Source organism: Camelus bactrianus, chromosome 26, assembly GCF_048773025.1.
Source record: "Camelus bactrianus isolate YW-2024 breed Bactrian camel chromosome 26, ASM4877302v1, whole genome shotgun sequence".
In the NCBI taxonomy this organism is placed as follows: domain Eukaryota; kingdom Metazoa; phylum Chordata; class Mammalia; order Artiodactyla; family Camelidae; genus Camelus; species Camelus bactrianus.
Window position 1 is genome coordinate 9,721,280 of NC_133564.1, and position 72,089 is coordinate 9,793,368.

Sequence of the window (72,089 nt, forward strand, 5' to 3'; positions counted from 1 at the left end):
GAATTATGAAATAAATGGAAGAGGGAAGGAAGAAAGGAACTTAGAATGTATCTGACACTAGAATTTTTTCTCAGTCCAAACCATAAGTTAACAAGGAAGAGATGAGTTCATTTATCTAGATATGCACTACAATATATAAAATAGATAAACAAGCTGTAGAGCACAGGGGACTAGAGTCAGTATCTTGTAACAACCTATAAGGAAAAAGAATATGAAAAGGAATGTATGTTTGTGTATATGTATAACTGGAATCACTCTGCTGTACACCAGAAATTAACACATCGTAAACCAACTATACTTCAATTAAAAAAAGTCAGTGACAGAAAGAAAAAAAAGAGAACTGAAACCGTAATATACAAAGGTCTTGAGAAGTGTTTTTAAGAGGTTTATATGAAGAATATACTAGTCAATGTTCTATTTTTGATTAATCATGACTGCAAAACAGCAAAGCTTCAAGTGCAATACTGAATACATTAATCACCTACGTGTACATTTTTCATTACTCTTTCCTTTCTTTTTTGGGGGGGGTAATTCGATTTATTTATTTAATTATTCTTTTTTAATGGAAGTACTGGGGATTGAACCCAGGACCTCATGCATGCTAAGCACACACTCTACTGCTGAGCTATACCCTCCCCTACGTGTACATTTTTAATGAATGGTGTATGTTTTTTGTAATTATTTTTCTATATTCTATTTTTATTTTATTCATTGAAGGTAATTTTATGTCTAATGAATTTTATGGTAAAATTTGTCTTTACATTTGTGCTTTTATTTCATTTTCTAGTAATTCATTTTAATCACATTTTACAAAATTACCAGTCTGAAATGGATCAGAACTTCAAACAAAATATTGGTCAACGCATCCACACCCTGGTTGGTCTGAGAAGCACTGCTCCAGGCTACAGTGAAACTCAATTCATCATTTCTCATTCCTTTTCTGAATTTCCCACCTTAACAACTTTGTTTTCTCTACAAAATTCAGATTATTTTCTTCATCTAAATCTGACCCATTTTTCCAACTCCATCCCAAATGGCACTTTTCTAAAAAGCCTTTGTATCCTACTATTACATAGTTAATTAACTGTTTCATTCACTCATTTAGTGAGCTTTTACTGTGTACCTAGCTTCTGTCAGACACTGATCATGTCTTACTTTACATTTCAAGGCCTCAAACCTATTCACTCACCACTCATTAAAAAAAAAAAAAACCTTTCAGCACCAAGTATGTTACCTTAAATTTGGCAGAACGCAGTACTGAAGAGATGCTCTGACTGTCTTCAATCAAAGGCAAGGTTTAGACTGAGACCACATCCCTCGCTTCTAGCTCAACATTCCACCCCATATTAATTCACTGGGTTTTATTTGGCTTCAATGGCAAACTTCAAACAAACAAACAAAAAACTTAGTAAGGACAGAGACCTGGATGAGGGCAGAATCAGCATGACATAATGAGGAGATGAATTAGGCTGGGACTCCACGGTAATAATAATAATAATAATAATAATAATAATAATAATAATAATAATAATAATAATAATAATAATAATAATAATAATAATAATAATAATAATAATAGAAGGAGGGGATCATACTAGAAATCCTTTGTCTCCTAAAACATGGGAATGAATATTGTGTAGGACCAATGTCCCAATGCACTGGTTCTTAAACATTTCATTTTCCAGACTCCTTTCTACACTTAAAAATTATTACCCCACCTAGCCCCTGTATTGGCTTGGAAAATATTAATTCTCCCTTTTTTCCCTAATGGTTTTCTGTACAATTTTAACACTTTTACTTAACTTCAAGATTGATGTTAATACTATACACCTCTTAAGCAATCCAAGGAATTTAGAAAGACTGAGCTCTGCTCCTTCACATTTTTGGTGTCCAGCATTTCAGTACTGATGTGTTTTTTGTCATAGTCACCATTGAGGTCTTTTTAGAGTCAGAACACACTGAGATGTAGCCCCAGCTGTCATTTTCCTGTTAATCCTGAGAGTCGGATGACCTGACCACCTTTCTTTTTTCAGTACCACATCATTTATTAGTCTTTTAAAATTATTATTAAGGATATCAAGTAAATACTTTGTGTTGTTTAGCTTTTCCTTTGTTTTCCCTTATTTGTGAATGATATTTCAATATTTCAGTTAGATACAAAGGTTCTAAACTGAAGTCCATCCCCTAAAGTCCTTGTATTTGGGGTTCCTGTTATTTCTGATGAGAAACAAGTTGTCTATTTTCCCTTCCTTGTAGACAGTCTGTTGGAATTGACCATGGTTTTGGCAGAAAGAGCAGAGTCATCTAGGGTTTTGTGGCATATTGATGAAGGAACTACACACTGATGTGATGTAGGGCTGAGAAACAGACAAGGGATACAGAAACACAAACAAACAAAAAACAACAACAAAAACCCCACAAAAACCTCAACAGATATACTTTTAGTTTGTGTCTGCTAAGCAGTAAGGACGTTACCAGTCCCAGACACACTTTGTATCTTGTGAAAAGGGTGATTACACGGCACAAATGCTCTCAGTTGTGACCCTCTGAGAGCTCACGGCACTCTCGGATTCCCATTTCTCCCACTTACTCTCTTTCTGGCTGTGGCTCCCACTCGCGTGAAGTCCTCCCTCCTCTAGGACAGTGAGCGTGTTTTCTTCTGTTCCCAGCTTCACGGACAAGGCAGATCTTAGCAGCCGTTAGCTTTGCACCAGGCATCTGTTCCCACTCCCTGCCTCACACTAGCCTAAGGTCTCACTCCCTGTACCCACTTTGGTATTAAAACCACCCCCTCAATTCCTACTTGTGGGACCAAAACCTTCTTTGGCGGACACGTTTATTTTTAGTTTCAAATACACACTTAAAACTGCACTTGAAAAAGTGATACTCTTCTCTTCTGAACTCAAATATCTTATATTTGATCAAGCATTTCTATGAACGTGGGAGAGTGACCCACTCACACCCAGTTAGTCCATTACATTAACCGGTAGCATGTGTAACTGGCATCAGTCTTCCAAAGATGTGGAAGGGATACCGGGGTATTTTAAGTAACTCTACTTAATAAAAATGTTTTCTTTTCTAAAATGACCTGCAGAATTATGTGGATTTGTGTTGTTAACAGGCAGAAAAGGGGAAGTGAAGAGTTAATCTTGTGACGCGCCTTGAAACACCAGAATGTGGCTTATTTTCCTTCACACGTGGCAGAACCACCGTCACCAGCGTGACGGGTATCTCTGCTTTGTCTTGGGAGCCTGTGTGCTTGTGAATAGGTCACACTGATAGCCACATCCAGCAAAGTGTGTTTCTCTGTATGGGGAAGCCACAGTCCTCTGTGTTCTCTAAGGACCTTCTGAGGGGCGGCACATTTCTCCTGTCAAACACTGAGGTTGTCCTTGTGTAAGAGCCGTTCATTTCTGCCCGTGTATTTTTAAACTCACTCCTTCCATTTCTTAACAATTGATTTGTTGTTATTACGTATTCTTTCACTTTACCCTTATAATGTGTATGTGGGTACACCACCTCCCGTACTTTTCAAGTGTAGGGCTAAGCAACGTGTATATATCAGTTACAATTTATCGGAGAACTCTGAACGTTAGGTATTTTCCAGATGCACAGTGAAGAAACTGGTGCTCATAGTGGCTGAGCCCAATTCCCTGGTAGCAAAGATGGGACTGGAATCAAGTTTTTTTCTATTTTAAAAACACATATGACTTTCATTGTCTTCAACTTTTCAGATAAATGAATGGCAACAGAGAAGCTGCTTTTCACATTCTTGGACAAACGGCCAGCTAATGGCATTAGATTTTCAAACCAGTGCATTTTCTAATGTAAATGTATTTTCCAGAATTAAAGGAAGGAATCTCCTCACTCTGCCTTTTTTGAGAGTCTGTGCCCAGGCCAATACAAGCTTGAGATGCAAAATATTACGGTCCCCTGCGGCATGGGGAGGGACAGCAGCACTGAAGGACGCTGACTCAGGAGTTCTACACACAATAAGTAGTGCATTTTACGCATCGGAAATGTATCCTCGCCTTTGTTCAATCAACACAGGGTCTTTCGGTGTGCGGTGAGTGACAGGCAGCAGGTGGAAAACTGGAGACAGCTATGTCTCAGTGCCCAGTCTTGTAAGCCCGGCATCGGGATGGGAAATAGGTAGAGATAAGTGGATTAAAGTAGGGTCTTACGCGCACAGTAGAAGCAGGCACACAGTGGGGATACGATAAAGGTCGTTCCAGGGAAAGAATTAAGCTGATGGGGGGTTGTCAGATTTCATCTTTAACAGAGGGACTTCTTCACGTTAAATATTACAATGTGGTAGACATTTCATTCCTCACACCAGAGGACATATGGAGACGTGGTTTTTCAAATAGCCTTCAAATGCTTCATTCACTCACTTCTTCAAAAACATCATTTAGTGCCAGGGAATGGTGGGTTCTGGAGTTGTCAAGGAAGGGCACGGTCCTTGCGCCCAGGGAGCTTACAGTCTAGTAAGGAAGACTTCCATTAGTCAAATTAACTGACAGTACATACGTTGATCACTTTCGTTTGAACAGAGCAAAGCACATGAGATTCTATCAAAACCTCATCATGTTCAAAGACGATGAATCGGCAGTGGTTAGGAGTTAACTCAGTTACCTAAAGGACAAGCACCTCAAAGCTCATTTGAGTAAAACTTGGTAGTAACAACCAAGGACTGCCTGCAGCGAACAGTGTGTGTGTGGGGTGTGTGTGTGTGTGTGTGTGTGTGTAAACCTACATCAACCACAGTGATACACGTTAAGACTGCAAATCTCTCTTTCATGGGATGTACTGTAAAGATTATCCTATCATTTTATTCCCGAGAAGATGCTGAAATGGACAGGAATGCAGTATATTCTGAGATGCAAATGGAAGTTGCACTCTGTCTCCCCAATTTAATGTACAAAATACCTGTATCCATTCACACTCTCCGTGCCTCCAACTTAATGCACTCGACACAACATATTCCTTCACAGCCAAGAGTCAATGGCCAGTCCTTCTTAGCAGTTTTGAGTGACGAAAAGAAAATGTTGCTGTTCTGTTCAGCCTCCTTCTAGTGATGTGATCCTGGGGAAAGTCATTCAATCCTTCTGCATTTGTTTCTTTGTTTCTTATTGGGACTCTATGTTCTCACTCCCCAGAGTTTGGGGTAAACTGAACGAGATCATGTCTTCCTGTCTTCCTCAAAACGCCCAAGTAGTTCCCACCAACAAGTACAAAAGTTTTCGTTGTTTTTGTTGTTGTTTTAGTTGAAAAACAACCTTACCCCAAACTGAAGTCCTTCCTTGAAAAGTAAATTAGGAGGAAATGTGCACTGGTTATTAAATAGCAAAGACAACTGCATCAGTAACTTTATTTCATATTTGCAGAACTTCAATTTGCTACAGTAAGTTAGAGCTACTATGACAAATACTTGACGTTGGAGCGCTCACTGTGTGTGTGCCAAGTGCTCATCTAAATGTTTTATACACGTTACATAATAAATTCTCACAGTAGCCTCTAATGTAGATGTTAACATTATCCCTTTTTTACAGATGTTCAAAGTTAGGCCCGCCCAGAGAGGATAAATACTTTCACATGAGTTTCTAATGAGGTGAGAAAATCCTATTAAATGGAAAGAGAGGGGAGTAAATGATTCACCAAATGACCTACAACTAAGGGCAAGAACATCTCATTTTAAGATGCTTCAGAAATTAATTGCACAAAATTCCATGGCCAGCATTTTTACAGTAGATGTCTCATCTTCCCACTCAAAAAAAAAAAAAGATATAATGAAATTCTCTATTTTTTTTTTATGAGGCAGTTGTAAGCATCAAATGGGATTAAAGAAAAAAAAAACATAAATGGGTTCCATATATCTAAAAATCTTCTATTAATACAAGCCCTACTATCCTCAATCTTTTATACTAGCCACTCAAATTGAAGTACATGAATTTCACTTATAATCTGCATTAATGTTCCCATTTGGAAGTAAAGTTGTTCTTTTATATTTTATATTGTTTTACCATAATGATACCTGCTATTTATCATGTAACCCAAACTCCTCATCACTAAGAATACAAGAGGATTAAAATTTAGAGACCATAATAGGGGACAATGACTCACTTGTACCCTGATCTACTGAGTATTAATGGTCAATACATTTTTTAAAAGGAGTTTATGCTGAGACAATGAGGGAAATGAAGTAACTATTGAGTCTAAAATTTGATAAATATAAATTTATATCCATAACAAAATCCACAGCAGTTAAAGAAAACATGAAAGCCAACTAAATGGTAAAGGAAAATATAAGTGGGGGACACATAACATTTTAATTATTATTTTGATTTCATTTGTGACTGGGCTTTGGTAGTAAGCAAATCTATTAAGAACCTAGATGTTAACCTAGATAAAAACTATCCTTTGAAATTGGTATGTTTGACTTGAACAAATCCTTAGCAATAGAAATAGCATTCTGCAGCATGATTAGGCAAACATTTACACAGTTTCTATGTTAAGAGAATGCAGCGGTTATACGCATAACTTATCATACACTCAAATTTCTTAGGGGTTCTGTGAATGACTATTACTATTGGTATATTTTAAGTTTAATTTCCTTTCCTTGAGCTCTTTTTAACTGTGCTTCACAAAGGTATCATTATGTTTAAGAACACATTTTCCTCAATTGGTTCTTCTGGAAGGATTAATCTTTTATTACTCATAAAATGAGCAAGAGATAAGGAGATTCAAGAATGTCAGATATGCCGTCTTTGGGATGAGATTTTTACCGCAAGGGTTCATAGAAATGTAGTCATCTATTGATTGCTGAATATACGTGAAACAGATGATTATACAAGACACCAAAATTAGTAATAATTATGAACATGGTCATTACATAGCCACTGCAAACATGGCAATACCAGACGCAATTCAAATGTTTATTAAGAAAGAGACAGTTGGATACATACAAACTGAATCCCAAGCATGTGATGTAATATCTGTGGGATTTTGTTCAGATCAGTGAGTCTTCTTAATCCTCATCACCTCATTGTGACACTTTATAGATATGATGTATCTGATCTCTTCCAAACACTGAGTGTCACCTACGGAATAATTTCCCTGCCCCATAGGCCAGGCGCTATGGGAACAGAGAAACTACGGAAAGTTCCTGGCTTTCCATTGCGGAATAAGTCAAATGTGAAATAATCATAGTTATTTGACATGAGTTACCTATGAGTTCTGAACAAGAGAGAGAAAGGATTATCACGATTTCTGGAGTCTTGGTTAATGTGAAGAAGGTGAGACTGAGCTGCTGGTAACAAATGCCGAGCCGCAGATTCGGGATGAAGAACCTGAGCTCGAGGCAGAATTCTAAGACTCCATACGGATGTGTCTTTGGGGTAGCCGTGGATCCCAGCCCGTAACGCAGAAGGACCCTGGAGACAGGGATTATTAAGGATTGTGAGTGATGAGCTGGCCTCAAGACAGTTCACAAAACAAAAAGAAAGAAGGGCTGAGGATAGAGCATTAGCATTTGTCTCGCTAGTAGGTGATTAGCGAGACAAAGAGACAGAAAATAGACATCCTGAAATGAGAGTCCTTCAGAAAATCAATCACTCAATCATCAGACCTCAGGGATGTTAAGAGATGTGTCGCTTCCTTAGGGTCAGCTTTCTGATATTGTTTATGCAAAAGATATAACTATAAATTTAGCATGTGTGTTCACTGACGGAGAAAGCATTTTGCTTTTTTTTTTTTTTTTTTAACTTTTCTCTTGTACATAAAGGAATCAATTTGACTGAAGTAGAGTCTCAATCATTTGGCCTCAGCAGACAGGCACAGAATGTTTTCATCCTTGGAAATATTTCCCACACATTACATGTGCGTTTTCTAAAATACCTTCACAGGTGCTACCTTGTGCTACATGAGGTAAGACCAGAAACAGAACAGCAGCAGGAAGACAGGTGAGGGAGAGAACCCCAGGGCCAATGGTTCCCAAATGGGAAAGATGAGACCTAATTCACCTAAGGAAACAGAGGCTATAAAAAGCCTTTGATGTACTGACACAACATTGAAACTGACTATACTTCAAATAAAAAAAAAAGTCTTTGAGTCCACCTTTCTGAAGTTTCTTCCTAGATAATTTAAAAATGTAAATATGCATTGATTTTCAAATACAATTAATTATTTTAAAATGTAAAGGTGCAATTGTTTTCAAGTGTAATTAATGACTCCAAAATGTAGGGAAAAAGGTTGGGGTACAGGAGACACAGGAGCCTTACCATTATCCAACAAAAACTGTTACCTGTTTTGAGTTTTTATTTTCTGTTTTCAGCCTAATCGTTTGTTCCTCACACGGTCTAAAGTTTGTAACGTTCCTCTCTGCTCCAAGCTTCTGCCAGGAGCTATCTCTGTCTGTAACTGACCCATTCCCGACATTTGTGTCTCCAACATGCCCGAACTTTGTACGAGCCCGAGAAAGACATGTCCTTCTATTGCCCTCTTTGATTTCAGTTCTCCTATTTTTTCCTCAAAGGGAGAAAAGAAAATTACTTAGAAACACACTTTGGTTAATTTCAAGAATGCTGGATTCTAGAGCTAATCTGTTCTCTCAGATTCTGTATGAAATTGGGCGAGCCGCTTAAATCAGGCAGCACTTCTTTTTCGCAGATTTGGTACAGCAAGTAAAACCTTACTTTCTTCAAAATACAATTATGATACACTGAGAAAATGAATTTTAAAATTAGTGAAAAATAAGAAAATGAATATTGACTCTCATGTCAGCCAGGCAGTCTAGGAGCCTTCTCAACCAACAGATGACTTTTCTTTATATCCTTTGTGGGAAACTTCAGTTCCCCTTTAGAAGACAACAGCAAGGGCACACTGGGGAATAGTTTCAGTGAGGCTGAGCCGCATCCTGCTAGTTGTTCTACCTGCTAACGCCAGGGCCACAGACGGCGCACGCCACGTCTCAGCGTTCCGTGCAAGGCATCTAAAGCAGACGCTGCAGTTATGGAACTCACGGTGGGGACGTGGTCGTGAACTCTGTCACGCGTTCAGACAAAAATTTCACCCTGAAGCTATGACGTCAATAAAATGTGACGCCGGGCACATGTGTGTGAAGCCTGAGTTGCTAGCAGGGCCGTGTGCAAATACAAAGTGGTTTATAAATGTTTAATACCAACTATGAAAATGTATTATCTTTCATTAACATTTTACAGCCTTACAGTGTTCTTTAATTCAAGATTCATTTTTTAATACAACTATAATATGAATAATAAACCATTCAAATTATATACTTATAGATACTTTGGTCCTTTTTTAAAATAGCTGTTATCTGACTGTAAAGCTCAGGCAGCTATTTAAAACTTTTATATTTAGCTGTGGATTTATGGTCACATATAACTGAGTCTACGGGCCTGCACTAACATCTAGTTCACTGACCTGCAAAATTTTGAGAAACTTAGATATCAATCACAAAAACTAGAAATAAATCCATCTCAAGATGCTTGGAGTTCTAATCTACAGATAAAACTGCAGGTAATACAGTTACACAGTTCCTGATATGTCTATGTGATCTATAATTCTGTGTGAGGGAGATAGATAAATACAGATATACATATACATATACATATACATATACATATACATATACATATACTGCCCAGGTGTTAACATGGATATTAACCCAATAAAGGACAGTTCAATGAGAACATTTGTAAAAATAATGTGCTCACTGCCAATATACTTCATCAAAAATAACAGGAAAATATATATATATGGTAATTTTTAGAATATATTTAAAGGTTTTACCACACCTCTGCAAATACTGTAGGTAAAATGGCTAAATTATTCACAACATTAAAACTCAACAGATTTCTCAAATTACATAATAAGATTAGTGGATTTTACATCTTTGTTAATATCTGGAAATAAGAGTTACCAGTGATAATTGTATTAATATTGCCAAAGGCAGCCAACAAAAATCAATCTCTCTACCATCTATCTAAATTTGATGTCAAATTATATAGCCAAAATTATAGACATAATTGATTGTAGATTCCAGTGGATCTCAAAAATACCTGCATATCAGAATCCCAGGGGAAGCTCTTGGTAAATACAGAACTCTAGACATCTTGACTCTGATTTTATAAATCAAGAGTTAATCCTGGAAATCTGTAGTTTTTAAAGCTCTTTAACTGATTTTAACACGAGATTAGGAATGGAAATGACTGGTTAAACTATTGCTAGGAAAGAAATCATACGTAGCACAGCACATCTACTTGTGCAACATAAACACTGATCGATAGGTCGATAGGCCGATGCAACATGAGCACACCCATAATGCCAGTTTTCATTTTGGTTAAGCGTCACTGGCTCTTCATTTTCCTGGGAGCAAACATCTACATACTCAGTACTTTCTGCAGGAGATAAATCCATGTCAGCTGTGTCATCAGACCCCAAAATGCGAGATGCTTATAATGTAACTGAGAAAACTCTATCCAAAGACCCTTTCCCATGTTTTCCCCAACACCTGTCCCATTCCTTCCTACTTAATCCTCATCTCTTCATGCTCCAACACCCAGCACCAGTACCACCTCCTCGAAGACATGTCCCTGGCATTTCAGGAGGAGTCAAGCACTTTCATTTCTGTTCACTCCTGAATCTGAACAAGAAACAAAAGACTGGGAGCCCTCAAGAGCAGGCATCCTTGGGATTTGTGGGTGCAGCCTGTACTGGGTATGGACTCTGGCTGTCTTGACTTTGAGGGGGATCAGGAGGAAGGCTCAGGGTGCCTTGCATTAACTAATGAAATCTGGAAGACTTGGAAGGTGTCCAATACCAAGGATGCTACAGAGCCAGGAAGGGCACTTGGGAGAGGACCACGCCACCTCGCAGCACACCTGAGGCACCGTCTGCTTCGCTCACCAGCATCCCCCCTGCTCACTGCTGCAAATGACTCGTGAGACTTGACCACCACCTGGAGACTTCATTCACGCACTGCCCCAGGGGGAGCTCTTACCTTTGCAAGGAACCCCATTGATGAGCAGTCAGTGCAGCATTTCCATATGTGGTATACGACGTCTAATCCAGCGGGCCCACCACCTGGTTAACCTCTTCCATGATGATGGAGGATCCAAGGACCGCAAACTGCTCCTCGTTGTGCTAATATGCCCCAGGTTACCAGACTCTCGAAACGTGTCACTAAGGCAGCAAGGCTCTATATTTTATAGAATTATTTCTTCACCTCACTCACCCTTAACTCCTTTACCCCAAGCACTGAACTCTTCTGTTTTTACTTTCTTTCCTAGTACTCTAAGGGTGGAGGACTGCCTATCTTTCTCTCAGCCTTGCTGTACCTCTGTCCGAGGTCCTGATATCTGGTTGCTGTTTTATATTGTTACACTACAGATACCCAGTCATATGCTGTTTGAATTTTCTACTTGATCTAAGTGCTCTTTAAGGACAAGATTTTGAATTCCCAAGTACATTTTATGTTCCATTTTTAAAATTTTTTAGCTTATTGAATTGTAACCAGAGAATTTGCTTTTTTTTTTTTTTTTTTACTTTGTAGAATATATTCTGTTACTTTGTTGCCTCACGTAGAGTTTGCTATTTTTTTCCTGAAAAGGTGACTGGTACTCTGAAAGATGGTGTATATTCAATATTTAGAGGGTTCATGTATAAATATACAAATTATGTGATACTAATAATTTACAGTATTAATTCTATTGCTTAGTTATTGTTTATTTGTTTTTCCCTCTCTATAGTGACTACCATGGGCTAAGTCTTCTAGACCAAGGTAGGCAAGCTGTTCCTACACAGGGCAGATAGTGAATACCTTATGCTTTGTGGGCCACCTGGGCTCTGCTGCAACTACTCAAGTCTTCACTTGAAGTTTGAAAAAGGCTACTGATGAATGAGCAAACGGACACGGCTGTGTCCAGTATGATAGTCTTTAAAAATCAGATGATTGAACACACTGACCTGTGGACAGTGGTTTGTGAGCCTCTGTTTTAAACCATTGACTTTGCACCTATTTATTCTCATATTTCCTCTTTTTTGTGACAGCTGGTGCCATGTCATTTGGTACTTAGCAATCCAAAATGTTAAATTTTTACTTTAAATACAGATTTTAAAATATTTCATCAAGTGCCTTTTCATGTTCTCTTAATCACTCTTCTCTTAAATTTAACCTTTTAAGATATTAAGGCTGTGGTTCTCTGTTGTCTTTTTTTTTTTTTTTTTTTTTTTTTTTGTATTTGCTGGGTCTGCATTTTCCTTGCTTATTTTCAACACTCATAAATCACTTTCTCAAGTGGATAAATGAATTTCACTTTGGGATATAATCTGGGGATTTTTACTTCCAATAGAAAAATCTAGGTAGGGAGCTTATTTTTACAGATTGGACACATATAGTTGGTATTAATTTTATGAAACTTCCTTATATTTTTATTTTCACCTTTCAGATTTTCCCTATATGATCTTTGTTTTTGTTAGCTTTGCTTTCACATTAGCTTTGTTTTCTGTTCTGTTGTTCTAATTACGGAAAGTTTATTTTTGTTACAATAATTATTTCTGTAACATTAATTTTGCATGGTTATACTAATTATTTTCTCACATGGTATCTATTGATTCACTTTTGTGATTAATGAGGGTATTTGCATATTTCTATGTCTTTTTCTCCCTACTTTCCACTCTGTCAATTTTATAGATTTTTTCCCACTGATCTCCTTCTAAAGATAAATAAGTTTGTATCACCCTATCTCCCCACTTCTTTTTGTTTTCATGTCTCAATTTTTGTTACTTATGGTTTTGTTATTTATATGTTGCTATTTTACCTGTTAAGCTTTGGCAACATTTCTATTCTACAGGTAACATGAATGTCCATTGCTATTAGTCTTAACCCCATAGTTAAATATTTTTAATGCCCCCCTCCCCGCTCAAACTATTTCAAGTTATTTTCTAGCAAGGCTTTCCACTTGGTACTTTCTACCAGAAGAGCTTCTTGCAACTACTTTCCAGAATTCTTTCAATATCTGGGGGTCAGTCTTTATAAGGGAATGGCAGTTTGGTTGGCTATGAAATCACTGAGGGACACTTTAATTGACGTTATTGTCAGCATCACTACTCTTTAAGCATTGAAGGTTACTGTCAAGTAGTGTGAAGGAAGTGAAGTACTTTTTCTCCTTATAAGCTGATTATTTTTGACTTGATGCCCAAAGAACTATTTTCTTTAACTCTGACATGCAATGACTTTACAAGAGTATCTTTGCATCATTCCCTTTTCAATGTATGCTGTGAATTATTATTATATTTCTTAACAATAATCTTCAAATTACAACTGTAGGTATTTTTGCTATGACTTTAGTTCTCTATTCCAGGGACACCAAATATGCATATGATTCCTATCCTTGGGCTGTCTTCTCTCTGCATAATTTATTCACGATATTTATTAGCTCTTTTGATTTTTCATTGTTACGTTCACGTTTCTGGTCCTTTCCTCTTTACCATGTGCTGTGTTCTCTGCAGCACTGATTTGTTTCCTTAGCTTTCAATGTGACTTCCAACTCAACAACTGTTGCCTTCCCCTCTCACTGAGGTCTGCCCACTCAGGGCTCAGCATCACCCTGAGACCTTTCGCACCCTGTCTCCCATAAGCTTTTGCCCTGGGGATCTTTCTCTTATTTTACAAAAGTAATTGCTTCAGTAAACTTTTATTCCCTTAATTCATAGCAATATATTTGGGACCGACTGTCGTCTGCTTTCGGGCAAGAACTGCCAACTGAATGTTCCTTGTGGTCATGTGTTTTTCCTATTTATTTCCCCTTTGGCATGGTTCTTTCTACGGAGTGATTGAAGGTTAGCTCTTTTTCTATTTCTTTCCTAGCATTTGTTGAATGAGCTATTTACAAAAGAAGATAAGGGTGAGGGAACAGGGCAGGGCTGTATGCCTGGCTAGACGAATCTTGTTTCACTTTGAACTTCAGTACATGGGAGATATTTTAACCTTTACTTCTCCCTACAACTGAAATACAGCCCTGCTGGCTGGCTTCCAATGCCGAGCTCTCTCCCTCTGCCTTCCTTGAAAACATGGTGATGTTCCAGGTGTTTAGGAATGAACAGCCACAGAGGCCCATTTGTTCCACTGTTACAAAGGAAGGCAGCACCTCAAGGGGTACCACCTGCTTTGGAGAGACATCCTGTGCTGGATTTCTCTGGGCTGAAGCCAGAGACCGTGGTCACCTGCTTTTTGCGTGCTTATCTGGCTTTGCAGTCCCAGCACCCCTTCCTGTGATGGAGCCGTGAAGGACATGCTCAGCCTGCCCTGGCTACGCGGGCTTCTCACTCTTCTCACAGCTTCTGGTTGCTTTTCAGAAGAAAAGGACATGTACTCATTTGTTTATTCTTCATTTTAAAGCACAAAGTTTTTCTTTGTACTTTTTTCATATTTTAGAAAGTTTTACAGGAACATGCCATTACCCGGTTTTAAGAAAAGTAAAATAAAAAACCTGAGATTGGAAGCTGGGTGTGTGGGGCAGTATTTCTCAATGGCATATTTTTCATATTATTAACATACTAGTATTTTTAAGATATTTCCTTTACGCCTATTATTTTTATATTTGTTAATGGCTTTTGAGAAATGAAGATCACTGAAAATGACATATCTAAAGTGCTCCAATAATACTAATTTTAAATAGTAAGGAAATATTCATAATAAAATTATAATTATAGAATATTATATTCTATATTATATAATATAAGCTATAATACAGTTATAGGTTTAAAATCATAAAATGAAAATTATTATAGCATAAATATATAATCTTTACCAGAAATGACACATTAAGAATGTCACTTAAGCTACCTAGAAAGAAACTAGTAAAAATGGCTCAAAGGCAATAATGGGGGTATAGTACCATCTAGAACCACTGGATGGATTTCCAACATGTTCAACTTTAATTTCAGTTTAAGGGAAAAATCATATTTTTTGTTAATAATCCTATGTTCTAGTAACATAAAACTTTATAACTTAAAAACTTGAGTTGTTAAAGTTGCCGGAATTTAAGAATGAAATATACCAGAGAAGTGTGGTCAGCAAGTTGATGGGACAGGCAACCTCCAGCCCTGTCCCCACAGAAACATTTCAGAACAAGCAGAAACCGTCAGTGCACACTTTGTCAGACTCTGGAAAACAGCCACAGGTTTACAGTAACCAAGCAAACCCTGAGTCAAGGGAAAGGCAAGCGCAGCAGAGCTCTGTGGCGTTCCCACCAGTCCAGCCCCAGCCCTCATGGACCAGCTCAAGTCTTGAAGGCTGCAAATCGAATTCCCAGTGTGGGACCCTATCCCAGGCTCCAAAGGGAGCAAACTGTCGTGTAGGTCTGTCCTGATCTGTCTGGGGGCTACTGGAAGGTCTAGTTCAAGGTGCTCTTCTCCGTTTTGCCAAACTCAAAACTCACCCAGTCTGAGAATGCAAAAGACATTAACTGAAAATACTGTAAACTGGATGAACAACCTGTAGACACCTGGGCTAAAAGATTACAAGTGAGATACACAATAGATTATCTGAGGTCTGGCAAAAAAGCCTGGAAGAGAGTTACTTTGGGAAATTAGGGCATTCAGAAGCAGTAAGTACTAAAAGCCACAGGCATGCCCATGGCAAGATGCATGCTTCAGAAAGTTCTAAGAAGTCCTCAGTGCAAGTCTGGTGAAGTGGTGAAGGAGGGCCCCAGCACAGAGTCAACCCCCAAAGACCAGGAGAGGTTTTTGATTTTTTGTTATTTGTTTTTTTTTCTCTCTCTCCTGATATTAATGAAAATCTCTGTCAAAACACTAGCTGATCACAAGCTAAGGAGCAGAGCCTCAATGATCACACATGAAAAGGAATGCAATCTCTGAAAAAACATGGAAAACATCAAGCCAGTACACAAATGGAATACTAAGACTTCAGAAAACCAAGCAGAACTCCAGAGAACTTTAGGGAATGGAAGGATCTGACTTCCATAGCTGTCACATCATAACAGGCAAATGTCCAATTTTCAATAACACTAAGGCATACAAAGAAACAGGAAAGCGTGACTGATGCAAAGAAACAAAATAAATGGACAGATACCATCCATGAGGAAGTCTAGACATTGGTTTTACCCTTTTTTTTAAACAAAGGATTAAAACAACTGTCTTAAATATGCTCAAAGAAGCTAAAGGAAAATATGGGGAAAGACTTAAAGAAAACCAGGAAAACAATGAATAGACAAAATAGGACTATCAACAGTGATGTAGAAAGTTATAAGGAGGGCCCAGCTGAAAAGTACAACCACTGAAATGAAAATTTCACAAGAACAGATAAGCAGCAGATGTGATTAGGTAACAGAGACAGTAAACCTGTAAACAGAACAACAGGAATTATCCAATGTGAGTAGTAGAAAGGAAAAGAATGAAGCAAAGGGAACAAATCACAAGGAACCTTAGGGCACCATCAAGTGGACCAACACGGGCATCACACGGACCCCAATGGAGAAGAGACAGCGAAAGACCCAGAAAAATATTTGAAGAAATATCTGTCAAAAACCTTCCAAATTTGATGGATGTGAATCTATACAACCAGGAAACTCAATAAACACAAAATAGGATAAACGCAAAGATCCACTCTGAGACACATTACAATCAAACTGTCAGAAGCCAAGTTCAGTCTTAAAATTAGCCAGAAATGACCCATCATAGACAAGGAATCTTCAATACATTTTCTCATCAGAAACCTTGGAGGCCAGAAAGTAGTAGGTAACATATTTAGTGTTGAATGGAAAAAAGTTATCAATCAAGAATTCTGTATTTGGCAAAACTGTCCTCCAAATATAAGGGAGAAATTAAGACATTTCGAAACAAACAAAAGCATAAACATTCATTACTACTAAGCCTAACCTACAAGAAATAATAAAGCGAGTCCTTCAGGTTTAATTGAAAGAACATTAGACATAACCTCAAAGCCATATGAAAAAATAAAGATCTCTGTTAAAGGCAAAACTGGTATTGTTACATTTTTGGTTCATAACTCCAATTTTTATTTCTCACAAATTTAAAAGACAAATATATAAAATCATTTTAAAATAAATTATTACAAAAATCTTACAATTTGCAACAACATTAGTGGAAGAGAAAATTGTATAGAAGCAGAATTTTATATGCTATTGGAGTTAACTGGTAACAAATTATAACTAGATTGGTATAAATTTAGGAGATTAAATGTAATCCTCATGGAAACTATAATACATTGCTGGAAGTAATTAATAAAGACCTAAATAAATAGAAAAATCTTGTGTTCATGAATGTGGAAGACTTAATATTGTTGGATATCAATACAATGCAAAGCAATCTACAGATTGAACACAATCTCTATCAAAACTGTAACAGCTTTTTTTTTTTTTCAAAAATGGAAAAACTGACGTCTCAATTCCTAAGGGGCCAAAAGAGTCAAAAGAATCTTGAAGAAGAAGGATCAAGTTAGAAGACTCACACTGCTTGATTTCAAAACCTCATACAAGCCTGCAATAATCAAAATAGTGTGGCACTGACATGGGACAGACACGTCAAACAATGAAAGAGAACTGAGAGTACACCGAAACCCCATATATCAGTGACCACTGATTCTTGACAAGGGTCCTTGGACCATTCAATTAGGAGGATTAGTCTTCTCAACAAATGATGCTGGGACAACTGGATTCTGGTATGCAGAAGAATGAAGCTGGACTTCTACTTCACACCATATACATAATTAACTCAAAATGGGTCAGCAACTTAAATACAGAGCTAAAACCATAAAACTCTCAGACAAAAATACAGGGATAAATCTTCATGACCTCAAACTTGGCAATAGATTCTTAGATATGATGCAAAAACATGAGCAACAAAAATTTTAAAATACATAAACTGGACGCCATTAGAATTTAAAACATTTGTACATGACAGGACACTATCACAAGAGTGGAAAAGCAACCCACAGAATAAGGAAAGTATTTGATAATGGTTTAATATCTAGAATATATAAATACATGCTTCAACTCAAAAACAACAACAAGCAACCAGAGTTTTTAGAGGGTCTACAAAGGGCCAACAAGCATATGAAAAGATGCTCAATATCATTAGTCATCAGGGAAATTAAAGTCAAATCTGTAATGAGACAATACATCACATCTAAGAGGATGACTGTACTTTAAAAAATAAAAATAACCAGTTTGGGCAAGAATGTGAAGGAATTGTAACTATCATTCATTACTAGTGAAAAATGGCGCAGCCACTGTGGAAAACAGTTGAGCTGTTCCTCAAAAAAGTTAAACACAGTACTAGCATAGGACTCAGAAATTCCACTCCTAGTATTCCTATATATGTATCCCAAGGAACTGAAAACAAGGACTCAAACAGATATTTGCACACCAACATTTATTTCAGCATTATTCACAAATTCAGCCAAAAGGTGGAAACAACCTAAATATCCACCAACAGATGAATGGACAAAGAAAATGCAATACATATACATAAAATGGAATATTACTCATTCCATCCAAAGGAATGAAATTCTGATTCATGCTACAATAGTGATGCTCCTTGAAACATGACACTGAGTGAAATAAGACAGACACAAAAGGACAAATACCATAGGATTCCATTCACATGAAATATCTAGGCAAATTCACATATTTAGAAAGTAAATTAAAGTTTATTGGGGAACTTAGGGCTGTGCAAAGTAGGGAGCTATTTCTTAATGGGTACAGTTTCAATGTGAGGTGATGAAAAGTTCTGAAAATAGACAATGGTGCTAGTCACACAGAATTCTGAATTTAATTAGCACCACAGAATTGTACCCTTAAAATGATAAAATGGCATTTTTTGTTTTACACTTTACTACAATAAAATTATTATAAAAACAATGTATAGTAGTTAATTAAATTTAAAAATTATGGAATAAGAACAAAGGCAATAATTTAAGCCATGTTACTGTCACATGGAACCCAAAAAAGTAAATGTTACATAAAGTTTTGGGATAGGTATCTTAAGGTCAGTGTCATAGTTTCATTATTACCACTAACCAGCTATTCTCTCGAGGTCCCCATGCGAGTTTCTTCACTTAGAAAAATCAAAGTATGTTATTTCCTGACTAAATTCATAGGGTATTTTGTGAGACATAAGTTCTTCAACTGATACTTCTTTCAAAAGGTAAAAATGCTATCCATTTTTAAGACAGAATTGTTAACTATTTAATTGCATGGTTTGTATAAATAGCAAAGTATATTCCATAGGCTCTATATGATTTTTAAGCAAAGCAAGAGGACGCACAAAAAAAAAAGGGATTTTTGCAGAGACAACAGAAATGCATTTCTATCCATCTGAGTTAACCTTACAAACAACTTTTCTGCAAAAATTACATTGGTACAAGTTTATAGTAATGGTATTTTGTGAATTACAATATCTAAGTAGAATACTAATTTTGCTAAGTATGCAGGAACCATTTGAAATCATTTAAATTCCTTAGAGTTCTTTGTTCTTAGACTTGTCTTTATTTCAATGTTGCTTCATCAATTTTAAGAAACCATATGAAATGCCACTTAAAGTTTGATTTACTAAGGCTTGTACTTTCTAAAAGTAAATGGTATGAAACATAAAGAAATCAGAGATCTAAATAAATTGAGAGAGATTCCACGCTCCTGGATTAGAAGATACAATATTGTTAAAATGTCATTTTAAAAAAATTAATATCTAAATCCAATGCAATCTCAATCAAAATCTCAGAAAGCTATTTTGTAGATATTGACAAACTGACACTGAAGTTCACATGGAGAGCGGAACTCTAGAATTACAGACACGATACTAAAAAAGAAGAACAAAGCTGGAGGCCTGGCATGACTAAATTTCAAGACTTACTCCAAAGCTGCGTTAATCCGGACAGTGTGGTGTTGGTGGAAGAATAGACACATACATCAATGGGACACAGAAGGCAGTCTAGAAATAGACCCACAAAATATAGACAACTGGTCTCTGAAAAAAGCACAAAAGCAATTCAATGAAGAAAAAAAAGTCTCTTCAACAAATGGTGTTGAAAAAATTGGATGCCTATATTACAAAAAAAAATAAATAAATAAAAGAGAGAGAACTTATACCTGATACTTTTTACAAAAAATAACCCCAAATATCTCACGGGGTATAAATATAAAACACAATTTTATAAAACTACTGGTAGAAATTATAGGAAAAGACATAAGTGTTCTTGGACTTGGAGATGAAGTTTTATATACAACACCAGAAGCACAAAGAGAGGGGAAAACTGATGAGTTGGACTTTATTAAAATAAAAACTTCTCTGCAAACATGCTGTCAAAAAATCAAAAGACAAGCCATGAGCTGGGAGAAATATTTTCAAAACACATATCTTATAAACACTAGCATCTAAAATATGCAGATAGCCTTCAAAATTCATCAGTAAGACAGCAAACTCAATTAAAAAGTGGGTGAATGATCTAAGTGGACATATCATGAAATAAGATATCGAGATAGCAAATAAACCTATGAAGGAGCACTAACATCATTTGTCATTAAAGAAGTGACAATTAGTAAAATGAGGTTTTATTACATACCTATTAGAATGCTTATTAAGAATCACAATACCAACCGCAGACAAGGAGACACAGCAAAAGAAACTCTGGCTCATTGCTGGTGGGAATGGAGAATAACACAGCCATGCTGGAACGACACAACTGTGCTGGAAGACACAGCCACGCTGGAAGAGCATCTGTCAATTTCTTACAAACCAATGCAGTCTCACGATACAATACAGTAATCACATTGTGATTGTGATCAAATCACAGTCTCCTTTAAACTGACTTGTCCACATACAAACCAGCACATGAATGTTTCCAGTAGTTGTTTTTTTTTCCTTTTGCTGAAGTACAGTCAGTTTACAATGTTACGTCAATTTCTGGTGCACAGCAACAAGTTTCCATTGCACAGCACAGGGAACTATACTCAATATCTAGCAGTTTTATTTTACTTGACAAAACAGGAAGCAACCGAGACACCCTTCAACAGGTGAAACAACAGACAAGCTGAAGTACTTCACAGAGTGCGATATTATTCAACAACGAAAATAAAGCACTCAAGCCACAAATAAACATGGAGGAATCTTATCTGCATTGGCCAGGACAGTCTGAAATGCTTCATACTGTACTTACATTTGTGTAGTTAGAATAAAAATAACATACAGACAGTCCGCCATCAGAGTTGAAACTAAGTCCTCACCCGTTGTGTGGACTACACATAGTGACTTCCCTTCAAAGAGAAGAGCATGGAAGAGTGGGGGGGAAAGCAGTAACTCTGCAGTGGGGACACTGCTCAATGCGCCCCGGCCGGGCGATGGAGGGGAACCTCCGCAGTCCTATGTCAGGGTCACGGGTGCACCTGACACGAGGTGACGAGGACGGCTCTGTGCATCCTTAATCTTCCCCCCAGGACCCAGAATCCCCAGTCTCATCAGGAGAAAACCATCAGATGCATCTCAGAGGAGGGACAGTCTATAAAATCATGACAGCACTCCTCAAAACCACCAAGGTCACTGAAAACAAGGACAATCTCAGAAACTGTTACAACCAAGAGACTAAGAAAGCATGACGAATATGCATGTTATGACATGTAGGGGTACTTTATGGGATCCTGGGACAGAAAATGAGGATTAAGTAAAATTCTTTGAATTACCTTGACAATTTTTCTACAAATCTAAAACTGTTCTAAAATCATTATATATATTTATATATATATAAAACAAAAGCATAATGGTCTAGGCACTGAAGTGCCACAGTCCCTTAATTAACTTTATTCACAGAAGGAAAATAAAAACTTTTTCCTCACAAGGCAAAATAAAAATATCCACTGTGTACAATATCCAAACAACAACTGTCATAGGCAGCAGAGATGCGACGAGTCTGATTTAACCGAGCAGGGATCCACGTTTACAAGTACGCAGACGTCACGAGGAGAGCGGCAAAGAACAGCACAGGGGCTCCAGCATGGCACCAGTTAGTCAGAAACCATTCCACCACTTTCAGATTCCTGTCCTCGTGGTCACACGGTTGAAGCACTTCCTACAGCTGTCACGTCTATAGTCCAGGAAAGAACAGAGATGAAAGGAGATGGCCAGAAGCTCGTATCCGATGAGCTGATTGGTGATATTCAGGTAAGGAGCAGGTTTCCCCAAAGACCTCCCCAGTAGACCTCCTACTCGTCAAAATGGATAGACATTTTTTCAAAAAAAAAAAAAAAAAAAACCATGCAAGAATTTTCCTCAAAAATCTAAAGTGTGCCCCCAAAATTAAGTTTTTTGTTTTTGTTTTTGTTTTTTAACTGTGCACACCATCTTTCTGAGCAAACTGTTGATTCCACTAGTGAAGATGGGACAGGAAATAGATGTTGACTGGCAACTAGCAGTGTCTGCCACCACTTAACCAGCGTGCTTTTACCACAGGGAAAATAACTTGGGAAAAATGAACAGCCACAAACGTTACGTTTGTGCAGCATCTCTGGTGCCATGCATCATAATTAAGATTCCATGCACACCCAGATAAGGCTAGATGTAAGCTTTTTCAACTGGCCAAGAAATCAACATTTTATCAGAACACTCGGACTATGGTCCTACCTGACCCCTGAGCTCTAAACGGGGCTGGAGCGGCCAGTGACACTGCCTGTGGCAGAGTCCCACGTGACCTGGAAACCCATTTCTACACCGGGGCCTTCTGCACCGGGGGGGGGGGGGGGGGCGGCTTTGTAGTCACTCTGCTGGAAACTAACAATCTGTGCATCTTTATTTAAGAGGAGTTTTTATCAGACACCCCTGACTCTTGAGCGAAACTCAGCAGGAACTGGGCTACCTCTTGAAGAACGGGCAGGGCTGCCCGCGTCTGCTTCTAGTCACTCTGGGTTCTGCAGGGCTATTACCATGCAACTTCTAATACCCCAAAAGGGTAAACAGCAGAGCTCAGGAAACGAGAGCTTTAACCCTCGCCCGCCGCCCCCCAGCCACGCGATCGGAGGGACGCGACGCGGCGCAGCGCGCTCTCTCTGAGCCCGCCCACGAGTGCGGCAACGTGCGCAGAGCGAAGACGACGAGCGCCCCGCGCCGGCCACGGCTCTCCGCGGTGACGCAGCCGCCTCCAGCCGGCTCTCGGGCGCCGCTCTAGTCTCGAGGTCCCACTGAGGCCAGTGTCAACTCATGAGGGCTGATTGGTTATTCCCCACGCTCAGAATGAACGTGAAACACGTAACCTGAATCGCTCTCCTTACCCCAGCTCTGACTCTGGGTGACTTAATTGCTGCAGAGCTTGCCCGACGGACCGATGCCCGGTAATTAAGGAAACTGCTGTTTTGCATTCTCCCTTCCAGCTCTGTGCGTTTGCACATACCACCATGTCACGTAGCCTTCCTTTCATTCTCTGCCTCTTTTTGTTTGGGGGTGATAATTAGGTCTATCTATTTACTTATTTAATGGAGGTGCTGGGGATGGAACCCAGGACCTGTGCACGCTGAGCACACGCTGTGCCACTGAGCTCTGCCCTCCCCGCTTCTCTCCCTCTTGAACAACACACTGACGGCAAATTTGAAGTCTTCTAATTGAATTGTGCCCGAAACAGCTAACAGAACATCGAAACCGAAACTGCAAAGGGACGCTAGAACAAAGGAATATCCTTCCTTTGAAAGAGCTATGTTGCTATACATAAACCAAAGTCAGTGGTAATTTCCCGGCGTTGACAGTTTTTTAAGTCCCACAAGGCGTCACACTGAGTGATGCCCTCGCTTGGCCAATGAGAGGACTGGTTTGCACGCTGAGGGCACGGGAACCGAGGTGAGCATTTTGGGGTGCCTGTTCTTCACTGCGTCCCAGGGTGTGATTTTATAAAAGGCAAAACCCTTGAGGTGTGGATCCCCTATGTATCTGAGAGCTCCATAAAGCTTTTTGATTTTTCAGGAGAAACACAGAAATGGAAAGGAAGCAAGACCAACGAGATAACGAGCTATGCTGAAAACATTTCCATTGTCACCAGACAAATCTAGGGTTATTTTTTCCTACTTCGAAATAAATTACCTCATAATGTCACCTGAGTGCTGCTTATTCATAACCATTTGTCACTACACGTAGCCCTCACTTTGGGATTGGGCTGGCTTCTAAAAGTGCAGTTTTTACAATCACCTCAGAGTTATTTTGATAGCGTTCCATTCAATAATATCAACCAATCACCAGTGCCTTCCTTAAATCAACAAACCGCTCAAGGCGCATCACATACTCCACGCGAGATGTGCTCTTGGTCAGACTGAACACAGGAGATCTGTATGTGATGAATGCGGTCTGTATCCCAGAGAAAGCTATTCCACCTGGGAAGCACACTTTTATACTCTGAATGCTACGTGTCATTTTCCATGGAACCATGCCCCAAAGACCCATGAGCTTTAGGTTCGTGTCCCATGATCAACCCCAGCGAGGCCAAAAACATCTTGCCAAAAGCACTCCACAGTAAAGGACTTCCCCGTGAGTGATGGCTGTTGGTGGGTTTGCTGGTAGGTGTGTTGTTAGCATGACTGCAAAGTGACTTGATGAAGCTCCTTTTCTTTCCTTCCTGTAATTTACCCAAGTAAAGGGAGAGAAAAGGCTTCGGCCTGCTGCTCTTCCTTTCCCAGTGGAGCAGGTGCACTGCTGCTAGATTGGAGTAGACTCCACTTGTGTCCAAGTTTCATAAATAAGTCCCACCTAAGAAGCTAAGTAAAGAAATATTGATAGATTCCACCTTAATGACAGCATCTCAGGAACATTATCCAGCAATTACAGCGAAATGCACTGAGCAGACGCTTGACTACTGCAGACTTGTAACAGAAGATGGAGTGACATGGAATGTATCAGATTGCATGCGGTCTCTCTACCATGAGAATGACTGACCTGTGGCGGGATCGGTAACACATGTCATGTATTCTCTTCCTGAAGAGGTGGTTGATATTATTTATTTACACTGGGAAGCTGGTTAAATTTGGTGAATTTGCAGGCCCTAAAATCATTATGGAAAAATTCCTTTACTAGAGAAATACTGTCAGACGCTCTAGCCATTAAAACCTCCTCTCATAAATCATTCAAGGTAGCATAATGTGACAGGCTGTAATTTAAACTTTCTGTTTCCGTCTGTAAAACGTTACAGTTTTGCTACCTCCTTCACTGCTTAAAAATGCGATAAAATTTTTCTAAAATTATTGCTTTAACCAGAAAAAAAGTTTACAATCAGTCTGATAATCTACACTCCACTCCTAAGATATTAAGAAAGGTTCAGGAGCAACAAGTAAAACTAAAGAAGCAAACAACAAGAATGCCTGCGCCGGCTGTCAGGCGACTGATGGCCCCTCACTTCCAGGAGCACCTTTCCGCGTCCCAGCTGGATGAAACAACCAGCCCTGCTTCGCCAGCAGTCAGCACTGGAGGGGCCCCCCTCCCCGCTGTGTTGGGCCTGCTGTCTCAGGCACACTGGTGACACTCAGCTTCCATCTTGCCAGTTGTGGCCTGTGATTGGGATTTCCCATGATGACGCAAGTTTTCTTGTCTTTGGATGCCTGCCTGCCAGCCTCAACCTGCCTGTGCCCTGCATCTCAGCAGAGGTTCCCCACCTGATGGACGTGTCCCATAGTTTCCTTCCCTCCAGACGCAGGCTGCTGGTGTCCTGGCAGCTCAGCCAGCTTCAGCCCACCTGTGCTCCAGTGGAAGGCTCCCAGTCTTTGAGCTCACCCCGACGCGTGAACACCAGCTGAAGGCAACCCTGTGAACTTCCCCCACCTGGTGTGCTGCTGGGTGACCTCCCCCACTCAGGCCCGAATCCCGGCATCGGAGGGGCCCCTCTGAGCTTCTTCCCACCCTGGGGATTCTCTCTCAGTACTAGGGCATTCTTTAACGTTCTGTCCAACTCTTACTACTATCTAATATCCTATAAATAGTTAATAACTCTTTACATTAAAACTTCCCTGTTCAATTCACCATGTAGCTTCTAATCCTGATGACCCTAATTGATATATTTCCTACAATGAGAAAATCTCCTGAATCTGTGAGGATAAAATAGTGGCTGAGATTCTTATAAAGAGAATTTGGAAGGAAACATAGCCAATCAGTCAACTCTCTGCAGGATGTGTGGTATATTAAATTCACATTAGGGATCCCGAATCATTTCAGGGGAACAATACATTCAGTAGTAGGGTACAGAATCACTTTCAGAGGATTTTCCCACAAAATCCTATAAATAATCACTGCACATAACAGAGGCGGACCCCACTTCTCAGGGAAACGCACTTATGCAAAGCATTTCAGCCCGCTAACGTCAGGGCTGTTAGTCTACAGGTTGTATCTAGTATCAACACCTCCATGCGTGAGCTAGGTCAGACTCCTCCTCAAATACTCGAGTAACATCATGCTGGCAGTGTTCACGTCTTTTCTTTTGTATCACCATTCCCTTCTCTTCAGTAGGTCACTGCCATCAGCAAACCGACACACAGCAATATACGTTGTCTGAACAAATACTTATTTCAATCGTGAAAGCTGTCTTTGAACACTACGCCCTTCTTCACCCACAATGCCACTTCTCTGCTCTCATGGTTGGTGCCCACGGCCTCCATCCCCGCTCACCCTCAGCCCTTGTCCTCTCTGGGATGTACCCCTATTGGGCTTTCACCCTTCACCTGCCCCCGCCCAGGTCCTCAACAATCTCCACGCTTCCAAAGCTAATAAGCAATTCGCAGACCTCTTCTTGGCAACCTTCTCAGCATCCTTCACACAATCAGTTACTCCCTCCATCCTGAATGCTTTCTCTTTGTCCTACAGAACACAAGACTCCACTCAATACAGTATGTGGTTTTCTTTCTTCTCCACTGCCCACTCCTCAGTCTATTACTGAGACTCTTCACCGACCCTCAAACATTGGGGTGCCCAAGTCCCATTCCTGGGACTTCCTTTCTCGTCTCCTCTTCTCACTTACAAGGTGAACACATTAGTCCTCTGTAACCGAAAGACCCCCATATTTAAGTCTTAAGTCTTGGACGTACCTCTGAACTCCAGTCTCCTGTTACTGTCCTGCAAAACGTGCACTTACAGGTCTAAAAGCATTCATGTCTGCACCTGGAGGAATCAGTTCCCTACATCAACATAGTGGGAACTACTAATAAACTCAAATATGAAGCATTTATAACCACGTGGACCACAACCCTGCTCTGCACACACTAGGCACCTGAAACTACAGCTGAACATTCACCTTTATGAAATACCTGAGATCCGACTCTCATTTAATTGGACAGTTATGAACTCCATAAGATCCTAGCCTGGATCATGCAATAATGTTAGTCTCTCTGAATTCCAGCGTTGACCTATGAATGGTCCACGAGTCAACACTGGGGACTGAGAACGAGCCTGTGGCATTGGTGAGTACTGCTGCTTGCAATCAAGAAAGAGTAGAAAATAACCCTTCTGCTTACCCACAAGTAGAAGCAGCTCACTGCAGGCGTCTGAATTTCTGAAAGAGAAAAGAAAGAGCGAGAGAGAGATCAGAAGAGATTGAGTCTAAAATCCACTCTGTTGTGAGTTTGCCTATTCCTATCTGTCATGTCCATCCATCTGTGTTGGGCCTGCTGTCACAGTGGTTTTACAACATATGGGCGGACAGCGAGGATGTAAGGAACGATGTCTTACCACAGGCACTGGATTACTGAGTTCCAGCGTCTCTGTTAATGCTGCAGAAATAGTTAAGCACTGCTATGGACACAGACTTAGACACGGCTTACTGATGATTACTCCTCTAACATTCTTTTTTCCACTTTTCCAATTACATATTGTTTAAAAATAAAGGGGTTATCTAGTGTTTTCATTCACTCATCATTATTTTGTTGATCACGCACTATATGGAAAGCATATGTTAAAGACAGTATTTTTAAAAAGAGAAATGTTTTAAAAGCATATATTTTAACATAGAAAAATTCTGATTCCCATCAATATAATCCTTGGGAAATATAAATGATTTGGATAAATAAAGAATAAGATATAGAAGTATTAGTTATATATTTAGAAATACTAGAAAATATATTAGTTATATATTTTCTGATTTTGATTTATCCAATATAATCAATGTACCAAAATAAAGGGGGAGAAGATTTTCAAATAAGTACAAAAGGATTCACTGTCCTCTTTTTACTGAATGTAAAATCAGAACTTCTCTTTGCCATGTTAGCGCTCTGCAAGTAGATGATAAAACATGAGCTTTAACTCTGCGTTCCTAATCTGATAAGTGTCCAGTGTAGACAGGGTTTACCATTGCTAAGAACCAGGTATTAATCTGATGAGTGTCCAGTGCAGACAGGGTTTACCATTGATAACTAAGAACCAGGCACACAGTTGGTGTGAGACCCGACTTTCCCATTATAGTTCATAGTCTCTACTTTAGCAAATTAGGCCAAACATAAATCCCCATTCCAGAGCCAACCATGTAAAGTCTGTGATGCAATTTAGACAGAAAACTGACAAGGACGGACCCAAGCCCCCTCCCCTCCCCACACGCACAGCTCCCACCGGAAGTGGACACAAACAGAGGCAGCCAGTTATATTCTGGTGAAAACTAATGAGACAGGAAAACATAAAATATGCTCTTCTCCACTTCAAACCGTCAGGCCCCACTGACACTTCACACGGATTTCACACCTCTGCCCTAATCTGGTTTCCCCTGGCGGCTGTTCTACTCCAACCATCCACTGACTTTCCTTTCAAAGCTGCCTTCATTTGCTTATTGAAAATTGTATAAAAGTGCTGAATATATTTGTTCACACTAAGCTGTCCAGTCCTCAAATACAAAGATTAATTACTGGAACCCACCTTCTCCTGCATGTACCCTACCTGTCTGGCTGTCTCCCCTCAGTCCCTGTGTTAAGAAAACCTATCAGAGGTGCCACTCGTGGTCCACATCGCTCTGTCTCCTGTGCACCTTTTGGATTTGAATATATACTTTTCATTCCTCAATGCAGTGAACTCAGCTGAGGTCCCAAGAGATGTGAAGTACCATATTTATTAAAGAGAAAAATAGAAAGGACCTATTAAAGGAACTAAGCCTAAATTTTTATTTCTAAATTTGTATAGACTGAAAGAGATGCCTTACTGTTGAATTATCAGAAGAGAAACTCATAAATCAAAAATAAATTCTGCTTGAATTATTGAGCTAGACCAAGGCTGCTGAGTATGTTTGAAGTGCTAAAAGCATGCTTATCCACGATGACTGACTCAAATTGTTCTTTCTCATACATAAAACAATTTTAATGCATTTCTCCATTTCTCTCTTGTTGCTGAGGTTTTTTTTCTCTCAAAATTTCCCCCCCTTAACTGTATGACAGGACATTTTGAGCTAGTTATTAAGGTCTATTGGATTGATTGATTCAGTTCCATCTTATTCTTTCCAGAGGCAAACAAAGAGAATCAATCAAACTTCCAATCCTAAATTCTACATTTGCATGAAGAACTCTGGGGAGAATGACACACTTTCAAAAGCAGGAAAATAAATCTATTTTCATGATAGTCTTGTCATAGGTTAGACTGTCCGTATTTCCAGGGCACACCAAGATAGTTTTTAAAAGTTCATCTTTGAACTCCAATGATTAGCTAATCAAAATCAAGGTTAATGAATATCAATTGAGCCATAAATATTATAACAGAAAATCAGACTAGCATTTACATGGCTGGAAACTATGACCTTCCAAAAAAAATTCAGGAAAATCTGATGCACTTGTTACTTGCAAAATAAGTAAGTCAATACGTCTTGTGCTAGCCCACTCTTCTTCTTCGTCAATACTCTCTCATCTACAGACCATGGTAAAAACGTGGATTTGTGACTACAAAAGAGGGGCCTGAACATCGTTTGAATTTAGGTGATAAACCTTATATCTCAGACATTCAACTTCAGTATTAATGAATGCCTCACAAAAGTTGTTGAAGTAGCAGTGAGTTGCTTGCAAAATGACACTGAGATTGGTAAAATATAAATATGCATATATTAGCATGTATGTATACATATATAATCTATATATTATATATACATATACTTTTTTTATTTGTCAGAGATTTTCAAAAGAGAGACCTCATAACTTTCTCACTGTGGCTCTGCAAGACACACTTGTGTTCCCCAAAGCTTTCTGTTTTCAGCATCTGATCATTCATCAAACCTGTCCCTTCATAAGACCTTCTGTACTTGAGAGGAAGAATAAGATAATGGCTAAAGGTGTGACTTCTGAAGTCAGACACAGTATGTCATTTCACATCTGAGGTTCTGATCACAAATCACAGAATTTTGGAGAAACTAATACATATAATCTGGTACATAACAAAGTGCCCAGCACACGACCAATAGTCAGGGAAGGTCAGCTCTGATCATTTTCATGGTCGGGTCTAAGTGCAGGTTCCAGTCACTTCTCACTACGGGGACCACTGGGATGGTCCCCTATCTGGGTCAACACCACCCGTCCTGGCCTGTGACACTTCCATGTGTGGAACCTGCTGTATGTCTTGCAAGACAAGGGCTCTCTCTTCGACTGCATTACAGTAGCCACGTGGGTGGTCGTCATGCTTCCTCTCTTGCTCAGAGCTGCACTCTGCTTGCGTGAACGCATGTTTTGAACACACAGCTCTTCACTTCAGAAATGACATTCCAGAAGTGACATTTTCTTCACCCCTTTTTCCACCTGAGCTCTTCGGTTTCCTCTAACAAGAATCTGACATTTGGCTGAACTAATACGGTTTCAAGTTGACTTCCTGTTACTAATGTCAAATCGCATTACTAGAAACGTATTCAAGAAAGAAAGCCAGGTCACACCTCATAGAGGAAAATCTAAGTTTTCACTTGATTTTAATCTGACTTTGGCATTTGCGCTGGTATTCTCCACGTCACTTGCTCTAACTTACATCAAGGTTAAAGCAAATTTCCACTGCACGTGGTTCTGTAAGTAGAACTTGGAAGGCACTGCTAAGTAGTGTTCACCCTCAGCAGCTGGATAATCCTGGAGTCAGTGAACACTAAATAGAACCTCAGAGAAGCAGAGTAAGAAGGAACCTCGGGGACCACCAGTTCCACCCCCTCGTTTTACAGGGGAGGAAGTCAAGTCCTAGCGTGATGGCCTCAGAAAGCCCTTCAGAGGTGCACCCGCTGTGAGGACGCAGCTCCCGATCACCCATCAGTGACAGTTCCACGCGTCATGTCACACCCACTTCCACTTGTGGGAGGCATTTGTCAAGAACTTTAGCTCAGCCATTAATCCACAGAAGGTGGCCAACGGTCACTGGGCACAATGTGCTACCAGGGACTCTGGTAGGGATGGAAGAATGGTGTATATATATAAATATATATATATTTGATATATTTCTCATTTTATTTGTATTTTCTGAGCATGATATCTATTAATTAATAATGTGGTTATATGTCAAATTGTGAAAAATCTGTGCTAAAAAGGCAGGCGCACACAGAGCTACAAGTTTTCTTTCAAGACTGAGAAATATACTATGTGCACGTGACTCACATACTATGAAAATTAGAAGTAATGTTACGTATCATCAGCCCAAATTCCTCCTTTATCTCAGCAGCCTCATTTATAATAATCAAGGTGGTGTGACTGTTACAGATCTCATACAGGCACTAAGAGGACGGGCGGGAACAGAACAAGAGCTGAAGAGAAACAACAGCAGCAAAAGGGCAGGCGGCAGTCAGCTGGCCGAGATGCTCTCAGCTCCCTGCCAGAGGTCCACGGGAAGGGTTCCTCTAAATGCATATACATCTCAAACAGCAAAACAGAAACAAAAACAAAAAATAAGCAAAAACAATGCATATACATTTAAAGCAATCTTAATTCCTATGCCTGCTGGTAAACCATGTGATACAATTCACATTTTCAATCTAATTACAGTCTTACCAATGCATTTAAAGGAAAGAAAAGAAAAAACAGACCTAAATAATATAATGATATTAAAATTTTTCTGGCAATATCTGAAATCAAAAGAAATTTTTAAAAAGGGGAGAAGTCCTATCCGTCTCATTTCTTTTCTTACTGCTGTGGGTCCCCAAGGACCTAAGCTGCTACCCAGTCACTTATTATGAGTTCATTTTCACTTAGAGGAATCCCTCTTGAGGGTCTTGGAGCCATAAGGAAAAACAATTGTGCATCCTTGTTTCAAAAAGTTAAACATTTGTCAAAGGTTAATCTCAGCCGAGATTCTGATTTTAGAGAAAACTTTGGTGAACGATTACCTAAGGAAAAAATTTTAAAAAGGAGGTTTGCAATGGATTCTTATTTACAGACAGACTGAAGCTGTGGGCACGCGCTTTTACAGATGGTGAAATGCCGAATGTCACTCTGCCTCCTGCCTCCCTCTCTGCTCAACTCGGTTTTTATCCAAAACGTTTTGGATAAGTAGCAGTGATTCCTGAAACAGCACAAACTCAGACCCAGGGGGTTTCTTGGGGGCATCCTAACGGAGCTGCAGTTGGTTCCCAGTTGTCTGGACCCCGGTTTTTGAAACTTTTACTAGAACCAACTCTGGAATCAGATGCATTCTTCCTCCCGGGGCATGGGCATCACTCCCTGAATACTGAAAGAAACAGCCTTGCCTCCCCACATGAACTTCTTTAAACTGAAATGCCTGGGTATTTCTGTGAAGTTGGAATACCCGCTGAGAGAGAATGAAAACCTGGCAACGATGCAGCAGTAGTGTGCTATCATCCCTCTTCTGGTTAAAAAAAATCAGTAATAGAATGTGACGATGAGGTCAGAACAACCATCTCATGCAAAGAAAATGTGACCCTTCCCTAAAGAGATTTTCTTCCCTTTATGTCCCAGCCTGAGTCTTTTAATATCACGTCTTCGGTATTGCATCTTATACTTCAGAACAGAGCATTATTTTGGGAACATAAAACCAGGGACCTGAGAGGAAATCTGGAGAGGATGGGTGGGATGGGATAAAAAGTTCCAAGTGTGCCACTGAGTCTCACAGCCTTTAGAAAGAGGCGGAGAAAGCCAAGACAGCTAGCGCTGCGCCCTCACTGCTGACAAGGCGTCCTAGGAGAGAGCACATACCATCGAAGGGAGGAGGTGGAATGCCTCCACAAGATCTGCTGACTCTCTGGAACGGACACATTTTCTCTCCTACCCGTCCCCAGCTATGCTACCATTAAGGTCACTCTCTAATTTGCTCTGGCTCTGACATGTTCCACCATTAAAACTAAGATCCAAACTGCGGCTAGTCTTCAAGGTATTCATTTGCTTCTGGAAACACTGCTCTGCATAAATTCCTCCAACAACACCTGTTTGCAAGAGAGAGATATGAGATGGGAATGATTCTCCCTCAAGTGTACATACAATTTTATGATTTAAATTAATATTCTTGCATCTCAGGGTCGAAAATGCCAATGCTTTCTCCCTATCTATGGAAATGCATGTTTAATTCAAAACAGAATGGAAGTGAACACTTTGCAAGAATATGCAAGGAATATTTTGTCTTAAAGTTACAGAAATGATACAGGAGGAAATAAAGCTGTGGCTTTAACTCATGAAAGAGAAGCTACGCTCAGCAAACACAAGATGAAACATTCCACCTCCTCCCTTTGACAGCATGGGCTCCCTCCCGTAAACATCCAGTCTTCACTTAACAGAAAGCTTAGTGCCCACCCTCCTTTGCGATTCTGCTGAGCTTTGTATTGTGGAAAACATCTCCGTGGCTGCCTCCCCTGCATGTGTAAGCGCACTGCAGTGGTGGAAGCCCCCAAACACAACAGCAGACGGTGGAGGCAAGAGGAAAGCCTTTACAACACAGCAGACATTCTCAGAGCGAACAGGTCCAGCCTCAAAGCCTCACATTGGGACTGCGGACACCCAGGCCAGGAGAAGAGGCCTGTCACAGATCAACTCACACCACGACACCGGCTGGTCGCACATATAAGGAAATTCAAACAGTAGCACAGACTGTCATCGCAACCAGCAGCAAACAACAGCCTTATAAGTGGGGAAAAAAAAAAATCAGCCCCAGAATGATTTCAGATCATTTAAGGGGCATAAAAAGGGGAGGGGGGGCAAAGAGAACAGGTATCTGAATAAGATTTGACTTAGAAGAGACCCTAAAATACAAGGTCAAAAGCCAAAACGCTACCTACCAATGACACAAAAGCAGGCGGTTTCAGATTTCCCTGTATCAACACATAACAATAAACAATAAAAACAGGTCTTACTGAAGCTTTTCTTTGATATGATGCAAGAAAAACAGAAAGAGGTTCTAGTGCATTGTGTGTATGAGAGCAGGTCTTGCTTTAAGGGAATATAAATGTGTAGACAGGCGAGGATTCAGAAAGCCTACTCCCATGTTATATAGGGTAAATTAGTACTTAAAGAGACTTTTTCACTCATCAAAAAATAAAACTAGAAGATCAAAATGTTAAAGCTGATTATCAAATGATTGGCAGTGATAACGAAATCAGGAAAGCATAAGAAGTTTGATTATTTTTTTCAATATGGTTTGAACACTTGGTTTGAATACTTGGCTTTTGTTTTCCAACAAGGGGGTGAGCAGCATGAACGGGCTCCCTCCTCGTCTCTGCTGCGGCCGCGGGGCTCCCACACAGACCAGGAGGTGGGACACAGCCCTGAGCAGAAGGGGCCCTTGGTCTCCAGGACATGGAGCCACAGATTAGTTGTCAATGAGAGTTAAAGGTTTTTAAAATATTCTTCAGGAAACTGATAAATCAACTAGATTTTTAAAAGAAATCATATAAAATTTGGATAAAGTCAAAATGGTATATTTTACACATATACTATTCATAATTTATACAAGTAGGTATTTATGCATGTGTGTTTACATATGTGTGCATATACACACACACAGAATTTAAATCTAATAAATAGTTAATAATATTATTTTTGACTATACATAGAGCACTGACAACTCTAACGATATAGTGCGCAAAAAGAAAGGCTCTAATTCTAAAGAATTGTCATGCAGAATATGTTCTGAAACTGTTGAAATCAGTCATAAAGTGCAGCTTTAAAAAGCGCATGTCTAGAAAATAACTGCTGTATAACCCTTAGATTAAAAAGAAATCTTTTAAAAAATCATGAAACACATAAAACCAGACTACTTTAAAAAGTACACAAAAATGTGGTAATAAATAGCCTTTAAAAGGAGATTTACAACTTTAAATACATTTGTCAGAAAAATGGAATGAAAAAAAAAAAATGACTGCAAACCATGAACACAAAAGCCAGAAGAGGAACTGAATAATCTGAATACGGAATAAAGAAGGAAGAAAAGATATAACAAAGAAGGATGAGAAGGCAATGAAATAGGGGACACTGTTGTGATCAAAATACAAGGTTAAAATAAGATTTATAAAAGTGGATTAACAGGAGGGAAAAAAAATCTGGAAAGACAATTCAAGAAAAAAAACAGGAATGTAGAAATAAACAAAATATAATAGACATGCCTCAAATAATGGAATAATACACATCAATATACTTTGGTACATATATATACAAATATCCCCAAGGCAAGGCACTAAAGATCTTCACTTCTACAGACTCACACAAACATAATGCCTTAAGGGTTACTGCTTTCAAATGTACAAAGAAAAATCAACCCTTGTAAAATATAATTCATTACAAAAAATTCATAATTAGTTATGTATTTCTCCTATTTCTTTATACCATAGAAGTACCACATTGATTTTTAAAATAAGAAACTTAGGAAATCATAGCCCCATTTCATTTTTTAAAGTTAATTTAAATTGATAATATTGTACTTCAAATATTTTCACCTGACAGTGGATGATGAGATAGATGGTTAAATATATTCAAGAAACACAAGTAATTTAATATCAGGAAATCTGTCAATGAAGCTGAAAATATTAATGACAAATTACATGATAATCTCAATAGACACAGAGAAAGCATCTGATGAAATTAACATTTTTATGATTAAACTCTCAAAAATAGATTACTTAACTTGACAAATTTTACATACCAAATTATAACAAAACCACCTTAGGTACACACTTTAGAATAACTCATGTCTTTTGAAAACAAGAACACAGTGTATTTACTCTCTGTTATTTTTTGACATAAAATTGAAGGACAATATGGTACAATATACTGAAAACAAGAGAGGAAAGTTAAAAGAACAATTCCGTTTGTACATGATGTCATCATCTATACTGAAAATATAACAGAATCAAGAAGCCACCTCTCTGGATTAATAAGGGAGTTTATCAGCAAGTCTGATGTATACAGATCACCTAACAAATATTAAGTGGTTATTTGTACCAGAAAATATACCATGAGGTAAATAAATATTCATAAAGTTTAAAATGTATCTATAAATTGAAAGTTAATGTAGAAGAATTTTTATTGAAAACTAAAACTCTATTCAAAGGAAAAAGGAAAGACTTAAATGGAGAAAGATACAGCTTTTGTGGACAGGGAGACTTAATAAAGCAAGATGTCAATTTCAACACTGATGCATTATTTCAGTGTAATTTGGATCAAAATTTCCACAGTAGTTTTTGAGGATTTAAACATATTTTCTCAAATGTATATAAAGGTTAAAAGTCCACAAATTCCTATAGCAATTCTGAAAAAGGAGAGCACTGAGGATAAAGCTGTCTCAACAGCGAGCTATTCTAAAAGGGTATAATAGTAAGAAATATTGTAGTTCTAACCAGAAAAAGACAGGTGGTCACGCAGAACAGAACAGACAGTTCAATATCAGATCCATATGCTCACGAAAACTTTGCATGTGATTTGCATACATACATGTAAACACAGACTACATACACGTGTGTATGTATTTATGTATATATGTGTGTATATATATAATTTGATTAGTTAAATTATCCTGTTGAGATCAAAACTCTAAGTGGTAAACAACTACCTTACATAATACGAAAACATAAGATCCTCTTAAATTACATACCTCTATGTAAAAGCTAAAATACAAAAATAGTAGCAAAAATGTCAGTGAATATCTTTGTCTCCTTTGGCTGAGGAAAAATCTTTTAAATAAGATCCCAACATATGGTTCATAAGGTAAAACACTGTCTATATAAAATTAAAGCTATCAGTGCAACAAAGGGCTGAAAATTGTTGGAAAATTTAGGAGAAAGACTCATTATATCAGAAAAGTCTATACATTAGAATTATTTTTAAAATTATAAATTAACTGGAAGTGATATGGAAATAGAAAATGAGCAAAGGACACACATTGGCTTTTCACATTCAGGGAAAACGTAGTGACTGATTTCATACAGTGATGGTCACTCTCACTATTACCCAGGATAACTGAAAATTAAAACAATAGTTTTGCCTTGCAGATTGTAAACATGTATAGTTAAGTAATATGATATGTTGGTAACTATAGAAAAGCTAGCCTCATGTACTCTGGATGAGAACGAATTCCACTAGTCCTACTGGATGGCACTCCAGTGGATCTTAGAAAAATGCATCCAAGGGTTGGCAGCAGCTCAGCAACGCCGTACACAGCACGGCCCTGGAGAAACATGCCCACACATCCACAAGGAGACGTGCACATGAGTGCTCACTGCACTATTGTCCACGACAGTCAGCAGTAACAAGTATCACATGTTTATCACCAGAAAATTTCACGAAAAAAGTACAGATTTTATTGTGTGCTAAGAACTGTTCAATTCTACATACATAGTAAACTATTTAGTAGCACTACGAAATATTTTTCAGTTATTGGAAACAGCGAGTGGGACACTTAGAGATGTGCATAAACAGATTTTCAGTAAATATGCTGAGTTAAAAATGGGTGTGTGATTGTGCACGTAGAATAACACCACTCACATAAAATCTGGAGACGTACATATACCACCACAGAACCAGACTACGTGTAATTTGAGTTTCATAATCAAGTAAATGCACAAGGTGCATTAGAATGAGTTTTAATGGGAGATGGGAAGGGGAGTGGTAATTACAGATAAAAAGGGAAAAAAAGACAAAAATAAAAGGTGGAAGCACTTCTGAAATAACATCGTGGGGAGTTCAGTGGATCACCTCTCTGGTGAAACAGTCACAGACTGTGAAAGTTTTTAAAAAGGAAAACCACCGTTTAAAGTCTGGATATTGCTCTAATGGCTTACAGCAAATGAGCAAGTACAACAACATTTATTCAAGAAAACCCACTAAGCCTCCATCAGAGCAGGAAGAGTCTGTGGCATGTGAGCACTGAGCCGCCCCCCTCCCATCCCCCAGGCCAGTGTGATGGAAGCTCTGCTCCAGGTGAAGCAGAGAAGACTCCCACCCACTCTGCTCCAGTCTAGAGCCATGTTTCACCAGGGAAGGACGGGCCTCCAGCATTTCTCATTTCCCCAGGAGTTGCAGGCAAGCATGGCCAAGAGATCTGGGGTTCTCATCCTCCACCCAGTCTCTACTCGTAGAATGGAATCTCTACCCCAAGCACGGCAGGCTAAGAATGCTGGGAGCCAGTTGCCCCTGCTGCTGCTCACTAATAGGGTAAAATTTCCATGATGGAAAATGAGAGAAGAGAAGAGAAGGGACTGCCACTCCCATTCACATCACACTGAGAGGACAACGGCATCACTCAGAGAAGAGCGCTCACAGCACTGCCCCCACGTGTGAAGCGCTGGTGTAGCAGAGGACTGCTCGGGGGGAAGGAAGTCCTTAGCAACAAAGAGCTCTGCAGACCCCACCAAGTGGACTGACTTCACTTGGAACAGAGACTGGGGAAGTTCAAGCCTAGGAGCATGGTTACCAGGGATCCTGGCAGTGAGCACTGCAGAAGTAGCTGGTATCTTCATCATAACAACGAGTTTAGTATAAGTTTAATGGAAAAAACAGGGAAGGGATGGCTAAGAGCCCTGCTGGGGTCAGAGCAGCCTTAGACTCTGCCAAGAAGCCTGACTTCTTGGTCAACACTATGGAATAACATATGCTCAGAGCATTATTTAAAACAGTAGAATGATCAAAGGAAGCTGAGCTGAAACCACAGGAGACGGGTATGAGGCACACATGTGGACACTGTGAGGAGTGACAAAAGAATAACCAACAAAATCCAGCCCTGACTCCGTGTCAGAAGGCGTTCAGTACCCAGTGGCTATAATATATTAACTAATACGTCCAGCTTTAACTGCCTTGTTCCTGATCTCTCTGTTAAGCTTCCAGCTGCTCTCCCTTTATTGCTGTCACACTTAACTGTTAGCTTCCAGTAAGTGCTAGCTGATTCAACCCATGACAGCTGGTTCAGCACCCCAAAGTCAAATCATGCACTATGCCGTACTGACGGAATAAAGAACAAAACCACACAATCATCTCAGTAGACAAAACAAAAAACATCATTTGGCAAAACCCAATACACCTTAAGACAAAACAAACAAAGACACTTAAACTAGGAATGAAAGGAAACATTCTCAACTTTACAAGTGACATCACAAAAAACAAAACAAAACAAAACAAAACAAAAAAACCCAGAAAACAGCTAAAGTCATATAGAAGGATGAAAGACTAAATTCTTTCCCCTTGAGATTAGGAAAAGGAAAAGGGGTCTGCTCTCACCACTCATATGCAATACCGTACCAGAACTTCTAGCCAGGACGACGAGGCAATAAAAATAAATATAAGGTATCTAGGTTGGGGGAAAAAAATGTAGAATTACCTCTATTTGCAGAACACATGAATTTGTTTGTAGAAAATCCAAAAAAACTCACTAAAAATGATTATAACTAGTAAGTGAATTCAAGGACAAAGAGGATACAAGATCAATATACAAAAATCAATGAAATTTCTGTCCTTGAGCAATGAACAATTCAAAAATAAAATTCAAGAAAAAAATCCCATTTACAATAGCCTGAAAATGGCAAAATAATTAGGAATAAATTTAATGAAGAAATGTGAAATTTATACTCTTAAAATTATAAAATATTGTTGAAAGAAACTGAGGACTTAAAGGAAAAGAATTCCATGTTCAATGGTTAGAATTTTTAATTTTGTTGGAAAAGAAAGGGTCTCCAGGTTGATTCATGTATTAATGTTCAACACAAATGCCATGGCATTTCATTGGGTAAAGATAAGTCACTTTAACAAAAAGTGTTGGGACAACTGGATAAACAACTGGATAGTCAAAAATAGACCTCCTCCTCAAACCATATACAAGTATTAATTCAAAGTAGATCAGAGATCTAGTTATAAGACCTAAAATTATAAAACCTTTACAAGTAAACACAGAAGTAAATATTCCACTCTCAGCATGAACAAGGCTTTTTTAGAAACGACATCACAAGTGTGAGCAAAGTATCCCCACTAGAACACGTCTGTCTTTCTTTACGTAGTAAAATATACTCGTGATACGTTTATCATTTAAACTCCAGCTCAAAACAGCACTCAGAAAATCCTTCCCCTAATCACCCCACTGGTTAAATGCCATCCGTTAATGTGTATGAATCTTGGTTTTTAACAAGATTTGGTCATGTTCTGACATCTTCAGGGGCCTAGCTGTCTGGGAACAGACTGCCCCTCCCAGGTTTAGCTAATTCCTAAAGATAATAAATAACTCCTGAGAACAGGAACACACCTTTCACAAGCAAACCAGCCATTCCTGGGTCCATACCCCTAACCACCTTCCTTATGTAACTCTCAAACGCCAAGCCAGTGTTTTCCCTGCCCAGTCAGCCCAGGGCCAGGTAACAGACAAGAAGAGGTCACCACCAGAGCCCAAAGCTCGCTGGCATCATTCAAACTAGCCACACCTCAGCTCTTTCCTCTTCCCTGCCTCGCCTTTTGCAGGAAAACACATAAAGACTTGGGGTCGTGCTTTCCCGCCACGCGCTCGGCCCCCGGCTGAACCTGGTGCTTTCCCATGAGGCCCTATGTGGCATGACGTACCCCTCCTTTCAAGAAACTAAGTCTTAACTTCTTTCGCAATGGCTTTAGCTTCTCCCTGTCGACCTTTAGTCACTCTTTAAATTAAGATCCTGTGGACACATTTTAATACATAATGGTCCCAAGCATCAGGTAATTCACTTTTACATTTTTGTGTGCGACAATGTGCTTAATAGCTGTGTACACCCTACTAGAGTATCAGCGTCAAACTTTATTTTTCCTCCACTTTATTCCAAGCACCTAGTATAGAACATCCCATGTGGAATATGGAGACCATCTTTCAAAATAAATGCATGAATAAATTTATCTATAATAACAACAGGGACACTTTACAACATAACTTTTAAAATCCAAGAAATATTTTACTCAGAAACAAGCATTTTTCCTTAGCTGCTTTCATAATTTAATAAAAGTCAATGCAATTTAATCTACTAGAGAGTTAACAAAGAAGACAGATAAAAATAAAGCAAGTTAAGGAAAACTGGAAGTGAAATAATATCTTGAAAATAACTTAGAAAACAAAACAATTATAATTGAAAAATTATCACAATAATTTATTTTAAAAATGGAAATCAGTAAAATAATCAAACCTCTAGCATAAGACTTCTAAATTCTATAAAGCATATTTCTCACTAAAGATTTCTTTTTCAAAACCCTGGTGTGTCATGTAACTGATATGAATGTGTAATAGATAATGTTTATTTTTACCTCCACAATTAACTATTTAAATGATAGTGTCCCTTAAAATTGAGGATGTCTTTAAATTAAAACAATTAAGGAAAAAGAATGCAAAACCAAAATTGAGTATGAAAAAAAAGAAGCAATTACAGAGTTTCTATTAGTAGATTAATTTCAAGACAGAAGTTCACTCAAGCTACATATGGAATTATAATTTGATAGAAGGAAACTGTTACATGGAAAACATGAAAAAAGGAGACTTGATGCTCATGGAAAGACTGTCCTTGGTCAAAAGCACCTGGGGATAATCAACAGGTGCTTGAATTCTCAGTTAAGAGCTACTTCACGATGTCACTAAGCTATTCTTTGTATGCCTTCTTCCCTGTGCATCGATTTTCTATTCACTCTACCAATGAGAGTTTAAATTTGGGCATTTTTTTGGAAAATTAATTTGGCATAATGTAACAGCACTGAAAATAATAAGAGCCTTAAAAGAGGAAAATACGACTTTAATTTTATGTATTATTGAAAACAACTTTTGCTCAATGTGCATTTCAGAATTTCCTATAATAATCAGATCTCAGTGAGGAAAACATCCCAAATGTTTCTCCTACTGGTGTTGATATATTTCCAATACATATTCTAGCCTACTTATGAATTTTGCAAGGGAAAAACTATATTTAGGATGCATTCGTGATGTGGAGGGATAAGAGCCTAGACTTTAGCTCACAAACAAGGACCCTTCACAGAGCATCAGTGAAGTAAATGTATTGTTTTACACAGTCATTTAAAACCAATCTTTATTTGCAAAACAAGTCTAGGAACTACTTTTCCTGGAGCCCCTACGGTTCCATGAAATTGTTTGATGAACACTGGTTTAGCGCAGGTAGGTCTGGGCCATGATTTCTTATTCATCAGTTAGCTCAATACCATGAAAATATTTACCGTCCTTACAGATGCTGGAATAACCGACTGCCTCACAGCATGGCTGCCTTCCCTGCGGCCCTGTGGTTGACTTCTGACATAACCCAGACATGCCAGCGGAGGTGAGAATTCGTGCTTTACCTCAGCTGCGTCATCTTAGACACAGAAGTCATGACCCAAGAGCGTGCAAGAGGCAGACTTGAAGACTGAAAGACAAAATTGAAAACGTTTACTAACCTTCGGGTTCCAATGTAAGGTACATGTAAATGAGGTCCACACAATGCGTGCACACGTGCACACACACACACATCCTAGATGCAACGGTAAATGGAACAGCGAAATCAAAAGAGAGGGGGAGAGAGGACATTTTCTCAGAGCCCCTGCAAGAAGAGTATTGAATAGACTAAAGACCGTGACCTCCGCCTGGGGAGAAGATACACAAATTCCAAGGAAGAGAGTTTGTATCAGGCCAGACCATGTTCTGAACTCGGCTGGTGCACAGTGAGTCTGGCCCAAGCTCCTTGTGAATAATTATATCTCATCTGTCTTTTGAAAAAAGGTGTTCAATTGCCCTTTTGGCATGCCTGTGGGTTCTGAGGAATGTGTTCACACCTCATTATCACTCAGTGATGGACTCCTAAGAGGATGTGTAATTGTCTTCGAACCAAGGTCTTCGTCAGTCCAATGATGCATGATTTCAGGACAACATGAGTTCCCTTGTGACCACAAAGGTTAAAAAAAAAAGAGAGAGAGGGTGAACAATCATAGTATTTTATCTCCCTTAACTTTTAAAGCAATTTCACTTTTCTCTAATATTTGTTTCAATTAGAAGTCATTTGTTCCACCTTCCAGTTTCTTTCAAAACTAAACTCTTTGAAAAGAAGATACAAGGAAAATTATAGTTTGTTTCTATGATGTGGTCAGAAAGTACACTAAGACAACTTTCCAAATATGCATACATTCCTACCAACGTTCTTTTATAAAACAATCACTAGGAGTCGTTCACTGCTTTAGGCAATTTCACATATTATTTATTGTAATGAAATTCTAAAAACCTAAAGAGGTTGAAATTCTCCCTCCTCTTATGCTAGAAATTTATTTACTCAGGATAACATAGCTAAAAAATAGCAAATTGAAGTCTCTCTTCTAACTGTGCTCTAAACCACTTTAAGATCTAAGGATCTTAAAGTTCCCAAATTGGTGTGCTTCCTTTCAGTCCAAGTGCTATATTCTCCTGAAAAGTTACACCAGTAATATTTTCCAACCATGAAGAACTCCTGTCTATAAGCAAAGTTCAAGGGAAAAGTCAAGAGGAATTCATGGAAGTGTGTTCAGCTGGATATATGATTTTTCTAAAGACAGATCCACCAGATACACCTGCTTACTGTGTAAATGGCCTGCCTTGGGTATGTATAAATGCGGGAAGGGGAGCAGAGTGGGAAAAGGTAGGCCAGTTAGCAAGATACCACAGTACTCCAGACTGGAAACAATAACGATCTGGTTAGACTAGAAATAATAATAAGCTGGCTAAATTGTATTCAGGCAGAAGAGGAGAGAAGGGAATGGCCTTGAGAATAATTTAGACATTTTAAGTCAACAGGTTCCTGTTACATATTAAATATGTATGGTCCCTAACTCAATGGATGATGTTACCATTTATTAGGGAAGAATACTAAAGAACAACCAGATTTCGTGGGCAAGACTGTAACTGATTTTGGATGTGATGAGTCAAGAGTCAGATCCACGGCTGTTCCAGGAAGACTGGAGCAGATGATGTAAATACGAAAGACATCTGAATACAGGTGGAAATTTGGCTACTGACTGCAGCACAAGGAACTCACCTCACATGGGGTCGTGGGAAACCAGGGATGGCACGAGAGCCCGGCAAACCTAGGTCAAAGCCAATAGGGTAAATGTGATGGGTCCATTCTAGTACTGATTTGTTTGTCAGAAAACAGAAAGGATTATCTTCTATGTACAAAGCACTGGTCTCCATGCTAAGTGCATGAAGATGGAGAACTCCACCTCTTTCCTAAAAGAGTTTTATAATCCAGTGGAGAAAGCCATACATCTATTTCTGTCATATTTGTATTCATTCGTGATGTGGAATATTGGTGATTAACTCATATATACCAGTTGTCATTATAGGAAATAAAGAATGAGTTGTTATGCCCAAGTAATGACACACTACTGGCTGTCTAGGATGTGCTAAAGATATGCAAAAATAATAACCATTTTAACACACAAGCCGGTATCACATGAGGATCATCCACTGGGAGCTACTGAGAAACTCTGCCATGACAGATGAAACCTGGTTGAAGTGGTAATAGTGTGTTTCATGGTGAAGCACTATTCAAACTCCATCTGCAGGCAAATAAAAGGGTTAGGGGGAAAGGGAAAAGAATGTGCAAATCCATATAGACATGAAGGACTGGCATCATCAGAAGTCATGTGGTTTCATGTAAGGAGTTACAGGGTGGATCTGTGGACAAGAATGAGGAGTGCGTATTGAGGGGGTTGTATGAGAGGTAATGACAGACTGCAAGGGAGGACTGGGCAAAGCTGAAAAGACCCTTATAAGTCAGCATACAGTAATACCAATAGACAGCCTAAAACAGAGAAAGCGGGAAATAGCATGAAAAAGAACCACACAGCTTAACCGTTTTCTTTAACTTAAAACATATAAAGTCCACTCATTTATCAGTCTTTAGTTTCAGGGCCAAGAACTTTTCTTTGAACTTAGGTTCATTGATGGGATTGTGTGTGTGTCTGTGTGTCTGTGTGCCTGTGTGTCTCCGTGTGTTTGCAAAAACACACCATTGCGCTTACCAAATGTGTTTCAAATTTTAACTTCATATTCAAGTAAGAAACTTTTTTTTCTTTTACAACTGAGACTTCATCAGTTTATTAAAAGATTATTTAAATTACAGAATATCAACTGACAAGGAAATCTAAAATAAACAGGTTTGGGAACCGCTGATTCTTAGAATGCATGTGCTCTGTTTGATGAAAAGCTACCGCATACTGTAAACACGCCTGTCAACGCCACGGGCCTACGCCCAAAAGTTTAAGGAGGAAATAGTGAGTATTGGTTACTCCTGTGATTTGGGGGGGGGGGGATGGGGATACTGGTTAATAAAACTTCTACTCTGAAGATTTAGGAACAGCTTTTGGATTCAATGAAGGCAATGATCATTTATAAGGAGTTTTTAACAAGATGACTTCCAGCTTCACACTTATGTTTTATAAAGATAAATGTGGTAGCAGTGCTACAACTTCACTCCTTCCAGGGGTCACCAGGGAAGGTGCGGAGTCTGTGTCATGAAGAACTGTGGAGGGCAGCAGCATGTGCTGGAAGGGAACCACCGCCTCTGATGCTTTCAGTTCCTACTCAGTCGTTCCTTCTGTATCTAGTTGTTTTAATCTCACTGAGATTTCCATTTGCAGGCCCCTCTACTTTTCTCTGCCTCCTTTCTTATTCACATTAGAGTAACCTGACTCTCCCATTAAATACTCTCTGGTCAACATGCTCATCCCCAATACACCATTCTCACAAGGAAGAAGAAAACAACTGAACATATAAAAGTGTGCGCTTCTCCACATCTGCAGCCAGGCTTTGATTTCACTTGAAAAAATAAAAAGTAAAATTTGTAAAGAATAAATCCACTGTGTGAACACTGTCTCCTTCTGTTTCCCAAATCCAGCTTCTCCTTTAGAGTAACTGTTTCAAATTTACATCTCTCTCCACGCACCTAAGCCTCAGGGACATCCCCTCTTACGTTTAGCAGACAACCTGGCTTCCTTTCTGAATATTCACCCAAAAGTCGTCACCAGCCAGGCACTCCCTAAACATCTGCCACACTGAAAAATACCTGTATTTGTATTCAGTGAAAGCAGTGTCTCTCTTCCTGTCTAAAGCGATGTATCACGCCTGAGACTGAGTCCCACCCTCCTGTGCCCCCACAGAGGACTCACATTACCATCATCCTCGCCTCCCCACCACATTCTCAACATCTCCTGTTGCTGCTCCTTTATACCACATTTAAATATGTTCACATCTCTCTCAAGTTTAAAAAAAATCCTCTTTTGACCCTCACACCCTAGTGAAATAACTCTAACTAGATGCTTCCTTAGACCTGAGGCTTATATCACAGCCATGCTGTAAGACCCTCTACGACGTGTTCTCCGATGCCCCCACCAATGCACTCTCCCGCCAGCCTTAGTTGGACCCCGCCTGCAACTCCCACTGAAACTGACAAAACTAACGTCTAACAACTTCCTTGTTGCCAAGCAGGTGAGTACTTTTCAGTCCTCATCCTAACGGGCTTTTTGCCAATACTAATCTCCTTGTGGGAGATTCCTCTCCTTTGGCTGTCTCCAACAACACTCTGTGTTTCTTTTCCTTTTCCCTATCTGTTGCTTTTCAATCTCATTTATGGCCCCTTCTTTCTTTTATTTTCACCCCAAAATACTGCCTTGTCTATCTCTATGCTCATCTCAATCAGTGTACCCTGAATGTCCTTCCCTTTTACGACTTCAGTAACCATCTGTGTGCAGATGGCACCCCAGTGCATTTCCCCAACCCCAAACCTCATTACAGAAGAAGCGCACATGGAGACCTAGGAGCCCAGCCTGCCCACACTCCACAGAGATCACCCACGGAAACATACGCTTTTGAAGAAAACCTACCAGGCACAGCTACTTCTGTTTCCTTGGCTACAGGGGCTTGCTCATTCTATTTTTTTTTTTTTAATAGGACAAATAGAAATAACATGTGGGAATGTTTGTACACTTTTGGACACATACCAGAAGAAATAAGTCTACACCTTTTATAGTTGTCCAGTGGGCAACCGGATTTATGACAATTAATCTTTGGTCCTGTTCAATAAGAAAATAAAAAGGTTAAATGACTGAAACATTCTTCCGGAGACAGATGAAGTGCACAGGTTTACCTGGATGACGGTACTTATTATACAGTCGTGATCTGCTCACCAACAGCACGTGTGCAATTCCATGCAGGAATCACGGTCTCAACATAGAGACGGCAGAAATGTCATGGACGCCAAAAGCTTAAATACCATGCTACATTCTACGTCACATTTTAAAACTCCTTTACAGGAAAGAAACTACTAGTTCCAATACTGCCTTTGTGAGTGAGCCTGTTATTAAACTGGTACCTACTTTCAGGTAAAGAACTGAAGGAACATTTGGTGAAGTGCCTTGCCTCTGAGTAACCAGAAGTCAACAGCACGAAACGAAAGCTATGACCCCCCATTCCTGAGACCTCAGGTTTAGCCTCTGGCACGTGAACACTCAAAGAGAAACACGTGTCATGAAAGGCAGAATTTGTGGAGCAGTTATAATTTAAGGAAAACACAGGAAAGAAAGGATGTCAAATCAATAATATAGCTTTGAAAACTAAATCGAAAAGTGGTTTGAAGTAGATTTTACTTTTTTAAAGTTTATCATACTCTGCCTTGCAACTCTTTTTTATTAAAAATATGGATATTTGTCATTTAAGTTGAACAAAATAATATGAAAATCACTTTGAACAAATTTGTAGGTTAAAAGAGCAACAGTCGGTAAAGTGCATGTGTACACGTGCACATAAAGCTGACAGGGTCTGATGCGCAGGAAGGATCACGTACAGGTAATCCGACATTCCGCGTCAGTAGAACCATGCAAACGGGTGCCTTTTATTCAGTAGTTCTATTCCTCAGACTCCATCTGAAGATGAATAAGGATACTCACTGCAGTTAAATGTATAAAACTGAAAGATTTAAAGAAAACTAAATCCTCCATTATAATATTTACATGATAGTGCATATCATGATGTATTATATAGTCTTAAAATCTATAACTTTAAATATCCGTGTATTAAATTCATAAATTATGCATAAAATATGTAATAAAGCATATGCTAACAACACAATACCTTTTGTGACATAAATCTGTCTATGTACGATTTTGCTAGGTTATTAGCTTAGGATGTGATTGAAAAATTCTGGCACCATCCTCCTTAGGGAATTCATTTCTCTTTTTTTCCCATGTACAAAATACAGTGTCCAGAACCTCATGTGGTTTATCTCATTTTCTTCCCTTAACACTTAACAAACTAAATTCCAGGTAGCATTTACACACTCATGGACCGTCGGCCTCACTATGGACAAAGAAAACTAAATGTTCTGGCTATATTTTTAAGAGCGATAACTAGTGCTGAACAAGATACTGAAGTACACATAGTAAGCATTTCTACTAGACTTACGTTGTGGACTCAGTTTCCCAAGAAGCACACGCTGAGACAGAGGCGAGTGGGAAGGGAAAGAAAAGCAGCATTTTGGGGCAAGAGAAGAGGTGACCTGAGAAGCCATCTCAGAGGAGGCCTCAGTCAACCCCAGGGAGGTTTCTGAAGGCGGATGGTCCTCTGGGTGGGTCTCAGACTGGGACCGCAGGATCTGAGTCAATACACAACCCCACCTCGGTTATCACTGGATGTGGCCCCAGACACGGGTTAAACCTCAGCCAGGGCAGTACAGGGGCCGGCCACTGGCAGCACTGTGAAGGTAATCCTGGAGCCCAGTCCATGTGAACGTGTACACTTCCTCATTCTTTTTTCTAACCAGGATGGAAAGAGCATGCGTTCCCAAGTTGCTGGCTGTAGACCTGGACCAGGAGTCTGTGCTGACCTACTCTGGCAAGGACAGCTGGCAGCCCAGCCGGGACCAGGGCCCACCAGGTGGCTGTGTTCACAGCCATCCACTCTTATCCTTCTGGACTGATTAGTCTTCGCAAAGGGAGATATACGGGACCCATGACCCCCAATAAGTCTTTAAGGTGCACTAATTTCTACCATTAACTCCAGACGGTGATGTTTTTAATTTGCTATCTCAGCCAGGATTTCAGAAGCTTTCACCTGACCTTCCATAAGAGCTGAAACACCAATGTGTGTTTGGGCTGAATACCTACCATGCCAACTCCAACTGAGAACGAACTGAGTACACGACCAGCAGCAGTGTCTGCAGCCCAGGGGATCTGAGCCACATTCCGCCCGTCACCCGGGGCCCGGACGCCCTCTTCCTTCTTGGCATCCATGTCAGCTCAGACACGGAGCCCAACAGCCCCGCGCACAGTTCTGAGCACCACTGGGAAGCTCTAGAGAACTCACCGCCTTGTGTAATTCTTCCTCCCGGTGACTTAACCTTTCAGGAAGTTACTCAAGGAATACTGACTTTGTAACGGAACAGTTGTTCTCTGGATCTCCCCTAGCACTGGATATGGCGTCCTCGTTGCCAGAGGGGCAGTGGGTGATCAGTGGTTTACCCGGATTCAAAATTCCACCCAAGTAACTGCTTTCTCTGACATTGTCGGTACCAACCGCAGCAGGTTAGGGAAGTCAACTCTGAATCAGAGACTGGTGAACGGGAGCAGGGTTAGGGCTGTTTCCAGGATTAACATCTGTGGAAGCAGGTCTGGGGAGAGGGAGAGGCTGAGCTGTGCAGAGCCAGGGAAAACTTCAGCCACGCCTGAGGGGAGATCTGAAGCTGTGATGGTCCTTCAGAGCTGTCTTGCCGAGTAAGAGGCCAGGGTTTTGTATACCCCCATGGATGGGTCTCTGAGGGCCACCCTGGAAAGTGGCATGACCTTGTTCAAGACATTTCCCTTCCACTAAGGCATTTTTCTGCAGGAATTAGTAACTGAGGACTTTCCACCTGTAACACAGCCATGAACCAGAGAGTTCCCTGAGTAGCCTTTAAAACTGAACAACTCACACAGCTGTATATCAATTTGAAAATCAGAGTTTACATATTGTATCTACAAACCATTCTGAGCAAATTCCTTTCAATTATCAAGCATCTTTTACTCATAAATGTCTTTCCCTACACAGTAAATGTACTTTTTTCACTCTCAAAATATTCACTGTTCTCATTCCTGTGGTCTGCTGTCCACCCTCTCTTGCTCAGCATGCCCATCTTCACCTGAAGAGGTGGGACCTCGCTCCCTCCCACAGGATTCGGGCTAGCCTTGGCACTCGGTTTGACTAACAGAATGCACAGGAAGTGGCGATCTGGGACTCCCACGCCCAGGCTTTAAGAATTTTGTCAGAACTTACTTTGTCCTTGGAAGCCCGCTGACATGTAAGAAGTCTAACTACAGGGAGCCTTGGACACACAAGAAAAGGAGAGCAGAGCGTAATTCACATTTTCTCAAAATGCTTTAAAAAATCCGCAATATGATTTCATTCTTTAAAAGACAGCAATGCCTATAGATAATCTGCCAAAAGTCAGATGCTAGACAGAAATTATTATAATCTTTCTTCCCATGTTAGGCTTATAAAGTACTATCTAGGGATGTTTCATGCTATGATTTTCATTTTGCAAAAGTCAGGAAACTCAAAATTATAGTCCCTCCACAACCTTTGAGAGAGTCAAAGTGGTTATTATATAGCATTAAATTTTAGTCCTATGTAGAAATCTCACCCACTATTTTTATTTATAAGAACGATTTGTACTTAGTATGGAATGCATATAACTTAGACTTATAAAACTTTAGTGTTGGAAAATATATTCATGTTAAATAATATGACTTCCCTGTTGTTACCTGGCAATTCTAAATTAAAATCACTTTTCAGACAATTCCAGGTGGAAATTGTCTCAGAATTGATTGTAAACACCTAGGTTGAGAAAATCAAGTCTAGTTTAGGAGACATGATACTTTCCTTAAATTTCTGAGCGCGGTGACATCACCATAAGGTACCACCCCTAAAGTGAAAAGGAGTAAGTATATCCTCGAAATCATTTGCATCTAACTTTGTCAAAGTAGCCACATGTTCAGAGGTGGAAAAACGTTATGCCGTAACAAACTTCACATTGAAGAATTCATTAAAGCAGCTGTTTCACCCGTGAATGTTTACAAAGGAGTAACTGGTCCCATTGTGACTACAGCCTTGTCTTCCGTTTGAAGCCATAAAGCTTTTGTCAAGTAAAGTGAAATAAGCAACGTGCAGGCAGGTATGAGTAACGTGCATGTGAGGCTGACCCGGGAGAAGTGGGCTATCTTGCCCCAGGCAGTCCTGGGGCGAGAAGAAGAGGCGTATTATGCGGATGAGAGCAGACACCTATAATGCTGATCACAGTGCATTGTGATCATGATTCAGAGTCTTCACATGTCAGTTTTGCCCTAAAAACTAAGAACTGATAGGAAAAAAAGGAATAAACTGCAAAGCTATATTGAAAGATTTTTAAAGATACTATCTACATATAACTCATTCATTTATCCAGTCACAAAATATGTATTAAGCTACTTCTCTTTGCAGGACAAGGCACCAAGTACTGTAAATACGGAAGTAATGAGACAGAGGTGGTCCTGCCTTTGCTACACTTCTGTCTTAAAATTAGGAAGTCAGGGAGACCCATGATGAAATCATCATGAATAACTGAAACATTTTGATGTAAAAATGAACATATATAATGTTGCCATAACAATCGGATTTATGTTTGATAAGGTCACCTCAGCTACAGCATGATGGGTAGATCTGCAAGGACCGAGTTCACATACAGTGAGACTGGAAAGGAGATGACGGCCATGTGGACACGCTATCGCCACTCTCTCGAGACACAGATAGACCTGGGTGTGTTGAGAAGCACAAGCAGCAAGGGGTTGTTGCGGTGTGAGGAAGCAGAGTGGCCGTAGAGTCCAGGGACTCAGGTCTCTAAAATAGCAGCATGTCTCAGCTGTCCTGGTGCCGGACTTGGCATCAGCCTCATGGGTTACCGTGAGGGTCTGCAGAGAGGTGGTCTATGACAGCATCTGGAGCACACGCTGTTGAGACACACTGGAAACTTCACGTTTGGTCCCCCAGAGCTGCTGGAATCTTTGCTTCCTCAGTTTGGAAACATCTTAGGTAACATCTCTTCCCAGACTGCTCCATATGCGTTCTCGCTCTCTAATCCTTTTGTGGCTCCAGCTATACACATTTAAAATCCTCTAACATATGTTTCCCCATATTTTAAAGGTTCTTTAGAAGAAGGATGGAAAGCTGACATTTCAACAGGAATGATGGAAACCAGGAGACAATGGATAGGAAATACGTGCTTGGAGGAAATAAAACTTAGTATCTCAGAGTTCCCTCCACAGTGAAAATATTCTGTGATAATGAAGGCTAAATAAAGACAGTTTCAGAAAAAAAGTGGAACTTATTACAAGCAGAACAAACCTAGATGAAATACTAAAGAACATAAAAAATAAAGTGTCCCTAATTAGAAGCATCGTACTGCAAGAAGGAGTGACAAATGCTGAAAGGTCAAATCAGGAGATAAATGTAAGTTAAATACTGAAAATTGAAAACAAGACTGACAATGTCTATGGTACTTAAAATGTCTGTTAAATTAAAACAGGAGCTCAAGTACTGCATCTGAAAACAGTTCATGATGGGGGTAAATATGGCTGAAAGATTTTAAGGCCCTTGCATTTTCTGGAAAGTAAAGAGAGTAGTAATTTTGACTACAATAAATCTAAGTACTCACACTAGAGTACTCATACTAAAGAAAGAAAAAAACAGGTTACTATCAAGCTAATATAACGGAAGTTAATAATAATAAATTTGTTTAACAGGAAAGAAAAAAGAAAAACAGGTGACAAAAAGAACATATATGAGCCATGTATCATATGTATGTTAAAACCCATATATGTATTAAAAATATCATTATATGTAAATAAACATGTATAGCACAGGGAACTATATTCAATGTCTTGTAATAATCTATAACGAAAAGAATATGAAAAGAAATATATATGTATAACTGAATCACTATGCTGTAGGCCAGAAATTAACACAACATTGTTAACCAACTATATACTTCAATAAAAATTTTTAAAAAAATTTAAAAGTCACCAACCTGCCCATCTTTACCTCATGATCTACTTAGCTTCAACAGTCATGAAGAAATCTGACATTAGGTGCCTCCTGAAATTATGCTAAAAGGAAGTATACACTATCAAGGATGCAGTGTACTTTTTGGAATGTTTTCTCCAAACCTATTCATGAAATGAAATCCACAAGTGGGACATTCTCCAAAATGAATAGCCTGGACGATTAAAAAAAAAAAAAATCAACATCACCAAAACAGGATGGAACTTTTTTGGAACAAGGCTCAAAGGCTTGAAAAGATTAATACACCTGAGAGACATAAACCAGCTGCTGTCTGTTGGGAGTGTTGCAGGCAACTAGGGGAATAAATTGCATCTCAGAGCATCCATGACAATGCACAGACTCTGACTGGACCATGAATTATATAACTTTTTTAAAAAACATCTTTGGAACACTCTGCAAAATTTAAATATGCACTGTATATAATTATATACATACTGTTGAGTTAATATTAACTTAGATATAATGTGGTACGGTGATTACATATGTTCTTATTTAGAGGAGATTTAGAATGTAGTCATTTGAAATGGAAAATCTGGAAAAATGTTGGAAATAGAGTAATTTGACATTTCAGGCTATGTCAAGCATACTGGTTCTCGCTGGCTGGAAGTATATCTGATTCTGAACACTTTCTACTCTGGCAGACACAGGCCTCTCCCGACAGTTTCTGTTTCATTGTGCTCTATGCCCCAGTGTGACTGATTTGATTTTGTAGCTCAAAGCACAAGAACACGCTGGTAATCAATACATAATATAGGTAATACGTGAATGTAAACATCAAATCACGGTATGCTCTTTGCTCTGGAAGTGTCTTGCCCAGAAGAACAGTCATTAAAATTAAAACAACAAAGAGCAAAGCAAAAAAATCTTTTTCCACAAGTGTTTCCTGATGACCTTGCTGCCACAGCATAGGGGACACATCATCAAACGAGAGAGACAAAGTTCCCTGCATCACACAATTACAACAGACCCGCCTTCCAGGACTTCTGTGCTTACCCAATAAAACATGAGTGATTTCCAACAAAACTGTGTAGTGCCTAAGACGGAAGTAATTCATCTGAATGTACTTTTTGAACAACATCAGAAATGAAGATTTCAGCAAATAATTTTTGTTCTACATAACAAACGTTCTTTGACTTTCATATAGGAGGAGAATTTGATATTTGATCAGTTTGCATACTAGACCCTCCCTCGAGACAAGTCACCATGTAAATGCGTAATGATATTATTATGCCTTGGGGAATCATAAACTGCATTTTTAAAAAATGTCTTGTTATTCTGAGGAGAAGCACTATACTGAATGATGTCCTTTGGGAAAAAAATTTGGAAAAGGATCAAAGACACACTTCGTGGTAGTAATGGAATGGAGTGTGCATGAGACAAAAATTGAACTTCCCTATGACTCTTGTACATTTATCAAAAAAAATTTTAATGGGGGGCTACTGGAACAAAGACAATTTTTAAAGGTTCTGTTCATGTATAAAAATATAAAACATTTCTCACACCCTCACTTGAAGCATATAGTTTTCCAATGCTCTTAAGACAGTTCCCCTAGAAGGAGCCATCACATGGCTGAATTTGAGATTAGAATGTTGAGTACTGACACAGCAGAGTTCAGCCTGAAATTGAGTCTGATTTCATCTGAGCAGAGCATTTTAATCTGTTCCAGATTGATGATGCAAACAAAATTATGCCGGTTAATGAGCTCAGGTGAATGTTGGTTTTTCTCACTTGCTTGCGGTAGTCTCTCCTAAACTAGCTTCACATAGGATCAGAGTGTTTAAAAAAAAATGCATCTGGACAGTATAACCATTCATGAGCCTTTTTTCTGCTTGAGGCCACTTCCTTCATTTGGCCCAATTTTCAGAAACTCCAAACGAGTGTGTGAATTAACTAGAGTCGTAAAGTTGTGTTTCTTGATTTGGGGTTCTGAAAATGTAATCACACATTTAATATCTCAAACATGAATATGCAATACTACCAAATGCCCTCTAGATAATTACTTTAAAACACTTAAAAAGATCAGTTTAAGCCATTCTAGTATATTGCTAAGGCTGATCCTAACACTGATTCAAACAAAATTGGGGATCGTAAATCAAACAGGATCTTTGATAAAGATCAAATTTTTAAACATGTATGCACTTTATTAAATGTCACTGACATTAAGTACAAGTATAATTAAGTAAAGTGCACGTTACTGGAAGAGTACCTTGAGCTATCCTTTGACGTGTTATACATACCCATCAAACTACACCCCGAATAAGGATGACACATACACCGTTGACACCAAACGCCTCCTCAGCACAGCTAAGTCCCTCCTTCCTCTCCCCCGACTCCCATCCCTAGACGGTTGCTGACCATCTTTCAGCCTCTGTGGACTAGTTTGCTTTTCCTACATTTTGAGACAAACAGAATCCCACAGAACATGCTCTTTTTTTGTCTGGTCTCTTTCCTTCAGAATCAAGAGCTCATTTCCTCTACTGCTGAATCACATCGTATTTTACGCACGTCCCAGAATTTCTTCATCCGTCCACTAGCTGATGGCCGCTTGGATTATTTCCAGTTTGGAGCCATGACCAGTAAAGCTGCTGGGGACATTCATGTATACACCTTTGTGTGGAAATACTTGTTTTCTTCTCTCCCTCAGGGAAACACCTTGAAATGGGCTGGCTGCATCACATGGTAAATACATTAACCTTAAAATTTTTTCTGCCGAACTGTTTCCTGGAGCTGTACCATTTTACATTCCAATCAGCTCGGAATGAATGTTCCAGTTCCTCCTCGTCCTTGGCAACATTTGTTCTTTGTAATTTTAGCTATTCTAACAGGTGTGGAGCGGCATCCCAGTGCTGAGTATTTCCAACGGCTGACGTTGGTGAGACTCACTGGCTTGTTTGCCATCCATATGTGTTCTCTGATGGAAGATCTGTTTAAATCTTTGGTCTTCTAAAAAATGGTTTTTCTTTCCTCATCATTAAGTGTTGAGCGCTCTTGGTATATTCTGGATATATCCCTTATCATATGCATAATTTGAAGTTATTTCCCAATCTGTGACTTGAATTTTAACAACCCTATCTTTTCAAGAACAAACATATTTAATTTTCATGAGGCCCAATTTATCAGGGTGTTATTTTATGGATAGTATTTTGGGTGTCGTGTTTAAGAAATACTTACCTGAGGTAAGTTCACAAAGATTAGCTGTTAGTGTTAGTCTAAAAGGTGTACATTAAAGATTTTGCATTTATGATCCATTTTGGATTATTTGTCTCTAGTGTGAAGCACTCATCCAAATGTACACAGGTATCCAAAGATTCCTGCATCATTTTCTGGAAACACCGTCCTTGGTCCTCTGATTTGGCTTTGTACTTGTACTTCTGTCAAAAATCAGTTGTCTGCTCACGTACAGATCTATCAATGTGTTCTATTCATGAATTTCTCTAGCCTTTCCCTAGCGTCGCACGCTGCTCATTACCTGAGCTCACAGTGAGTCCTGACCTCAGGTGCTGTTAGTCCCTCGGCTTTGCTATCCTTCCCCACAGTTGTTTTGGCTCTTCCAAGGCTTTCTGTTCACCGGCAGGGATTTCGATTGGGTTCATTCTACAGATCAACCTGAGAAGAGCTGGCACTTAGGGGCACTGGGTCTTCTGACCGGGAGTGTTTCCACTAGCCACTGGGGTTGTGCTTTTCCATGGTTGGGGTAGCTTCCTCACAGGCATGAGGTGATCCGCACTGAGCCGAATACTCAAGGGCACCTTCTGCCAATATCTGGAGTTATTTCCAGGCATCTCTCTCCTCTTGGTTATTCCACCCCGCGAATCTAGGCACCCTGTCCCTTCACCAATGTCCCCTCAACACAGAGACTTTGCCAGGCTTGACTTCAGTGCCCTCTACCTGCCCTGCAGGTTGGAAATTCAAAGAAGCAAACCAAGGAAACTATAGGGCTCTCCTTATTTTTTCTGGTCTCTTGATGATCACAGTCCTTCATGATTTGACATCCAGTGCTTGAAACCACTGTCATATTTTGCAGTCTTGGGAGATACTCTGTTTGTTAATATGGCCTCTGTTACTCCATCTTGGCCCTGCAGATTGCATTTGCTTGACACTGAGCGCTGCATTTGAAGCTTAAAGACTTTAGGGCACATTAAATTGCTTATTCCCTACATGTATAGGACAGAGGACTTGAAGTGCTCTGTGCCACACCTTATTTATTTGTGAAATAAGAACCCTAATAACTGCCCTGCTTGATTCTGGAATTTTTGGCAGATCAAATGAGTGACGTCCTGAAACAAAACTCTGAACTGTAAGCCATTATGTAACTGAGGAGGAGGATGAGGATAAAGAAAAAGTGGACAACAATTTGCACTCCGGTCACTCACAAGGGAGGGAGACACATGCTCTCCCTGTGTCCCCCTAAGCTTAAGCCCAGACATTCTCACCCACTGCGTCAGAAGACTGAAAACGCTATTCAGTATAATGAGAATATCAGTGCTACTTTAATATCTGGTTGCTGTTTAAATTAGATATATTTGGGGGAAAGAATATTCCTTTGGGAACTGAAGAAAATATGGCTCAAAAAATGCTCTGTGCTTGAGGAAAGAAAATACACACACTCACGCACACACCAAGAAGAGTCCTTTGCCTCTGCGGTGATGAGAAAGTTAAAAGCCAGAGAAGGTGAAGACAAGAGAAAACTTCGCTGCTAGACACAGTGAATGGAGGAAATTTAGAATGACTCCGTGACAGCAAATTCTCCTGAAAACTCCACCAGGTGAAGCTTGTCACCTTCACTTTTACAGAGGGGAAAATGGAGGGTTTTATTAAACAGTTTGCCATACGTCACCAGTAACAGTGATGGGAGAGGACCCTCTCGCAAGTGCATCCAACTCCTGGGCACTCCTTCAACACGGAATTACACTGTGTCCTCACTTAGGACAGAGACACGGGTTGTGGAAAGGAGCACACCATCCACTAGCTTTAAAATTCACGTGACTTCCAAGAAATTGTCACATTTTTTTTTTTTTACTTGAATCAAAAGTCAATCCATACGTCAAAAAGTAAGGTACTTCTTATTTTCCTTAAAACACATCAACAGCAGAAATTTATCTTCACATATAATCATTTAGCGGAACCTAGCACAAAACAGGCATATAACAAATGTGGTTTGTTAAGAAAAGTAACAGCGACGTTTTATGTTGTTGAGACTTATAATCATCGTGGACTTGTCTGACATTTTAAAACCCAAATCATGCAAATAATTAACTATAGCTTAAATCTCTTCTGAGATTATTTTTCTGAATTATAACTGACTATCTGCTGCAGCAATGAGTGCTATATTTTGACTTAATGTGGAATTTCATTATTTTCTTCCCCTGACATAAAACATAAGTTTTGATTTTAAAATGCTGCAACATTAAACACAGTATTCACCAAAGACCTTTATGTGAACGTAACAAACGACGGCCTCTGCAGTCAGCTATACGTGCACTCAAACAGGTCTTCTGTCTTTCTTATGTATTTGTGTTTTCAAGTTTTTAATTTACATTTTCTAATCTGAGGTTTTGTATATCTACCTTACAATACTGTTTTGATGATCCTGGGACAGGGAGGGTGTTTACTCAACGTTTGTCCCCTTCTTTTTGTGGGGAAAAAAAAAATCTACATTACAGAAAATCTACAAACAGCATGAGAACTTTACAGAGAAGGACCACTGAAGGGTAACTTCCTCCCGGTAATTATGACTTCCTGGATGTGAGAAGATCTTGGACATATATCCAGAGAAAAATATAACTCAAATAGAAACATGCACCCCAGTGTTCACAGCAGCACTACTTACAATAGCCAAGATGTGAAAACAACCCAAATGTCCATCAGCAGATAACTGGATAGAGAAGCTGTGGTAAATTTATACAATGGAATACTATTTAGCCATAAAAAAGAACAAAATAATGCCATTTGCAGCAACATGGATGGACCTGGAGATCTTCATTCTAAGTGAAGTCAGCCATAAAGAGAAAGAAAAATGCCATTTGATATTGCTTACCTGTGGAATCTTAAAAAAAAAAAAAAAAGGAAGGAAAAAGAGGACACTAATAAACTCATCTACAAAACAGAAACAGACTCACAGACACAGAAAACAAACTTATGGTTACCAGAGGGTAGAGCTGGGTGGGAAGGAATAAACTGGGAATTCAAAACTTGTACCTCTCAGGGAGTGATGGGAATGTTAGCCATCTTGACTGTGGTGGTGGTTTCATTGGTATGTATACATCTATCAAAATTAATCAAAGTGTAAATCTGAAATACGTGTAGTTTACTGTACAGGAACCATACTACAATAAAGGTGATAAAGAACAACAATTTAAAAAGATATGATTATTTCTTATGCTAAAACCTAAAGAGACGAAAGAGCAGATAAGGCAATAGAGAGGATGTGTACTGTAGGGGAGCAAAACTTGCCCCCCTAAAATGTCTCCCTGGCATAAGGATTATTCTGAGCTGAAAAAAATCAAAAGCCCAAAAGACTCAGAAAGGAACTTTGACCTTCGCCAAATTCCTCAAGAGTGTAGATGGAGGACCTGTTCCAGGAAGGGAGCATCACCACAGAGGAGGCAGAATGAACAATGAACCAGGCAGGCATGCAGACGGGAGGGAACCAGCAAAGTCTGTGAAAATTCCTCCCCGTGGCCCACTCGCTCCCTGGCCCAGCAAACATTTGCTTTTCTCCCCCATGTGAACTGCCCTCCTTCCCTCTGAAGCCCCAACCCACTACACTGGCATGCGTCCTCTTCTGTCTTTAGCTGAAGATGGTGACTTAAGGTAAGGGTTCTGACCATTTGATGAGTTACTCAGGTTTCCTGGGTCTCTCTCACATACACATGTTATCAAACTTTTCTTTGATTTTCTCCTACCAATCAGTCCCTGTTAATTTATTTCTTAGACCAGCCGGAAGGACCCAGAAGGGAAGAGGAAAATTTCTTTCTCCCTGACAAGACGAAGAAGCTCAACTAATAAAATAATAATAACAAAATAATGCTGTTTGCTAAGTACTTACTAGAAAATCAACTCTCTTGTAGTTTTGACAAATCTGAACTTTTTTTTGCATGTATCAGTCTTAGCATAATAGCAGGACACACATGATTCTAAAGCAAAATCAGATTCTATGATTGAGGTTTTATAAATTACCACTACTTTGCAAATACAGGAAACGGACATGAAAATAGTTATTTACCTTATAAATAATATAAGGAAATAATTATATAAAAATTTCCATTTGCAATCCCACAACTCAATAGATAAATACACATTCTCTCTCTCATTGCTTTTTAAAAAATTAATAGTAACTTACCATAATTTGTAAATAAAAAATTGGAAGATTTCCTCCCATATCTTTAAACCTAAAGCAGGCACAGTTACCCTAGAATACCTGCGGTGTTTTAAAAAATAGTATTTGTTGCTATTTTCAGATGATTAAGCTATTTAAAAACATTAAACCTGAGATTATTTACTGTCATTCTCTGAAAATGTGTCATATTTCTCGTAAGTGTCATGTTTACTAATAGAACTTCTCATTACAATTAACTGGAAAACATAATATTTTAAAATATTAGTATGTGAGTTTAATTCTGTAAGTAATTTCATCTGAACACCAAACTTGCACTGCCAGTTTCCTATTTCGAAGTTGATGGCTATGATTTTTCTTGGGAAAAGGAAGCTAAGCATTGAAAAATAACCAACAGGCAAAGAACTACAAAAAGCATGTAATCCACCGTAAGGTATTCATTACGGTAAGAAAAAGGAGTCACTAGATCTTGTTCAAGAAAACAGTCACACGCACACAAGGACTTGCATGCAAATGTTCATGGCAGCACTATCACAACAGCCCGAAAGTGACAGCAGCCCACGTGTCCATCAGCTGACGAAGAGGCGAACAAACTGCGGTACATTCATACAGCGGAGTGCTGTTCAGGGGTGAGAAGGAAAAGCACTGACCATGGCAGCGACGCGGAGGAGCCGCTAAGGCATTACACTAAGTCAAGGACGTCAGACACCAAGACTGTGTGTCATGTGGCTCATTTACACGAAATGTCCGGAGGGTATTGTGCCAAGTGAAATACCGCAGAGACAGACAAACACTGTGTGGTACCACTCACATGTGGAACCTGAAAATAAAACAAACTGGTGAACATGACCACAAAGAAGCAGACTCACAGATGCAGAGAACACACTGCCAGTTGTCAGCGCGGAGAGGGAAGGCGGGGGGCAACACAGGGGTCAGGGGGTGAGGGGTACAGACCATCAGGTGTAAAATAAGCTGCAAGGATGTACTGTACAACACGGGGAGTACAGCCAATGATTTACAATAGCTACAAATGGAGTATAACCTTTAAAAATTGTGAACCACTATACCATACACCTGTAATTTATATAATATTGTACATCAACTACACTGCAATTAAAAAAATATGTTGACCACTAACTGCAACTAAGGGTGGAACTTGAAATGGGCACGAGGAAGTTAATGATTTTAAAACTGGATTAGGTGACAGATGTACAACTCAGTAAATGTGTGAACAATCACTGAATGGTGTATATAAAACAGGTACATTTTATGATGTGTGAATTATACTTCAATAAAGTTGTTTTTAAAAAATGGTAAAAAAAAAACATTCAAAACGGCAGTATTCTTATCATTGGTTACAGAAACTACTGCAGGGTTTTTGTTTGTTTTTATTTTTGTTTTTAATCAAAATATCTTTTCCTTAGTATACCCAAAATTATTTTCAAGGGCTTATAAATACACTTAAATTTGCATTAATATACTTTATTTATAATTAATGAGTTCATTTGCTATCTAGAAATGTCATAAAAGTGATATGAGAAGACATTTATTTGATGAATATAGTATTGCTTCCATAAAGTGTTTTTTTACTTCAGTAATATTTTTGACACTAGCATTCAAAGTAATAAGTATTAAATAAAAAAAGAATGCCTAATACTGTACGTGAAAACATTTCTTAAACTAGATACTTGAGAATCTCTAAGATACTGAATTTCAACCAGTGAAGAGAATGCTAAACAACGCGAATGACTAACGCGGAAAGCACATACCCGTGCTGCAGGGCAATGTTTCTGAACTGCCCTTTTTTCTGTAAAACAGTTAGATTATCTTGAGTGATTCTGAATACTAAGTATTAGGCAACAGTATATTTAAACTGGATAGCCATACTATTAAATAAAGATGCTAATTTTTAATTCCTTTAACTCAGCTTCTCCCAATACCAACACCTCACATAACTGTAACTGTTATCCAAACTAAGAAATTAGCCTTCGTAAAACACAACTAAGGCTTTACTTATCTGACATCAGTGGTTATAGCTACTGGCCCTTCAGTTTGCAACAGAAATTGTATCTGATTGGAATAATAAAGTGCAGATTTTCATACAGATAAAAAGCAATCGGGTATTTAGTTGGATGACAGAATGGCAGCCTTCAGTGTACTTCAGATACGTAGGAAAATAAAGGGAAGCTATGATTTGTCAGTGATTCTAGCGTCTGTGTAACTTTGGCCACTCCACTGATGTATCTGCATGTAAACAAACAGCACCAAAGAAGATTCACAACCAACACCAAGTGCTGATGCAGTCTGGTTTCTAAACGGCCTTTCCTGCAAGAATGCTACTTAAATGCCCAAAGAACACATTCCCTAATTTCAGTATCTTGTCCTATTTTTAGAGTTGCCATCCTAGAGTAATTGTAGCCACATTTAACTACAATGTTGAAATCTCTAAGGCTTTTACTGAAAACCTATTGACTGTGACTGACACCTTTGGACGCTGGGTTGGTAACTCACATTAAACAAAGGTTTATTAAGCCCTCACCTACAAGCTGGTGATTGGGGCATTATCGCCTTGTTCAGTCTCCAAAGAATCCTGTGAAAAAGTTATTTTTCTTTACGTTTTCATAGCTGAGGAAACCAAGTCTCAGAGAGCAAAGTAATTACCCACATCACACGGTTGGCATTTGATAAACAGACCCAATATTGAATGTCGGCAAATCCAATCCTCATTTAACTGCATCACAGAATCTGTCCGATCTTGTAACACTGTGACAAGGCACATACCAATTTTCCAGGTCATCACTGTCCTTTCCTGAAATTATACACTGTATTTTTCATCAGGATCTATTCTTAAGTGTCTTCTGTATTTTTCCCATCTGTATGTAAGAGAGAATTGTACCATAACGCTGAAAAAAAATGCAATTAGCAAAATGTCTTGCTTTTTGCGCCATTCTCTCTCTCTCTCTCTTTTTTTTCCATTAACGACCTGAAAATCACACCAGTATCCTTCTCCTCTCTCTTTCTGTTCCCTGCATGTTTGCTGTTCTCTTGTCTGGACTGAACCATCTTTTATCAGGATCTTCTTTTCCCTCCCACATTACCACTGCCTCTGTGATCTCCCTGAATCTAAGGCCAGGCTTTTTACCACCTTTCAGCTTTTCTTGTCTTTCCTTCTAAAGCTGCTGAAGCCATGGTTTCCACCTGCATAGTTTCTGTATGTTTCTACATCACTGGTTCTTACCATCTTCTGATTCTGTGCTGTTCTCTCCAGGCCTTGTCATGTCTTTAAACATCACACACACTATTTATTGAGAAGAGATGGTGTAGTGTTTCTTAGGAAAAATCCATTAATGACAACACAGGTAATCCAGCTCAAGATCATTTGATAAGTAATAAGTAAAGACAGGAAATCACGGCTATATGCTAGGAAAATGAAATTCAGGAGGAAATGCTCCTAAAATGGAACTTAAAGTGTAAGATTTTATTTGCTTTTCGTATTTATTGAGCCCAGGAAGAAGATGAATTTTTTTAAAGTTACAAAATACAGGTTCAAAGAACAACGTCTGTTCCATATGAAAAACAAAAGAAGAAACACTATCATTATGTTAAGTAGTACTACCTAAATAGCATATGTACAAATAGGGAATTGCCACATAATTATGACAGCTACGTGACAATTACGCTGCACAAAAACCACCTTTCCAACTGGGACAATTCTCCAAAATCAACACTGGGAAAAAGAATCTCTCCATGAACGCCAGTCTATCCCATTACCACTATTCCACAGAGAAAATAGAAGTCTACTGAGATATTCCACATTGTACAGTAAACTGGTTTTTTAAGGTAATATGCATTAAATTAGTTAAATTACCTCATGGGAATCACTGTAAAAATGAGAATCTGCAGATTATTATATATGATATCAGTAGTTCAAGCACCAAAGAAAAATTAAGCAAATTGGATTTCACCAAAATTTTTTAAAAACTGTAATGCTTCAAAGGACTTATTAAGAAAGTAAAAAGGCAACCTGCAGGATGAAGGAAAAGATCTGTAATTCATTACAGATATCTAGGAGGGGACTGTGCCCAGGATATATAAAGAACACTTGCAACTCGATAATAAAAAGACCACCCAACTCAAAGCTGAGGAAAAGATTTGAAAGACATTTCTCCAAAAAGATAGGCAAAGTGCCAAGAAACACAGGAAAAAATGCATGAAATTTAGTCATCAGAGAAATGCAATTATGGCAAAACCATAATGAAACAGCCCCTCACACGCACTGGCCTGGCTAGAATCAAAGTCAGGTAATAATAAGTACCGTCAAAGATGTAAAGACATCAAAACTCTCACGCACTGCTGATGGGGATGCAAAACGGCGCTGGCCCTTAGGAACACAATCCGGCAGTTCCTCCAACGGTTAAACATCGGGTACCCATGTGACCCAGCAATTCCATTCCCATCTACAAGCCAAGGTATCTATGCCCAAGATAAATAAAAAAATAAATCAACACAAAATGTTGATAGCAGCATTATTCATAATAACCATAAGGTGAAAACAACCAAACGCCCATCAATTAATGAAGGGTTACAAACAAAACGTGGTATATCCACACAATGAAGTAATACTGGACCACAGCACAGAACTAAACACTGACACATGCTACAACATGACTCAGCCTTGAAAACTGAAAACATTATGCTAACTGAAAAAGCCAGCAATAAAAGGAGACATATTATACAATTGTATTTACATGAAATGTCCAGAATAGACAAATCTATAGAGACAAAAAATAGACTCGTGGTTGCTTACAGCTGGGAGGATGAGAGGTGAGGTGGGTAATATCTAAGGAGAACGGGGTTTCTTTCTGAGGTGACAAAATGTTCTAAAACTGACTGCTTTGATGACTGCACAGATACATGTGACTGTACCACAAATCATCAAGCTGCACATTTTAAATGGGTGAATTGTATGGCATGTGAATTTTATCCCTATAAACTGTCATTTAAAAAACTCAACTTAGCAAATTTTGAAGTCCAATATCAAATTTCAATATACACCATGATGTAAAGTGAGGCTCTCACTAATATAGTTTAACAGACATCTTTTAACTTTACTAAAATCACTTCAGGTGATGCATCTAGTGAAAGTACCAGTGTTAAAGTTACAAAAGTGAACAGAAGGTCTTCTCAGGGAATTAACACACTGCATTATGGGGTTTGAAAGCGTATTTTAAATATTTAGCACCAAATCTCAACTATGATTTCTTGATAGTACACTATGTAATACTGCATGCTTCTTACTTATAGTGAGACCCACAATCTCTTATTTTGTATCTATTAATTCTTATTTCATGCAATGGAAATATCTCGCTGACTTCATTTCTGAGCTCGGAGCAGATTAGCAGCTAGGAGAGCTGTGATAACAGCAAGAAATAACAAACCAACTGGAAGAAATGAGACAGGTAAATTACCCAACAAAGGCATGAGAAATCTGTTGTCTGGAAGCATTTAATGCACAGGCAAGCAGCCGTAGGTGCCGCAGCAGGAACTGAGTTACTGCCAGAAGTCATTTGATGTCCATAATGACAATCACCAGTGATGAAATGAATGAAGTTCCATACACTCAGGGGAGACAGGGAACTGTGTAACCGTGTTGAAAATGAAGGATTGGCATTTTTAAGTTGATATTTCCAGTGTAAAACTTCAAGGTAATTTTCCCCCAAATGTCAGAAAAACAAAATGTCTCTGTAATTAGCAGGAGTTTTAGAAGAGAAAATTCCAACTGAAAAATGTACTGTATATGCATAAAATCTAATGGATAAAGTAGAACATTTAGAAAGATCTTGTAAGTAGGAACTAGAGATCTCTGAACACCTTCGAGTACTGGAGTCAGGCCAAGCCTGTGAAGTAACTTGATCCTAACAGTGGTTCCATGGGGGGAAGAAAACCAATTTGCTTCATGAAAAAAATATTTGTTATAAAGCATTATTGCAAACAAAGCACAATCCACAGGTAGAAGTAAATAAGAGAATTATCTCAAAATTAGCCTTAAACTTCTTACTTCCCTTTTATCAATGTTAACTTCTACTCTGTTTCCATCAAAACAGACACCGAGAGATTTGCTCGGCAGGCCAGACGGCATCTCCTTCATTGCTGGGGTCGCTAGCCCATTTCTGTCCCGGAACTGGTGGAGAATCTGAGAGAAAATGTGAAACCCTGAGCCAGTAAAATCAGTCACTAAATTAAACCAAAAATGTTCTCATCTAAATTCAGGTAGATCACGAACTTGCCAAATCCCCTCTATAGATTCTACGGTATTTTCTTAAGTTTCTAATGACTGAATAAAACATCCCCTTGATTTAAAAGCGGTACACTTTTTTTGCAAATCTTTTATTTGACTTAATATCCATCTTTTGTTTTGAGCAGAGAGATAAGAAGGGGCCACACTCAGGCAGGGGATCAGCTATAGTATCCTTTAGTCCTAACCCTTCTTGCTTCCATCTTCACGGGTGTTAAAGCCTTTTTAAAATTTTTTTCATTTTTCTTGTTGAATATTCTTTGAAATGGGCAGTATACTTTCCCGAGCTAATTGAAGAGATGAGTAATTGAATATATAAAAAGTCAGTCTAAATATTTGTCATAGTCTTCCATCACATGTTAACCAAAGATTACAAAGGAAACATGGAATTAACTTGAAATTTTCTAATTATTTTTTGCAATTGAGCCTCCTCTGTTTATCAGTGAAATGATTTAGACCAGAAGAGAGAAGGACAGAAGAGGAAGAGGAAGAGGAGGAGGAAATTAAAACAAAGATAAGGAAGAGACAAAATACATGCTGCACGCACACCCCCAGTCAACTAATGGAGTAACACCACCTCATGCAGAAAAAGCTACACGTACACGGCAGGAAAAAATACCGTGAACAATACTGACCCTTTTTAAAAATTACATGGAGCAATACAAACACAGGTAAGTACACAGTTTGTGGACAAAGAATACTGCCCGCCATTTCAGTAAACAAAGGATGTTGCAGCCATCAAGCCTTCAGCCACTGCAGCCGCCCAGGACGGTGCCCCGAGGGGCCTCAGGATGGAGAAAGCAGGACACTGGCCCTGACAGTTAAGGCGCAGGTCAAAGGGGTGACTTCAGTGAGCCCAGACTCTGGCATCTTTCTGCACACAGAAAAGTGCTCAATTCATTAACTTGAGATGCTTGTTTTTTCTTTCATTAGCTGTAACCTTCTGATGCTCTGACTACCTGGTTTTTGTTGCAAAACTCCTTTATCCCCTGGCTCCTCCCTGACCTCTGCAGAGCAGGCTCTCGAGTGATCCGAGGGGCCACCCACCGGGCGTCAGTCCTCAGCAAGTCTGCTAAATAAAACACGATTCTCGGCTTTTCGGTTGTGCATATTTTTCAGTCGATAGATTAAACAGAGATTTATTTTCAAACAGCAAAAGACTAAAATGTGCAAAATGGCAGGGCATCTACACAGGGGAATCACATAGGATTGTTTTCCTTTTTCCTTGTCCCTACTTTCTAAATTTGGTTTTTCTACTCATTTTTTCATTTACTACAAGAGGAAGAAACCTTCGTAACAATGTAAGAAAAGCCAGACGTGTCAGTAATCATAACCAAATAATCATTTTCTTCTAATGACATTTTATGTATAAGTTTTAAATATGGAAAATAAAATATTTCTGCAAAAATAAGTATTTTTTAGAAAGAAAAAGAAAATGCTCCTATTCTGGCACCTTGGACTGTATGTAGTTCAAAGTTCATCAACTGATATGGAAAAAAAGTTTTTCAAAGCAGTTTCTAAGGATAATACACAGTACATAAAAATGGATGCACCTCAATTCCATCATTCTATGAGAACATTCTGTCTCTTTTTAGGGTTGTGCACATTGCTGAGGGGGCTCCAGATAAACCACAGTTCTGTCAGATGTAATTAAATGTGGATGATATCTTCCTAGGACTTAAAAATTGGAACTTTTCATCGGCTTTGAATTATGCAAGTCATAAGCATCTTAAACTGCTTTTAAAGAACAGATTGATGCCAAAGACAGATTTCCTTACTCTGAGATGGGTAATATTTCAGAAAGTTATAAACAAGTAAAAAGAAAGCTGTATAATTGAAATCAGTATTCAATATTTTGTCTGCAAGTATAACCTACATATCTCACAAGCATCACGCATCTGAAAATGTTTATTTATATTTATAACAATTGTTCCCTTCTCAAGTGAATAAGAAAATAGATATTAACTATAAAAAAAATAAAGTTAGATCATAAAAAGTAAAACTAGGACTTTGCCTTTTAATACGATTCAGGAATGGCTTGTAGGTCACGGCCGTAGCTGCAGAACTAACGGTACCCATCATCCTCCACACCCACGTCTCCTACGGAGGCTTTCCTACTAGCTAAATATCAAGTCCATTAGAATGTTAAAATAAATCTAATGTGCTCATGCTAATAAAAACTCACTCGTAAGAAATAAGCTGAGAGATTTTTGCCTGTTTCTCCTACAATAAAGGTACATGTATAAGGTGGAGCTTATTCACTTATAATTTTATGGATGAAATTAGATCAGATACTCTGGTTTATTCAGAGATTAAACAAATGACTTTGAACAACTGCACAACTGTTCTTACTCGCCAACAAGTGGACAGAGCTTTGTTATTCATATAGAGAAACAGTTTATCACCCCACGTTATTAACACAGGGTTTTCCAGTGGCCACTGTACACTGTTAAATGTACGGGAGATAAGAAGTGGCCAAAACAAAATAAATATTTAAAATGACAAAAAAGCTAATATCAAATGCATAAAAAAAATAAGTCTGTTAACTAAGCTGCAGTGGTTTCAGGGCTCCAACGTGTCAAAGGGAAGCGTGAGCTTCTGAAGGGGCCGGTCATACTTGTGTCCCCACAGTGTCTGTGATAAGTCATCTCTCTGCCTGCAGGACCTTGCAAGGCTCTCTTCAGGCTCTGAAGTCAAGTGTTTAATAAAGCAGTTGCTTCTTATCCATCTCCTAGCCCTCATGATTCATCAAGTCCTTAATATCTAGTAAGCATTTACCAAATTTGGATGAGTAAGTGAATGTACTGTGTGTCTATGTTGACCCAAAAGGTAGAATAATTATGCACTTCATACTTTGAGTCTCCATATTAGAGGAGGACTTCAGGTACCTGATGGAAAGATGGCCATCAATTTGAAGACATAATGCGTTTCTTCCAAAGAAAAATTAACATTCACTTTCATGATATTTGGGGACAGGAAGACCATGAAGATAAATAAGAAGCTGGATTTCAAAGTGTTTCCTCCATGGTTACACATGAATGGACACACTTAGAAAGCAGCAAAGACATTATTTAAATTCATATACCTTCCTAAATCCACAGGTAGAAGATATTTAGATAACGTTTTGCTATTACATTAATGTACTAATTTTATCCAAAACCATGTGACATTAAAGTTTATAGCCTGTTACAGAATTATCTATGATCATCTATTTATATACAGTAAATTCTTATTAAACATGGATTAGGTAAGATTTATTATTGGTTTGCTTGATGGCTTGTTGATTTTTCCCCAAACAGGTGCTAATGAAGACTGCCAAGAAAGAATCAGATATGTTTGAGCCGTGCTATTAAAATCCATTCGCTTGTTTGTATATTATTCACTCATTGTACTCTTTCCTAATAGCTGTTATTTATCACATACAATCCTAGGTGATGAGGTGACAGAGATGAATGAGATCGAGTCTCTGCCACAGAGAAACTCACAGATGTCAAATTAGGCTGGAAAAACAGGGGCCAAGATCTCAAAGAGCCTAACTCGCCAAGATAATACGCTGGAAAGATTATAGAGAAAGAACAAAAGATTCTGACCAGAGGAGTTTGGACTGAAGAACCTGATGTGTTTGAAGATGATAAAGACCCGAAGGAAAAACCATGGAAATGGAAATAAAGGTGAAATGGATGCATGAAAACCTTTAGGAAAAAGAGAACATTTAAAGAGATTAAGATGGTGTGTGTCTCATAAGAAATAGTTGACGATACCATGGGTACTTCTGAGCCTCCAACTCGAGCCACCAGATAGATAGCAGCACCGTGAATGAAGTAAGAATCGCAGGAGACTGACAGACGCACAAGACAGGTGCTGCCTCGTGACAGGAGGCGACTGGCCTGGGCACCTGGAACTTGAGAGAACGCTGGACGAGAGAGAGATTTTGGTGTGTAGAGGTTAACGCCACAAAAAAAAAAAAAAAAAAAAAAGAGAGAAAGACTCTACAAAACAAGATGAGCAGCAATTAACAGACACTCGCAGAACACTATCATTTAGAGACTGGGATAGTAAAACTACGGTCGTTTTAGAAATTCAGAGTGGAGTGCACTCTAGGCAGCAGTCAAAGGTCAGCGTACGAGGTAATACTAATGAGCATTAGCCAATACTGTTCTTCTCAACGACGATTCAGGAGTAACTTCACCCTGAATTTCAGCCTTATTACGGTGAACATTAATCTTCAGCTTTATCCACAGAAATTCCAATTTAGGGAAGATTAATCATTAGAAGAGTTTTTGGATGATGCAAGGAAAGCAGTATCCAATATGTTCACAAAGCTAGGTATTCACTATATTAATTTGGAAAATACATTTTCTTCAATTACATTTTACCTTCCAGGCATCATTCCAGGCATTAAAGATACAGCACTGAACAAAACAAAGTTCTCACTTCCTTGCAGTTCCATTCTAGTTGGGGATAAAAATAACCAAGTTCTTCTATAATACAGTATTGCCTCATAGAATGTGTTTTATAACATACATTACTTGCACATAGTAATACACAATGCATTAATAAACGCTACTGAGAAAAATAAACCAAGGTAACAGAAATTAAGGTAAAGTAAGTTGAAGGCATATGACTCTAAATGTATAATCATGGACACCTTTTATGACAAGCTATTTAAGCAGGCAAGTGAATACAATGATGATGTGAACCTTGGGGAAAGAACATTCTATGCAGAGGGTAATAAAAAGGCCTGAGTGGGCTTGAAGTGTCTGTAAAACACGCAGCTTTTGCTACCACACTGAAACGACTCAGGATAGTAAGAATGAGTACGAAATGACTGAAAGAATCTGTGCCATTTCAGAATGCAACACAAGGATTAAACAGATTTGGGAATTAAGAAATAAGCTCAATGCACATAACAGTAACCTTGTTTAATGCAGCAATAGAGCAATCCGATAGTACGAATCT